This window comes from Trichosurus vulpecula, chromosome 1 (assembly GCF_011100635.1).
Source record: "Trichosurus vulpecula isolate mTriVul1 chromosome 1, mTriVul1.pri, whole genome shotgun sequence".
NCBI lineage: Eukaryota > Metazoa > Chordata > Mammalia > Diprotodontia > Phalangeridae > Trichosurus > Trichosurus vulpecula.
In genome coordinates this window covers 473566163-473628640 of record NC_050573.1, presented here as the reverse complement: position 1 = coordinate 473628640, position 62478 = coordinate 473566163, and the positions used below count along the sequence as shown (strand labels likewise).

At 37.8% G+C, this 62478-nt stretch overlaps 1 protein-coding gene across 1 annotated transcript; it reads right to left on the bottom strand.

The window, feature by feature from the left end:
* Positions 1-16528: 16528 nt before the first annotated feature.
* Positions 16529-16897, bottom strand: LOC118842932 (trafficking protein particle complex subunit 6B-like). The gene is made up of 2 exons (XM_036750284.1): positions 16690-16897; positions 16529-16605 (listed from the first exon to the last, which is right to left on the bottom strand). The coding sequence occupies exons 1-2, from the start codon at positions 16895-16897 to the stop codon at positions 16529-16531; spliced, it is 285 nt and encodes a 94-aa protein (XP_036606179.1).
* Positions 16898-62478: the final 45581 nt, after the last annotated feature.

The following is a 62478-nucleotide window of genomic DNA, read 5'->3' as shown; positions in this document are numbered from 1 at the left end:
TTCATGGCATTTCTCTTGCCTGATTCTTCTCTTTTCTCTCTCCTTTCATCATCCTCAATCTCCTTTATTAGATTACAATCTATGTCCTGTTCCATATGCTTCAGAGTAAATCATGTCTTTCGTTCTCTTTTCTTTTTTTATACCCTATCTTGATGACCTCATGGAATCAGTTATCTGCTGGATACAAATGACTCCCAGATTTACATATCCTGTCCTCACCTCTTTCTTGAGCTAAAGATTTGTGCCTACAAACTGCCTGCTGAACATTGTTATGTGGATGTCCCATAGACACTTTCTACTCAATTTATGTAAAGAAACAGTATCTCCCTAAATCCACCTCCTTCCTAACTTCACTATATCTGAGAAGGCACCACAATACTTTGTTACCTTGTTTCATAATTAGTTACTCTGTTTCATCATAGACTCTTCACTCTATTGTTAACAGAAGCCAGTCTTAATTGAGCCAGTCTCTAACCTGAGAAGGATGAAACAGCAGGCCAGAGACAAAATGCCAGTAGTCAGGTAGCCATTGAATTAATTAGTTTCATTATGAGGAACAGATTTTCAAATCGGGAATTCCCCTGATCAGAATTCCATCTTGCTGAAGTGAAGTCAGAGATTATATACAGAAATCACAATGGTAAGAGATGGGGGGAAGGTGGATTACAAAAAAATTGGTTTCCAGTGGATGGGCAATTCTGAAGTCCAGGCTTTCAGATTTGACTTGGTGGGTCACAAGATCAGAGTTCTGTGACAGGAACAGGTTCTACAATCTTTGATGCACTTCACTTCAGGTACACAGGCACAAAAGAATGCCAGTGATCGTGAGCCTTGTCAAAATTTGATTAATCATTTTAACCTGCATTGTGAGCTCTGACTCACCAGCTGGAAAAGGCAATTCTTGAGAATTCTGAATTATTAGTATATTCATTACACATATCATGTAGATTAATATGAAAATCTTACTTCCACACTATCCATAAATCATCAGTTACCAAATTTCATCATTTCTACCACACTGTCTTGTATTCATTCCCTCCTCTTCACTCAGTCACTACCCTTGTTCTCCTTTATCACCACATACCTCAACTATTCGAAATAGCTTCTAATTGGTGTTGCTACCTGCAAATGTCTATCCTCTCCAGTCCATCCTCTACATAGCTACCAAATTGTTATTCCTAAAGCACACACCTATGTGACTCCTCTGTTCAAAAAGCTTCATTTGTTTCTTCATTGCTTCTAAGATAAAATAGAAACTCCTCAACCTATCATTTCAATCCCTCCACAATTTGGCTTCAACCCATCCTTCCAGATTTTTTTTTTTCACATTATTCTGCTTTACTCGTTCTACTTTTCTGACAAACTGGTCCAAATGCTGTGTCTTGTATGTGACCTCCCTTCCTTTTTCCACTCCTGGAATTGTCACCCTATTCCTCTTTCCCTCTTTGGATCCCTAGCTTACTTACTTCAGTTTAAGTGGGATCAGTTTAAGTGGCAACTCTTATATTAGGCCCTCACATTGTTAACCTCACTCCACAAAGTTATTTTGTATTTACTTGGCATATATTTTGCATTCGACTCTCTGAGAGAGTTGAAACTGAGAGAGACTCAAATCCCTTGTTTGTCCAAAGTCACAAATGTCCTAATCAACAGAGGCATGATTTGAACCTAGATCCTCTTTAAATTAAGTGCTCTTTTCACTAGACCAGAGTAGGGATAAAATTTTCACTATCAAAATTGTTAATATTAGTTATTAATATCAAGATAGCATCAAGAATTACAGTGGCAAAAGATTTATGTTATTTTTTAATCTAATTGGCATTTTACAACACATCTTTTAATCTTGATTAATTTGGTCTCCAAGGTAATCTATGTAGTTGAGTAAAATTTTCTATTAGTTTTGTAAGGGTCTTGACCTGGGAATGCCCAGATCTTCTAACATCCTGCATCCTGTATTTTTCTGTCACATGAGTGGAAGGAGTCTCTTTTGAAAGTTTGCTTAGCAGGAACAAGCTGGGTCTTTAAAACTACTCAGACTGGGACATAATAGCAATCCTGACAGATGACTTCTTTTGAGACTGGTGGTTACCTCTGGAATTCAGGAGTTCCTAGGTTACCTAGTTGGTACTGGCCTTCTTGCCAGAAGTACTTCCTAAAGTTACTACAATGCTTTCTGGAGTAGAAAATGACCACCACCAGGAGTTGAGTTGAAGTTATAATCATTTGCCAGAAGCTCACCTTAAGTAAATGTTTTGAGGGGACGTTCAGAACTGAGGTGAAGGTGAAATACACATTTTAAGTAACAACCTTCTAGGAGAGTACAACAGGACTTAGGTTTCTGTCTTATGTTTTAATTATTTATCAGACTGCTTATGGGTCTTTTGTGTTTTAATTTTTCTTTCTGTGGAAAAAATAGCTGTCCTAAATCTGATCTACTTTGTATACTGAGTACCTTTCTATAAGGGACTCTGCTGTCCAGAATGTTTAGACTAGTTCGCAGCTCCACCGACTACACCGTATTAGTGTGTCTATTTTCCCACACCCAGACAGTATTTTTCATTTTCCTTTTCTGACATCTTAGCCAATCTGATGAACGTTAGGTGGGTGGTAACCCTGAGTTGTTTTAATTTGCATTTCTTTAATTATTAGTGATTTGGAGCTTTTTTTTTCATATTACTATTGATAGCTTGGACTTCTTCCTTTGAAAAGTGCTTATTGAAATCTTTTGAACATTTATTAATTGCAGAATGAGTTTATTATAAATTTGAATAAAATTTTTACATGTCTTTGAAATGGACACATATCAAAGAATCTTCCTAGAAAGATTTTCCCCCAGTTGCCTTCTAAATTTATTAGCCTCTACTTCTTCGTGTGTATGTGCAAAACCTTTAAAATGTTAATCAAGATTTCTCATTTTATTGTCTACAATTCTCTCTATCCCTTCCTTGCTTGGTCATAATCTATTCCCTTACACATAGATCTGAAAGGTAATTTCTGTCTTGATCCTCAAATTTGATTATGACATTATCCTTTAGGTCCAAGTCTTTTACTTGGGATGTCTTTCAAGGGCTATCAGCTCCAGCTTCCATTCTGGTATAATCTTCCCAACATTAATCATCAGATATGCTCTTATATCAGGGCTGTCTAACCTTAGGTTATCTTAGGGTCACATTAAAATAAAATAATTATTTGAAGGCCGCACCCAGAACAAAAAATATAGTAGACTAATAGAAAGTGGGAGAACGCACATCATCAACATGATGGGCGAAGGTGTGAAGGGCGAAAGCAAACACAAAACAACAAAACGACAACACAACAGTATAAGGGTAGGTGCATGCTGACTAGTCTGCATCCTACAGTCGGAATGCATCCCACAGATAGATTGAAAATTCCATTTGATATGTTCTGTCTGTAATACTGCTTAAAAACACCAAAAAAATTAACATCAAAGTGATTATTTATTAGTGATGGAATTAAAAAATCTAATACACGTTCCATGCAAATTACTATTTTATTTTTTCACTTGTGAAAATTAAAACTCACAGGTGGGCCACATAAAATCACACTGCAGGCCACATGCGGCCCATGGGCCCATATTTTGGACAGCCCTGCTCTTATATTATTGATTGACCTGGTGATTTGCACCCCAACAACATTTAACCAATTAACATCAGCTTTTTTTTTAAATAAAAGAATAATTATTTGAAAGACATAACAGGAAGTACAAAAGCATTTCTCAAATACTTAGGTATACACCCTCCCCTATACCACCTTATTCTCTGAGAAGTATGAGCTCAGACTTAACATAGTGGCTGAAAAAGCAATCATTCCACTAAATTTACTTCTGAATGTAGAATCATCCTCAATCCACTAGAACAAACTGGAACAAACAGGTGACTCTTCACCCTGATCAACTGTCCAAAAACTCTGGCATGGGCTCTAGTTCCTGGACCTTGATCTCATAACCTTTTAAAACTCACAAGGTCACAGCAGAGTTTTTTCTGTCTCCAATATTCCTAGGCAGAGGGCAAGAAAATTAGACATAACAGGGACAAACAACAGCAGGGCCATGTACTCATGGCTTTACGTCAATCTGGCCATTGGCACTGTCCCCACCTAAAGACCTATAGCAGTTATTGCCTCTTCACTCAAACACAACTAGTGAGAGAAAAGACCAAATTGCCACTCTGGGAATCCTTTGTATGCATTCTCAGTCCTGGCTTAGTAGACAACCTAAAGTCATGCAATATAAAGATTAGAAATAATACTAAAATACCTGTCATTCTCTGAAATCCATAAGGGGGATTTCATCTGGTGCAAAACAGTGTACATGCTTGCATGCATTGGCCAGTCCCTCATCACATAATATTTGTAAGATTTAAATTCATGGAAACCAGTATTAAGTACAACAAATCAGCATCCCAACTATGAATACCACCAGTTGGCTTAAACTATTACTATTGCTGTTGTCAATACAATAACATTATCTCAGAATTCCCCTTCTCTCAGAGGCTACCTATTCCAGCCTGTTTTCAAATGAAAAGGTACAAAATACCTGTCAACTAGTCATCTAGCCTTCACTTGAAAAATGTCTATAAGGAGGATTCTACTACATCTTGAGGAATCTCAATCCATTTTTTTCTCTCTAAATCATTATATAGATTTCCTTGCATCAATTCTTTTTTTTTTTTTTTGCAAGGCTATTGGGGTTAAGTGACTTGCCTGGGGTCACAGAGATAGTAAGTGTCAGATTTGAACTCAAGTGTTCCTGACTCCAGGGAAGGTACTCTATCTACTATGCCACCTAGCTGCCCCTTTTTGTATCAATTCTAAATCTATCTCAGGAACTTCTACCTACCAGTCCTAGTTTTACTTTCTGGAGCCAAGAAACACAGTACTGTTCACTTTCTATGAGAGTCTTTCAAATACTTGAAGAGAGAAATTCTTCCTAAACTTGTTTTCCCCCTCCAGGTTAAATACTCTCAATTCTTTCAGTTAATCACAGGGCATGTTCTCAAGGTCTTTCACTATCCTTATCTTCTTCCTCTGGATGTTTACAGAAAATCAATGCCCTACAATGTGATTTCTAGAACCAAACATTATATTCCAAATATAATCCAGCTATTAAGAGAATCCAATGGGCATGTAATTGGCAAGCTTAATGCATAAACAAGGGAGTAGCAAGAGAAAAAAAGATGAAATAAAATGGAAAAAGAAGAGTTTGGCCAAGGGGGGAAGCTGATATAAAAAGTTTTAACTTATTCTTACCAAGAATTGCTTCGGATAGCATAATCACAGCCATGATCTATATTTCCTCCCTCTCTTAGGGTTACTTCCATCTTATTGAATGCAGAAAAATAAAGTTATTAAGGTTGATGTAGGATCTACTGTTGTAACTCCACAAGGTATTTTTAATAATATCCTTTTTTATTAGCCTATAAAGTTTTCAAAGGTTACCCAGTCTCCTAAAAATGCTGTCATAAATATGGAATCACTAATCATTACTAAGAATTTATAATATAATATAGCACACAGCAAACACCTACTACCAAATTAATGAACCACTTCTTATGAAATTTGCTTAGTGATCAAGTGCTATAAAAATATTTATGGTTTTTTAAAAAAATTTAATTTCTCCCATGTGAAATACAAAGATTAATATAACACAGACCCTGCTCTGGAGGAGTTTATTGTCTTTTTAAAGAACACAAGTGCAGCTTTTTCCTAAACTGAAGCTATTCTGGTTTAATTAAAGATGAATAGTTTAATTAGAGGAAATGCAGATTTAGGACTTCACTTAGGATGGTGTATTTTTCTTTTATTTTCTGCTATTCATGGCAAAAGAGTCAATCATATAGTAGAATTTTAGGTGATTTAAAACGCTTTTAATTACAAAATTGATACCTTTTTTAATTTAAAAAATTGATGTCATTTTTCTTTTACCCTCCAAATGTATCCTCCCAGGAGATTATCCCTTATAACAAAGATTAAAAGAAAAAAGTTGGGGAAGGAAGCAATTAAAAAAGAAAACTCAACTGTTTAAAACATTTCTGATAGTACATGCCATATTTCCCCTTCTTAGGACCCTATCATTCCAACAGAAAGGGAGGTACATTTTCTCATCTTTATCAATATAATCGCAAAGCTTGGTTATTATAGTTACAAAGCGTTCATTTTTGGTTTTTGATATTATTTCCCTTTATACTTTCTGTATGTTATTTTACTGGTTCGGCATCAGTTTATATGTTATTCTCATGTTCATTGCTTCTTAAAGTGCAATAATATTCTACTGAATACAACTTAACTATTCTCCAGTCTATGGGTACTTTTTTTTCCTAATTGTTTACTCATACAAAAAAAATGTGCTTTCCTGAATATTTTGGTATATATGGGATCTTTCCTTTTATCCTTAACCTCTTTTGTTCATATGTTTGGTAATGGAATCCCTGGATAAAAAATTAATCAGTTTTCACTGTACTATCTAGTGCCTTCCCTCTGTTGATTTTTCTCCGATTTATCCCATATACCTTGATTATACATACTTATTTATATATTGTCTCCCCTGTTAGACTATGAACTCTTTGAGAGAAGAAACGGTCTTTTTCCTTTCTTTATATTCCCAGGGCTGAACATAGTTCCTGGGACAAAGTAAGTGCTTAATAAATGTTTGTTAATTGACTATTCTTACATAATTCCAAATGCATTTATAGAATGTTTGAATCTGTTAGAAATAATCGACTTACCAAGAATTCCACCTGGCCACAAGTGAATTTAGAAAAAAAAGATTTTTATTTCATGTAATTATCTGATGGGTGACTTGGACTCTAACCCTTCTGAAAAAGGGCCAGGCTCAAGTACATGTTAAGCCACTTACAGAAATGCTTTATAATTCATCCTTATTCAAAGTTCCCGCCTTGATTTCTATTGACTAGATGCAACCTCCTGAACCTCCCACTTTATGCTCTCCTCCCTGATAGCTTTCCCTTCAAATAGCTCATTAAGCATGCATACAAGCTTCTGACTTTTTACCTGGTCAGAAACCTGGTTCTTCTGGGTTACAAATCTGATTAGAACCAGTCACCTCTGACTTATATTCAGCTATCACTCAAAGCAGGGAAGAGTTTAAATCCTGTGGAAACAGAATTCCTATTGTTTCCCACAAATTGATTTTCATCCAACAATACATTAGAACACTTGTCTTCATGAAATTTGCTTTGACCTCATTAGAGGTCATTATGATGGGAGATTATGCATTGTTGACGGCAACATGGTGCTTTCCTGCAAGTGGCAATCACATTGTCATGAGCCTATCACTCATTCCTTTTGGAGGAAATGCAAGCTTGTTGACTAGATTAATTTTGATTCCAAAACATATATCAGCTTCATGGTACTCCCCTTCATTGCTGTGACTCCAGAAGAATGTGTATGCAGCTCTGACTTCAGTAAGCTGGCCTCCATTTGCTAGGCTTGTTTGACTGAGAGATGCTGTTTGGATGTGATACCTGCTGAGTTGTCTCACAACAAGAGCTGTTTGTTTTTCAGGTCTACTGGATTTCATGTTGTCCATAAGCATGTGGACATTTCATGTACAGATGGTGAATGGAATCATCTTAGCAAAAGTTTTTGTACATTTTTTTTTTCTGTATTTTGACCATAGTGTATATGTCTGCCTGCTGGGTAAGGAGACCAGGGTTGGTTAGGGCATCTTTTCTAGCTCCTTCTTTCTGCTGGGAAGTGAACAGTTCAGTCCTTCAAAAAGGCTTCTTAGACACCCAGGGGGCTGCTGAATCCCACTGCTTCTTCAGTCCAGTGGGAAGACAATCCTATGTCCTGGGCCACTTGTGTGCAGGGTAGTGCCTAGAGCTCCCAGTTTATCTGCACCTGGTGCTTAATCACTTCCCTGTTGCCACAGGACCTTGAGGATGGTAAAAAATGGTAAAATGTTATGGGTATAGGTGATGTCTTTTGATTTGTGTATAAACTGGATTTAAGTGAGGCAGAGTCATGTGGCTATTAGCCTCATTCTTTCTTCTAGAGTAATCAGAGTCGAGACAAAATCAAGATGACTAGTGATGGCTTAGGATGCAGTACATGACCTTAGCATCTTCAATGGCTAAGCAAGCTCTAAGTGCCCCACATCACCTGCTTTAGCTATCTTCATGACTGTTGAAAAAAATTGCTCTTATATGCCCACTTCTCTAGGGGAAGTCTTCACATGCTTGAGGTAGACACCTCCCTAACTCACAAAAGAGCTTGAGACTGCTTGGTTACCCTCAACCTGATTTTAGCCTGTGCTGAAATGGTTACTGGATTCTAGCCAATGTACATGCTATAGCTCCTTGGAGCCAACAGTAAGAGTCGGATGAATCATGTGGACACCAAAGGTGGAAAGCAGTCCCCAAAAGTGTTCAGCAGCCCTGATACCAGAAGTACTAGTCTTCCCTGAACACACCCTTTACCTGGAGACCCTCATCATCAATGTTCCAAAAATGGATATGCTTGTAATTCTAGATGATTTTAATGTAAGAGGAGAAACAGACTACCAGACATGGCAGAGAGTCCTTGAGAGGAAGGAGTCAGAAACAGCAACAGCAATGGTCACTTACTGTTAAAGATTTATTCATCTCATGACCTTCTCATCACCATCTTCCATTTACCTAAACACAATAAAATTGTGGATGCACTCTTGCAGCATAAATTGGTATTTAATAGACTATGTCATTGTAAGAAGAGACAGGATGTAAGAGGGATTAATGTGATGTGTGGTACAGAGTGGACTGGTCATAGATTTACTATTTCCAAGCTAAATGTTCACATTCAACAAAAGCTGCGGTCCCAAGGCGAGACAACTACCAGATGACTTAATGTCAACAGATTAGTGAACTTCTCTGAGTATGAACAATTTGTTGCTGACTTGGAGGGAAAGCTGAGCCAGCAGAGTTGGCAACAGTGGAGCAGAAAAGGAGTGGGCAGCTTTCAGAGATTTGGTGTAAGGCACTAAATTTGTTCATCTGGGTCAGAACACTCACAAACATCAAGATTGGTTTAATGAAAAGGATGGGGAAATTCAGAACCTGCTAAATGAAAAATGAGAACCCCTCAGGGTTTGCCAGCAGGATAGTTTGTCTGTCTCTAAGAAGGCACCATTTAATTCCATCAAAAGTAAAGTGCAAGTGAAGCTTAGAGAGACTCAGGATTCTTGGCTCAGTAAGAAGGCATATGAAATTCAGTTTTATGCTGATAGCAAAAACCCAAAGTACTTTTGTGATGCCCTGAAGGCTATTTATGAGCCAAAGACCTACGGTGCTTCTCAGCTTCTCAGCACTGATGGAGCCACATTGATTATTGTTAAGGACATATTCCTGGAGAGATGGAGTGAATACTCCCATAGTGTTCTCAACAGACTATCCATCAATGCTGAAGCCATTGACCTCGTACCTCAGGTTGAAGTCAATTCCTCTCTAGCCAAACTTCCAATTGAAGAGGTTTTGAATGCCATTAGGCTCCTCTTGTGTGTCAGAGAGCTTGGTGCTAATTTTATTCCAGCTGAGATTTACAAGGCAGGGTGTCCACTATTCAGACAAAAGTTGTCTGAAATTTTCTGGCTTATATGACAAGAGGAGGTTATCCCCCAGGAGTTCAAGGATGACTCCATTATCCGTCTTTACAAAGGTAAATGAAATAGATGTCCTGTGACAATCACGGAAGGTCTCTCTCTTGGTCATTGCTGCCAAGATTCTTACCAGAGTCCTCCCTAATAGGCTAACCCTTTACCTGGAAGATGATTGTCTACCTGAGAGCCACTGTGGCTTCAGAAAGGGCTGAGGAATGGTTAATATAGTGTTTGCTGCCCAGCAACTCCAGGAGAAAGGCCAGGAGTTGAACAGAGGTCTGTTCAAAATGTTCACTGATCTGACCAAGGCTTTGATACTGTCAGTCATGAAGGCTTTTGGGAAAATTATAGCAAAATGTGGTTGCCTAGAGAAGCTCATAAGTAGTGTGTGTCAATATTATTATGCCTTACTTGCCTAGGTTCTGAATAATGATTATTCCCTCCTTCTTTCCCAGTCATGAACTGCATGAAGCAGAGCTGTGTGCTTGCTCCCATGCTTTCTAGAATGGTATTTTCAGCAGTGTTGTCAGATGCCTTCAACAAAGATGAAAATTACATCAACATCAGCTACTGTGCTGATGGTAAATTATTTAAATTGAAAAGGCTACAAGCCAAAACTAAAATGGAGAGAGAGCTGTGCATATCTCTTTTGTTCACAGATGACTGTTAACTCAGTGCAACCTCTGAGGCTCAGATGTATTAACCTTAGTTGTATACTTTCCAGGAAGTCCACATAGATGATGAGATTGGTCCTTGTATTGCCGGAGCTAGCTCAGTGGTTTGGAGATTCCAAAGGAAACTGTGGAAAAGAAGAAATATTAGACTGCCTACTGAACTGAAGGTCTACAGAGCCATTTTGTTGACTTCATGCTTGATTCATACCCATAAAACCTGGACAATATGCCAGTGCCATGCCAGGAAACTTAATCACTTCCATTTGAATTGTCTTATGAAGATTCTGAAGATCACCTGGCAAGATAATATACTGGACACTGAGGTTATTTCTCATGCTAAACTTCCAAGCATTCAAATTTTATTGAGCAGAGAGAGGAACTCTGATGGGCTGGCCAAGTTGTCTAATACCAAATGTACGTTTGCCTAAAAAAATATATTTTGGAGAATTCACATAAGGCAAGCACTCACATGGAGGTCAGAAAAAGCAATTCAAGGATACTCTCAAGGTGTAGCTGAAGAACTTTGGAGTTGATTGCATGAAATGGGAGACAATGGGCAAAGGGCCATCCAGCATGGCATGCCTGTATTGAAGGAGATGTGCTCTATGAGTGAAGCAGCATTTAAAGATTGCTTCACTCCAAATTCCAAATGTTCATGTGGACTATTTGTGCTTGACCTGTGGTAGAGCTTTCTAAGCTGGTTTTGGTTTGATCAGTCACAGTCAGACACATCGTACACTGACTGCAACATAGTGATGTCATTTTGGTCCTCTTCCAGAATGAAGGATAACAACCACTATAGAACATCTGTCTTCTTACAGTCCCTCCAAAATCGACTCTTTCCATCTCTGTCATCTATGCCAATTTATTGGATATAATAGAAAATCTTAGAGTTGCTTTGATTTGCATTTCTTTTCTTATTAGTTATTTTGGAAATTTTTCATTTAAAGGTAGTTTATAATTTTTTTAATAACTACATGCTTGTAGTTTTTGAACATCTATACATTGAGGAATGGCTCTTGGTCTCATATATTTGTGTATATCACTCTCAGCTTCCTAATCTGTAATATAGGGTTCTTTTTTTTAATTAAGATTTACATACATGCTTGCATTGAACTTATTTACACAATAGTCAAGTTGTAAAGAAGAATTATGACCAATGGAATGAATCATAAGAAAGAAGGAACAAAACAAAAAAGAAAACAAAAACAGAAATAAAGGAAAAAAAAGGAGAGCAAACAATGTTTCTGCATTCAGTCTCCATAGTTCTCTCCTTCATGAGTCCTTTGGAGTTGTCTTTGAACCTTGTATTGCTGAGAAGAGCAAAGTCTATCAGGGTAAGTCATCACAGAATCCATATATCTGTAGTTGTGTATAATGTTCTCCTGGTTCTTCTACGTTTTCTCAGCATTATATTGTGTAGGTTTTTCCATGTTATTATGAAGTCTGTATCTTCCCCATTTCTTATAGAACAATAGTATTGCATGACCTTCATATACCACAACTTGTTCAACCATTCTGCAATTGATGGGCCTCCCCTTGATTTCCAATTCTTTGATACTACAAAAAGAGCAGCTATAAATATTTTTGTACATATGGGTCCTTTCCCCACTTCTGTGATCTCTTTGGGATACAACCCTAGAAGAGGTATTGCTGGGTCAAAGGATATGAACATTTTTATGGCCCTTTGTGTATAGTTCCAAATTGCTCTCCAGAATGGCTGGATCAGTTCACAACTCCACCAGCAATGTAACAATGTTCCAATTTTCCCATATCCTCTTCTGGATTTATCATTTTCCTGTTTTGTCATTTTAGCCAATCTGACAGGAGAGATGTGGTACCTAAGAGTTGTTTGGATTTGCATTTCTCTAGTCAGTAGTGATTTCGAGCACTTTTTTATATGCCTATAGTTATCTTTAATTTCTTCCTCTGAAAACTTCCTGTTCATATCCTTTGACCATTTTGCTATTGGGGAATGACTTGTATTCCTATAAATATGGCTCAGATCCCTGTATATTTTAGAGATGACGCCTTTGTCAGAGACACTAGTTGTAAAGATTTTCTCCCAATTTTCTGCTTCCCTCCTAATCTTTGTTGTATTGGCTTTGTTTATACAAAAACTTTTCAATTTAACGTAATCAAAGTTATACATTTTGTATTTTGTAATTCTCTCTATCTCTTGTTGGGTCATGAATTCTTTGCTTTCCCATAAATCTGATAGGTAAACTATTCCTTGCTCTCCCAAATTGCTTATAGTGCCAGCCTTTATTCCTAAATCATGAACCCATTTTGACTTTATTTTGGTATATGGTATAAGATATTGGTCTATGCTGCTTGCAGTGTTTTCTCCTTGACCTGGTATTTCTGGAATTTGGCTATAATACTTCTTGGAGTTTTCAATTTGGGATCTTTTTCAGGGGGTGATGGGTGGATTCCTTCAATGACAATTTCACCTTCTGGTTCTACTACCTCTGGGCAATTTTCCTTAAGGATTTCGTGGAAGATACTGTCCAGGATCTTTATATCATTATAGCTTTGAGATAGAACAACAATTCTTAGATTGTCTCTCCTGGATCTGTTTTCCAGGTCAGTTGTTTTTCCAATCAGATATTTCATGTTTTCTTCTACTTTTCACTCTTTAGATTTTGTTTGACTGATTCTTGATGTCTCATGGAGTCATTAGCTTCTACTTGCCCAATTCTAATTTTTAATGTTTTATTTTCTTCCTTTGTCTTCTCTATCTACTTTTCCATTTGGTTGATTTTACTTTTCAATGAGACATTTTCTCCATTTATATTCTGATTTTCCTTAACCAATTCCCCAATTTTACCTTTTAAAGATTTGTTTTCCTCATTTAATTTTTTTTTTTCCATTTTATCTTTTACCTCCCTATTTTGGTTTTTAAAGTCCTCCTTGAGTTCTTCCAGGAATGCTTTTTGGTCTGGAGACCAGTTCACTTTCCCTTTTGAGGTTTCAGATGTGGGTGTAGTGTCTATGCTAATCTCTTCTGAATTGGTATTTTGATCTTCCCTATCTCCATAATACAAATCAATTGTCTTTGAAAGCTTCTTACTATTTTTTATGGTGTTTTTTCCCCCTGGTTTCTGAAGTGGATCTCTGCTTCTGGGACTCAGGGGGCTCTGTCCTAAGTTTCTTGTGTTGGGGTCTAGCTTTATGTAATATGTCCTCTGGTTTTGTGAGGTGTGGGGGAGGGGTGGTCTGCCTGCTGGGAGTCTCCTCTTCCCCAGGACTGTTCTACAGCATGGGTGGTCTCAGTTCTTGTCCGTGTTGGTGTCTGCCACTTCCTGTGGCTGTGCAAAGCCAAGTCTGGTGTTCTCACTGGGGCTCAGTTACTCTCATTGTTCTGCCGAGCTGAGGGCTATTGGGATACCTCTCTTCCTGCACTAGTCTCCTTCTGCCACCACAGGAAGGGCCCTCTCCCCCACTTCTCTTGGTGCTAAAGCCATGCTTCTGGCTCCTCTGTTTTTCCTGAGGTATTATTCTCTGGGTTTATTCAAGGGAGGGATAAAAACCATTTTACCTGCACATCATGGCTCCTGGAAGTTCAAGAAGGTGAGTTTCAAAGTTTTAGACTTTGTGTTGGAGGCCTCTGGGCCAGTTGCTCCCATGGCTGCTGGCTCTGCGCTCTGACAGACTCCCATCCTGAGCTGAGAGGCCAGTGGCTGTATCACAGCCATAGCTTGTACTTCTGCCCTGGGCCTGTTCCTGCTCCAGTGTTTTGCTCACCCAGCACTCTCCCAGACCCACATGCTGGCTAGATTCCTCTCCTGTTCCTGGTTGGTTTGCTCTGGTGCTCTTCCGCATGCCTGGTGCTCCTACCCCTCTCAGTCTAGTAGTGGCTTCTAACTCTCTGGTAGTTCCTTCCTTTCACAGCACCATCTTTGCTCCCTAAAATGGGGTTCTTAATAGCACCTACCTCATAGGGTGAAGATCAAGTAATATAACACATGTAAAGTACTTTGAAAATCAAATTATTACATAAAAGTGTTCTTTCTCTCTTTTTCTGCACATGCACATACACACAGATACACACACGCAGAGATACACACACACACAGTCACATCTGAATAGTTTGGATATCAGACCCATATCAGACATATTAATGCAAATATTTCCCCAATCACTAGTTTCCCTTCTTGTCATAGTTGCATTTATTCCATTCCTGCAAAAAACTTTTCAATTTCATTTAATCAGGATCATATACTTCATCTTTTTGTGACATCTATTCTTGGTTTTATTAAAATTTCTCCTCCTTACTTCAGTTATTAAAATACTTGATCCATTCTCTTCAAATTTTTGAGCTTATTGCAATTTATGTTACATATGTTTGTGCTTTTTATGTGTGCATCTTACTATCATCATATGCTAAAAGCACATCCATTCTTCCCTCTGATTCAGTACACACACTGCAGATTTTCTTTTTGTCTGAGGAGGGAAGGGTGAGAGAATATTTCATTGCTACTGTCTTTACTATGCCACCTCAGAAAATTGCTTTTCTAAGAGCTATTTGTGTCTGTTGGGTGATGATTATTGAGAAGTACACCTTCAGGGGCTAATGATACAATTACACATTTAAGAAAAGGCATAAACCAGATCCTACCCTCAAAAAGTTCACTCAAATAAGGGAAGACACCACATAAAAAGGTAAAGAGCAGGTGTTGTGGAGGGCAAGGGACATGATGAAGTTCTGCAAGTGGGAAATAATGGGATCACTGCCATCAGTGCCCTCTTAAACGATAGAGGACTTGGGAGAAGGAACCCATACCAATCAGAGGGAGGAAGGGGCCGCAGACAGGGAACATTGAGGAAAAGGGAATTTCAGAGTTGATTTCATCTTGCAGGATGGTGAATTTCTGGAGAATATAAAGTCCATGAAAGCAGCTGGATGGGAAACTTTACTCAGAGCCGGGAGATGAGGTGTCATGAGTGAGGAATAAGAGCAAGGATATCAGTGTCCCAGGACTGAGGAACATTGGGGGATAGGGAGTAAAGTATAAGAAGACTAGAAAAGCAAAAGTGGCCAGATTATGAAGGGCATTAAAAGGCAAACAAAGGATTGTATATTTGATCCTAGAGGTAGTAGAGAACAACTGTAGTTTACTGAATATGGTAGATGAAGTGTGATTTTATTATTAGACCTCCATTTTGAGAAGATCAATTTGATGACTGAATAGAAGATGGATTGGAGTGGCGAGAGACTTGAGGTAGAGTGACCAGCCTATAGGCTTCTGCAACAGTCCAAGTATGAGACAACGAGGGACTGCCCCAGAGTGTTTGCAGAGTCACTGGAGAGAAGGGAACATATACAATAGATGTTTAGAAGGCAGAAGATACAAGGTAGGACTTGACAACTGATTTTCCAATCATGGAGTTTTTGAGTGAATGAGGAGTTGAGGTTACTGAGGTTGCTAGTTTTTGGGAACGGGAGGATGGTGGTATTCTCAACAGTGATGAAGAAGTTAGGAAGAGAGGAGAGAGATTTTGGGGGAAAAATGAGCTCAGTTTTAAACATGTTGAGTTTAAGATTTCTAAAGAACATCCAGTTCAAAATGTATAAAAGACAATTAGAGATTTAAGTCTTGAGTTCACAAAAGGTTTTAGGGCTATCTAAGTAGATCTCAGAGGCACATACAAAGAAATGATTATTTTTTTAACAAGAATCTGCTGTTTGTTTAATTATAGGAAAGCATTCAATTAAGTCGCACAAAATGAAGCCTTAACAAGGTGTCTTCAAGGCATATATTAAGATCATAAAATATTCCTTGTAGATGCAACCACAGAGATTACTTACTGTTAGAAGCCTCTGATTATTAATATTAAGCAAGGCATAAAATAGGTATACACTCACCAAAAGCATTCACTACTATTATGGAGAACAGAAGTGGCTTTTCTCTAGATGCTGTTGTTCTCTAGAGACCATGGCAGGTGGGGAGAATAGGACCGGGGGCGGGGGGCGGGTGGGGAGGTGGGGTGCAGGCAAGGAGGGGCAGGAAGACACTATCCACTTAACTATAGAACTCCACCCTGGAATGGAACTGTTTGGATCTGGTGGATTGAATACAAATTTACCCAACTCACTGTATCTAACCAGTCTCAGAACATGTTTCTTTATTTTTTTCTTTATTCATGAATAAATCTCTTTATATTGTAGAAACATTTGAGTACATGCTACATATGCTGGATCATCACTTGAAATTTACATGCTGACATTACTGATACTTCAGCTATCACAATACTTTTTTATGCCCATATTTGGTAAGCCACCTCTGATGAAGCCACATGTAAATGCTAAATACTTAGGTGCATGATCTAAATACTGTTTTCTTGCAGACATCTGAGTCAGGAGTCAAAATTTGTTGTCCTGCAGTATATAGATGCCCTGATGATTTGTCCTTAGATTATACATTTGTTTCTTGAAAACAGTGGTCCGAAAATCTTTGCAAATGAACTTCATGATATCTAATTCATCCTTGAACCTTGCAGTGTTCTTTGCAAGCCTTTCTATCAATCCATGTCCCACTCTCAAATCCATGTTCCCCAGCTTAGTAATGCATCTTCCATTTTCCACCTCCCACTGATCCGAGGACATGTAGACTGGTCACCATCTCGTAGTGAAAAAGCAAGAAGAGTGGCTCCTGTGCTATTTCCTGCTTCTTTTCTCCTGCTCTGGGTACCCTGAGAGTGCTGAGGTCAAGACCAGAGTACCGCGGCCACCACTGCCACCGAGGTGGATGCAGCCACTTCCAGGCTGCCCTCCAACCTCAATGGTCAGAGTTCTGTTCTGTGGGCAGGGCATAAGTGTGTGTGTGTGTGTGTGTGTGTGTGTGTGTGTGTGTGTGTGTGTCGTTGCGGGGGCCGGAACTTCACCTCATCTGAGCCGCCAGCTGGTGGCCGGGGAGCGCAGACCTCAGCTGCTGGATCAGCCACTCCGCTGCAACTCAAACCGTGATTCTTTAAAGGAAGTATTAAAGAGTTTTTTTCTGTCAGCCACAATGATATGTGAAAACCTTGATCAGCTTGTGAGAATTATGATACCTTGGTCACTGGATAAGGCAACTGATACTCGAGATGATTATGGAAATTATGGGAGCTGATGAGATCACCAAAAGAAACAGTATAGTAGAGGAAGAGGTGAAATTTCATGACAGAACCTGTTATCACTTTCTGACCCCCCTCCCTTCTGATGATGGCTTCTCTGGAGGCTGGATCTCAATGTGTCTCAGCCTCCTTCCACAATGGACAATTCACAATTTAGCAGCCTAAGTCTCTACCCCAAGTAACTTTTGTACAGAACTGACCAAAGCTGTATGCTGAGCTCTTTCACTCAGACTTAGTGGAGTGCTTCACACACTCCACCTGCCCCCTCCACTCCATGTTTTGTCCCATTCCCTCTGTTCTTTGTTAGCTGCCACTCTGGTGCTATAAAGTTTATTTGGGTAGTTTGGGTCTCTGAGGCTCTGAGAAGCAGTGGGAGGGGGTGAGGCTGAATGTGTGTTTGAGCTCTTATTTCCAGCCCAGGCACCTATCCTGCTCTCTTCTCTCTATTTCATTGCTCTCCTGCTGCAATCATGGTTCTGGAATTTTGGGGGAGCTCCAGCAAGCTTTTGCATTCTGGAACACTGCATTGGTTGGTTCTCCATTGTAAACCAAGTAAATTTCCATAGGCCGGAATCTGGATCTCCATGGCACTGGAAATAGAAAGGAGATGAGGTGTGAGAGTGGTTTTCAGGCAACTATAGCAGCTTTGTTGCTGGGCTGCGGGGAAGGGGTGCTGAGTGAGTTCAGGGTAGGCATCAATGCACTTTTTTTTTAAACCTGTTTTGGATTTCAGATGTCCTAAATCAGGGGATGGCTCAAGTTGCTTTATTTTTGGCACACAACTTCTGTTTTGGAGAGGCTTGAAAAATCCTGGAGATCAGAGAAAAGGTCTAATTCTCTATCTTCTTAGTCATGTGACCTGGAAGACTATTAATGCTTTCTCTCCTGATCCTCCCCATATGCTAGGGTTTTCCCTCCCAAACTATTTTGCATATATTTTTTCTCTTTACATCATTTGTTCTTCATACATTTATTTGCATGTATTTATCATCTTCCCTGTTAAAATATAATCTCTTGCCAAGTAGAGGTTGATTCTTTTTTTGTCTTTGAATCTCCAATGCATTGCCTAGTGCCTGGCACATAATGGGTACTTAATACTTCCTTGTCAACTGTAGGTGACTGGCATTGCTGTTGTGGATGGGATGACCGCTACTAGGTCACAACCTTTACCTCAATCCCCAGCTTCTGCCTTAGTCAAATGGTAGTCTACTGTGGGTACTGACCTTGGCCTGATTATCTCCCTCTTCTCACTTAAAATACAACTACAAGTTGAACACATCATCTATCCAGACAGGCCAAAGTATGATGTTAAGAATGGTGCTTATTGTAGTCCTCTAGCATAGCTGCCCAGTGTGAGCACCCAGCTGCTGATGAGTTGTTTCCTTCTGTGGCTTCCAGGTTTCAGAATAAATAAACAGATCCTTTCTCCTTGCCCAGTGACTCAAGTGGGTGTGCTCTGTTCCCTATCTATTTTCTGATAGTCCAGAGATAGGATTTGACTTCTGGTCTTGATTACCAGAAATCCAGTCAGCTTGCCCCCTCTTCTGGACTGTTCCTGTTCAAAGCCTCTCATGACTTTACTCCTCTTTACCAGATCTCCTGTTGTTTTGTGTAGTATGACCCCCTTTCAGTTCTGACAGTGTTTAAACCTGTTTACCTGAGCTTGGACTGACTTCCACAGTGTATTGGTAATTAAAGCGGGACTTTTTTTTTTACTGTTTTCTCTTTTGGAGCATTGTTGTAATCTTTGATGAGTTTGGCCTTTGTTTCTTTGATTAAATCGGGAATCTTTGATGACCTGCTTATGTCAAAGGAAAGCCTAGTTCACGTAGGTTTGAGTCACGTGGTTTGACGCCCTTTGACCCTGAACAGGGTATATAAACTCAGAAGTTAGCATTTTGTTTGGGGCTCTCACTCACTGGAAGAGTGTTATGTGATTTGACCAGACAAGACTCTGGTTAGCCACTGGGGCCCCCTAGCTTTGAACACCTAGATGTTGGTGCCTTTCCCTCTGGTAAGATGTGATTCTTTGGTCAGGTAGCTAGAGGCCTGTCTGTTGATAACTGTGTATGTTTGCTCTGTTTATATTGTCTCTGTTCATAATTTCTGTTTGTATTTGCTCTGAAGTTCAGGGTACCGGCTTTTCCCCTGAACAAAGTGAATGTCATATGTATGTTTAATTAAACTGATATTGTTAACCCCTTGAAGTTGCTTTCTTTAGAAAAACAGATCAAAGAACCTTTGTTAGCAGCCCCTCTGTATGGTGTTGTTATTGGTCTTACACAGTCACAGTAGCAGCTAACAACATTGTTACAATAGTATAAATCTTATCCTAGCCTGCACTGAATCTTGATGATCTTTTTCTGTAGTTCTCAACTAGGCAGAGAAGTTTACTTTCTCTCTCTCTCTCTCTCTCTCTCTCTCTCTCTCTCTCTCTCTCTCTCTCTTTCTCTCTCTCTCTCTCTCTCTCTCTCTCTCTCTCTCTCTCTCTCTCTTCTCTCTCTCCTCTGTGTGGTGCCTTTTTCGGGTATTTGTAGGGATTGTAGGGATTTGTAGTATGGGGACTTGCACTTTTCTGTGACCTTTCATGTCACCATTTTACCAGAAATTGCTACCCTCTTTTATTTTATATATCTTGGAGTTTGATCTCTCGGTTCCAAGACAGAGGTGCTCTGTACCATGCCTGTTGTAGTCCAGCTGCATTTCTCATCTTTGTTTTCTTCAATTTCTTTTCTATTTTCTCCAACACATGAAGGACTCTGACGTTAGAATCCAAATATGATTCTTCCCATATACTTAATGATGAAAAATATCTGTTATAAAAATGTACAAATCTTTTTTTCTTTCAGTTTTCGAACTATTTTTTTTCTTTCTAGTTTCAATGTGGAGACAAATATGCGACACAGTGGCTATGAGTGATAGGCCTGGAATCAGTAAGACTTGAGTTCAAATCTGGTCTCAGACACTTATTAGCTGTGTGACCAACCATGAGAAAGTCACTTAACAGATTTGCCTCATTTCCTCATCTGTAAGGTGGAGATAATAGTAACACCTATCTTGCAGTGTTGTTGTGGTGATAAAATGAAATAATATTTATAAAGTGTTTAACAGTGGCTAGCACATATTAGGAATTTAATACATTCCTCCTTTTCTTCCTTCCTTCCTTCCTCCCTCTTTTCCTTCCTCCCTTCCTTCCCTCTTCAATTTTCTAAGGCATTATTTGCTTAATTATGTCTCTCACTAAGCTTCTTTAAATCAGTTTTCCCTTCACTGTAATGCTCAGTTTTATGAGTTAGTAATGATAATAATCTTCTACCATTCTTCTCTGTAAGATTTTTACAAATCAATTTATATTCTATGGCTGCCATATTTCTCTTCTTGGCAAATTATCAAATATTTTCTGGCTGAGGTTGTTTCTGAGTTCTTTTGGCCTTCTTGTTATAGCAATTAATTTACATTGATTAAATATCTCTAAGAAAATATTATAAGTGTCAATGTCCTTTCCTCCATCTTTTCCCATTTTTCATCAATAAATTGACTGAAGTAGGTCAAATTTTAGTTAATTGTATATCATATATTTTTTTCCTTATTTTTGTTCTTCTAGTTTTGCATTAATTTTGATTTTCTTCCCTTAACAAGTAAGTGATCTGACTACATAGATTTCTGATTTAGGTATTCCTAAATCTCACATCATAAGTTCATAGACTTAGAAATGGGAAGGAACTTAGAAATCATTGAATCCAACCTGCTCACTTTACAGATGAGGAATCTGAGGCCAGAGAGACAAGTGCCATACCTAGAATCACACAGCTAATAAATATCTAATGTGAGATTTAAATCCATACCTTCTAACTCCAAGTTCAGTGCTCTGTCCACTATACCATGTTGCCCCTGAGTAATGATTCATTTCCGATCTGATAAAATATAATCAATTTCATTTTATGTGATATTGCCTGGTATTGGCCATGACCAAAACCTCTTAATTGTTCTGTTAAAGCAAGTGTCCATACTGTATAGGTGTGAGCCTTCTCTATATTCTATAAGCCTTCGGCCTCTATTGTTCGTTATTCTGAGGCATATTTTTCTTCATGCTTCTTAATGTCCACAAAAGCTCAACTTAAGCTTGATCCTCTATATGAAGTTTTTCCTGCTGCCCCAATCTGCTAGTGCTCTGGAATCCCAGGCCAACTCTCTGTCCACTGCCAATATTCCTTTCCTATATATTTTGTATTTTCTAATCTGTGTATATGTTGTTACATCTGATACAATGAAATGATCCTGAGGTCAGGAAATGTTTCATTTTTGTCTTTGTTCTACCAAGTACCCTTTGATGTGAATTAATAGGCACTTACTTGTTGGCTGATATTACCAAGTATCAAAACAGGTTGATTTAGTACGGCAGCTTTTATTGTTAGTCATAACATTTCTCTATTTCCACATGCTTTAAAAAAATCTTGATGTATAAGCTACAATAATTTATGGGGTGATCTTTCTTTCTTTCTTTTTTTTTTTTGCAAATCCTTACAATAAACACTGTAATACTGGTGGACAGAATGTTTCTTAAAATCATTTTTCTTATTCCTTTCTGATGCATGACAACATCAACTCAGAAAATCACATCCTTTTAAGGCTGGAAGGGAGAGACCTCAGAAGCTATCTAGTGCAACCCAGAACTGAAAAGGAATTCTCACTATTGCGCTTCCAAGGATCTTTCAAATGCCATTGACAGAGACTCAGTCAACACATGTCAATTCTTTCATTACCTAATAAAACAGTTTATCAGGGTTATGTGACTTGAATTTGTCAAGGGTGGCTACATGCTCTTACTTTCTTTCCAGTTTAAAGATCCTTCTTTGTAGGGAAAACAGGAGGAATATAAGAAATCAGCAGCTGTGCTTTTGCTCTATTGTTAATTATCATTGAGACATCCATCTGGAGTAATGGTCCTATCCCAGTATGGAAGGGCAGTAGATAATGTGCTGGGCCTGAAGTAAGAAAGATCTGAGTTCAAATATGGCCTCAGACTCTTGCCAGCTGTATGATCCTAGGAAAATCACTTAACCTCTGCCTCAGTTTCCTCATCTATAAAATGGGGATAATAATAGCACCTCCTTTGCAGGGTTATTGTGAAGATCAAATGAGATAGTGTGACAACAACCTGGGTAGCAGCTTCTGTGGGGGTATAAGATTCATCCACAACCAGCACCCAGAAAGCTGCCAACAGCACAGGTTCTTTCGATCTGCTTAATTAAGGAAAGCAAGGTGAAGGGGTTGACAAGCTTACTTTTAATTCAAATATCATTCAGTTAGTTCAGGGGAAAAAACCAGCACCCTGAACTTCAAAACAAAATGCAAATTACAGAAATCAATAGACTTTGTCTGATTCAAGTCCCAACAGATTGTTACCACAGTTCAACAAAGTTTCAACATCCGGGTTTACAAGCTGGAGGGCTCCTTAGCTACAGCTGCCCAGAGTCTCCTCATCAACACCATCTCCAGAGCCCCGCACCAATAGCTCTGTCCTCCCTTCTTATAGGGCTTTAGATATCATCAGACATCATCTGAATCACCAGAGCTCAGGCTCTGGTGATTGGTTCTTGAGTTGGCCCCTCCCCTTAGGACCCTGGGATGTTCACATCCACATGGATTACATTAACACCTAATGGGGTTTGGGCCTGGGGCTTAGCACCTAGTAAACCTCACTGAGATAAATTGAGTCACTCAAAGAAAACAAAGACAATTCTCGTTACAGATAGTAATTGTGAAGTATTCAGCAAGTGCCTGGAACATAGTAAGTGCTACATAAAGGTTAGCTGCTATCATCATCATCGTCATCATCATCACCATCATCATCATTGTCATCATGATCATTTCCCCCAATGTATCTTAAAATACAAAAAGAGGCTAAACAAACCTTTTTTATTTTCTTAACTTCCTTTAACAACCTGACTGCATTCTGAGTCTGAAAATTCTTGCCACAATTCATCTCTTATGATATTTTATTTTTTGTCCAAATAATGTTAAAACAATTTTTTAACATTTTTTAAAGTTTCAAATTCCAGATTCTATCCCTTTTTTCCTCCTTCCCCTCCCCTCCCCAGATGGTAAGCAATCTGATATAGATTATACTTGTTCTTGCCACAATTCTTTTTTTTTTGGAGGAGGGAAGGCTGGGCAATTGGGGTTGAGTGACTTGCACAAGGTCACACAGCAAGTAAGGTGTGTCAGATGTCTGATGTTGGATTTGAACTCAGGTCCTCCTGACTCCAGGGCCAGTGCTCTATTCACTGTAGCACCTAGCTACCCCTCTTGCCACAATTCTTACAGATCACACTAAGCATTTGTTACCCTCCCTTTGCTTCCATCTTTTAGCTATCTTCACTATATCTACTGAGAGCATCATCATCATCATCTTTTCATTTACCTAAATTCACCATTTGAGTGTGATCCTTGACTCCTCAGTCATTTTGTACATCTAATCAGCTGCCAAATCTTGTCATTTCTTTCTCTTCAATATAAGATAAATAGAGATAAGCTATTTATCTCTCCATTATTTGCATTCACACAGCCACTCAAGTTTTTACATGAACTATGACAGTAGCCTTTTCATTGGTCTCCTTACCAAGTCTTTCCTCATTTTACCCCGTTTTCCACACAAAGCCAATGTGATTTTCCCAAAATACTGGTCTGATCGTGTCACCTGTTTTCTTCTCCTCAGTAAACTCAGAAATAAACCCCTCTGTTTGACTTTTAAAACTCTTCCCAATCTTTTATGTCCTTTCTTTCCAGACTGCTTACATATTATTGTCCTCCATGCACTCTGAGGTCCAACCATGCTGTTCTACTTGCTTCCTTACATAGACTGAACCATCTCTCTTCTTAGTACCTTTTCATTGGCTATGCCCATCCCTGAATATTCTCCATTGACTCCTTCTTGTACAGTCTCTAACTTCCTTCAGAAGGAAGTTTAAGCGCCACATTTTGCAAGAGGCCTTTCTTAATCCCCACAGCCTTTAATGTATGTGTGTATGTATGTATGTATACATGCATGTGTATGTGTATGTTGTGGTTGTTTGTCCTTCGAAGAGGACCATAACACCAGGGAGGTGATACCTGTTTGTTTGAGTAGGGCTCTGCTTCCAGGGTGGAAAGTACACTTTCCCAAGCATCAGGGGTTGTGTGCAGCTGTTTCCAGAGATACTTCTAGGGACCTATAAGTTTTCAGTTCTTCCAAGTGGATTGATCTAAGCGGAGGTGTTTAACACTTTCCTGGCCTGTGCTTTGGTCTGTGAGCAACCATAAACACTCTTTTCTGTCATGGAACTGTGAGGATGGTCCCCCCCCCCAATGTCACCCCAAGCTCTGCTATACTAGTGCTCCTTCTTGCCCTGGGACTGCAGTCAAGCTCTGCATATGGGCAAAGCAACAGAGTCTTGCCTCAGTGCTAGCAAAAAGACCCCTGTAATTTCCTTCTGACCAGTTGTTTGAACCCCTTAGTCTATAGCTTGAAAGCTCTGGAAGTGATTGCTGCCACTACTGATTCAGTCACTCCCAAGGCCTGCTTCTGGTTTGCTGGGGCTCGGTCTGTGCTGGCATGACCTGGGCTAGACTGTGTACCTCTATCACCCTGGTACAACAGACCTTTCCTGCTGACCTTCCAAGTTGTCTTGGGCTGAAAATTTGGTTTATTCTGTCTTTTTGTGGGTTCTGCTGCACTAGAATTTGTTTGGAGTCATTTATTATACTGTCTTTTTTTTAATAAAATCACTATTTATTTAATATTTTTAGTTTTCAGCATTAATTTTCACAAGAGTTTGAATTACAAATTTTCTCCCCATTTCTACCTCCCCCCCCTCCAAGATGGCATGTATTCTGATTGCCCCGTTCCCCAGTCAACCCTCCCTTCTGTCACCCCACTCCCCCACATCCCCTTTTCCCTTACTTTCTTGTAGGGCAAGAAAGTAGGGCAAAGAAAGTGTTGCCTGTACCTTCCCTGTTGTCTTTGGTGTTTGTGGGTTGAGAAGACTGGTAACTGCCACAGCTCACTGATTCAGGGCATTAGGGTCTGTTCCGCCTGGCTCCCGGTCTGGTGGTCTGGGCGCAGCCCATGCTGGGCTCTGCTCCTTTCTGCTCCTAGCTCCGTGGGATAGACCTTATCCAGCGACCATCCCGGCTGTCCTGGGCTGGAGCCCTGCTTCCCTCTGCTATTTTGTGGGTTTGCAGTTCTAGAAACTATTCAGAGCCAATTTTATAGGTTTTTGGAGGGACCTGGAGGGGGGAGCTCACGCAAGTCCCTGCTTTCCAGCTGGCATCTTTGCTCCACTCCCCCCTGCCCCCAGTCATTTTTTCAAGGTATTTGGAGAGGTTTGGGGGAGAACTTGGGCAAGTACCCACCTTTACTCTGCCATCTTGGCTCCACCTCCCATTCATTCTTTTTACATCTATAATTCTCTTTTCTTAACCTTTACTATTTTTGAATATCTTGCCTATTGACAGACTAAAACACTCAGCTGAATTTAACAAGATAAAATTCAATGGGAAGAAAAAGAAAATTTTACATTAATTTCCAAATCATCAACTTCACAAGTCCAAGATAGGGGAAGCATGCTTAGAAAGCAATTCTTTTAAAAAAAATAGAGAGATTTAAGTGGACTGCAAGATTACTATGTCAGTGCTGTGAGTTAAAAAAAAATGGATTTGTGATTTCCTTTATGATACAATTTAGGACCCCTTCCTCAAGATACAATTCAGCACTTCCTCTGTAAATTGAGACATTGAGAAGTAAAATCACTTGCAACGTTGATTATATAGGAAGTATGTGTAGGAAGCAAGACTAGAGTCCAGGTTTTCCTGAAGTCAGAACCAACACTTTTTTTTTAAACTATGAGACTTTTTCCAGCAGTTTGCTGTGTCAGCCATAAAAGCTATTTTGACTTTACTCTGAATTGAGAGGCATAGTTTCCAGGACAGGGAGGAGATGGTCCCATTATATTTTGCCTTGATAATACTATAATTAGATACTTGTATTCACCTCTGGGCTCCACATTCTAGAAAGGACATTGATAATCTGGAGACTATCCACATGTAGGTAAATGAGATGATGAAAGGCTTCAGGATGATCCTATATGAGGTTCATTTAAAAGAAAAGAGAAATCTGATGGTTATGGAAAAGAAACAAAAACAAAGCTGTTAAACAAATATACATGATCAAGCCAAAAAAAGTCTCTGCATTGTTCTTTTTTTTCAGTTGGGGGAGGGAGAAAAAGGGAGCTAGAGGAAGCAGAAAATAAAGGCTTCTTCATTAAAAAAATGTTATTAACAACCCCACTCCTGCCATAAAAGAAAATGGAACAGAGGAAGTTAGCCTGTAGAAGGGAAGGCTTAGGAAGCTGTGATGGCTTCAAGTGGTTGAAGTTCTGTCAAATGTAAGAGAGCTGCAGCTTTTTTTACTTTACTCTTAGGGCAGAACTAGAAACAATGCCTAGAAATTACAAAGCTGCTAAATTAGGCTTGATGTGAGGACAAATTCCTCAACAATAAGAACTATCTAAAAGTGAAGTAGGCTGTTTGAGGAGGTAGTGGATTCTCCTTCTTTTGAGGGCTTCTAGTAAAAAGTGTTTAGACCACTTGTTGGGTATGTTGTGAAGGAATTCCTGTTCTGGTCTGGACAGATTGTACTAGAGAAACAGTTCTCAAAAGTTTTTCATCTTAGTACCTCTCTATACTCTTTTTTTTTTAAAAATTACTATTTATTTAATATTTTTAGTTTTCAGCATTGATTGCCACAAGATTTTTGAATTACAAATTTTCTCCCCATTTCTACCTTCCCCTCCACTCCAAGATGGCATATATTCTGATTGCCCTGTTCCCCAGTCACCATCATCTGTCATGGAACTTCTGTCACCCCAGTCGCCCCATCCTCTTTTCCCTTACTTTCTTGTAGGGCAAAATAGATTTCTATGCCCCATTGCCTGTATATCTTATTTCCCAAATGCATGCAAAAACAATATTTTTTGAACATCTGCTTTGAAAACTTTGAGTTCCAAATTCTCTCCCCTCTTCCCTCCCCACCCACCCTCCCTAAGAAGGCAGCAATGCCACATAGGTCACATGTGTATCATTATGTAAAACCCTTCCACAATACTCATCTTGTGAAAGACTAACTATATTTTGCTCCCTCCTATCTAGTCCCCCTTTATTCAGTTTTCTCCCTTGACCTTGTTGCTTTTCAAAAGTATTTGCTTTTGATTACCTCCTCCCCCTATCTGCCCTCCCTTCTATCATCCCACTTTTTTATCCCCTTCCTCCTTTGTTCTTGTGGGGTAAGAAACCCAATTGAGTGTGTATGGTATTCCCTCTTCAAGTCAAATCTGATGAGAGAAAGATTCACTCATTTCCCCTCACCTGACTTCTCTTCCCTTCCAACAGAACTGATTTTTCTTGCCACTTTTATGTGAGATAATTTACCCCATTCTATCTCTCTCTTTCTCCCTCTCTCAATATATGCCTCTCTCATCCCTTAATTTGCTTTTATTTTTTTAGATATCATCCCTTCATATTCAACTCACCCTGTGCCCTCTGTCCATATGTATACACACACACACACACACACACACACATATATATATATATATATATATATATATATATATATATGTATATACATATTCCCTTCAGCTACCCTAATACTGAGGTCCCATGAATTATATACATCATCTTTCTAAATAGGAATGTAAACAAAACAGTTCAACTTTAGTAAGTCCCTTATGATTTCTCTTTCTTGTTTACCTTTTCATGCTTCTCTTGATTCTTATGTTTGAAAGTCAAATTTTCTATTCAGCTCTGGTCTTTTCACTGAGAAAGCTTGAAAGTCCTCTATTTTATTGAAAATCCATATTTTGCCTTGGCTTATGATACTCAGTTTTGCTGGGTAGGTGATTCTTGGTTTTAATCCTAGCTCCACTGACCTCCAGAATATCATATTCCAAGCCCTTTGATCCCTTAATGTAGAAGCTGCTAGATCTTGTATTATTCTGATTGTGTTTCCACAATCCTCAAATTGTTTCTTTCTGGCTACTTGCAGTATTTTCTCCTTGATCTGGGAGCTCTGGAATTTGGCAACAATATTCCTAGGAGTTTTCTTTTGGGGATATTTGTCAGGAGGCGATAGGTGGATTCTTTCAATTTCTGTTTTACCCTCTGGCTCTGGAATATCAGGGTAGTTCTCCTTGATAATTTCTTGAAAGATGATATCTAGGCTCTTTTTTTGATCATGGCTTTCAGGTAGTCCAATAATTTTAAATTATGTCTCCTGGATCTATTTTCCAATGAGATATTTCACATTGTCTTCCATTTTTCATTCCTTTGGTTCTGCTTTATAATATCTTGATTTCTCCTAAAGTCACTAGCTTCCACTTGCTCCAATCTAATTTTTAAGGTAAGATTTTCTTCAGTGGTCTTTTGGATCTCCTTTTCCATTTGGCTAATTCTACCTTTCAAGGCATTCTTCTCCTCAGTGGCCTTTTGGAGCTCTTTTGCCATTTGTGTTAGTCTATTTTTTAAGGTGTTATTTTCTTCAGTATTTTTGAGGGATCTCCTTTAGCCAGTCATTGACTTGTTTTTCATGATTTTCTTGCATCACTCTCATTTCTCTTCCCAATTTTTCCTCTACTTCTCTTCCTTACTTCTCCAAATCCTTTTTGAGCTCTTCCATGGCCTGAGACCAAGTCATATTTTTCTTGGAGACTTTTGATATAGGCTCTTCGACTTTGTTGACTTCTTCTGGCTGTATGTTTTGTCACCAAAAAAAGATTCCAAAGTCTCAGTCTGAATCTGAAACCATTTTTGCTACCTGTTCTTGTTCCCAGACAACTACTTGATCCTTGAAGTTTTTGTTAGGGTATGACTGCTTGTAGAGTAGAGAGTACTTTTTCCCAAGCTTGAAGGGCTGCACTGCTATTTTCAGAGCTACTTCTACATGGTAAACTCTGCCACACCAGTGCTCCTTCTCCCTCAAGAACCTCCAACCAGGATTGCAGCCCAGATCCAGGCAGGGCAAAGCTGCTCTAATCCACAGCTTAATTCCTCCCACCAGGTGGGCCTGAGGCCAGAAGCAACTGCAGCTGTATGTCTGGAAGCAGCCTCAGAGCTGCACCACCTCCACAGCCCCTGGTGTGGTGCCCAACCATGAACTCCTTTCACTCTGTCCTAGCAGCTTTTCCCACTAACCTTCTCTGTTGTCTTTGGTGGTTATGGGTTGAGAAGTCTGGTAACTGCCACAGCTCACTGATTCAGGGTGCTAGGACCTGTTCCACCTGTCTCCCGGTCTGGGTGGTCTGGCTGTGGCCCATGCTGGGCTCTGCTCTGCTCCACTCCCAGCTTCTTGCGATAGACCCTTCCCAGTGACCATCCAGGCTGTCCTGGGCAAAGCCCTGCTTCCCTCTGCTATTTTGTGGGTTCTGCAGCTCTAGAATTTGTTCAGAGCCATTTTTATAGGTGTTTGGAAGGACCTGGGGGGTGGAGCTTGAGCAAGCCTCTGCTTTCCAGCCACCATCTTGGCTCTGCCCCCAATACCCCTCTTCCAGTACCTCTCTATACTCTTAATAAGTATTGAAGACCTCAAAAAGCTTTTGTTTATGTGGGTTACATCCAATGATATTTTTCATATTATAAATTAAACATGATAAATTTAAAAAAAATTTATTCATTAATTATTTAAAATAACAGCAATTGATTCATTACATGTTAATACAAATAATATATTTTATGTAAAATAAGTGTACTTTCCCAAATAGAAAAAAAATATTTTTTCATTTTGTTTTGGAAATCTTTTTAATATCTTCCTTAATAGGAGATAATTAGATTCTCATACCTGCTTCTACATTCAATCCATTGCAGTATGTTATTTGGATTGAAGATTATGGGAAAAAATCCAGCCTTATAAACACAGTTGGAAAAAAGGGACAGTTATTGTAATAGACAAAAATTTTAATATCATTGTGAAAATAATTACAATTTCCTGATGTAAGTCTTGGGGAGTCTAGAGGCCCTCAGATGAACCTTTGAGAACTGCTATGCCTAATAAACTAGATGATGTTTAAGGTCCTTCTAAGTTATATTATTTGAAGCTGTGAGAAATTATCTACTTGAAATTTATTATCAAAGTCATTGCAGTATAGTTCCTTCTTAATGAGAATACCAAACTGTAATACTGGGCCGTGATATATGATCATCATGACATGCAAGCCAACACAATGTCTATGTAATCAGTGAACTTTTGCCAAACTGGGACAACTTACTTGAGTGACATTAAAATGTCTTGACATATTTAGGATCATAGGATCATAGATTTAGAGTTAAAGGGGACCTTAGAAGTCATCTTGTCCAACCTTCTCATTTTATAAAAGAGAAAATTGAAACCAATAAGGTAAAGTGACATTTGTCAGGTTTTAGAATTGCAAATTCTTTCCTTTGTAAAATAACACAAAATTACCAGTAGCCTTAAAGTAGTTGTAGGCTGAGAAATCAAATAAAATGTCTTGGAACTTTAGAGAAATCCTAAATGGCTTCTGAGGACAAAGTATGAATAAACAGAGAAAATCAAATCATAGCGGTAAGAGCAATAATTCCTGGGAAGATTTTATTTCTGAGGGGTTATGGGGTGGAAGTAAGTATTTTTGCTTGTGGCAAGCTTAATAATTTTTGGGTAAAATAGTCCAGAAGATTCATATTTGACTGCTTACTGAAACTGATGGAAATTAGTAGAATTTAATCTAGTAGAAATGAAGTGTTCTTTTTTCTTTAAGAAAAAATGTAGAAATCTATGAGGTAATGGTGGGAATTTGAGTTTGCAGAGCCCTTTGAGGTTAAGTCAAATTGTAACTGTAACCACTCATTAGAAAGGCGAATGGCTCAAAACAAGGCATATAGGAATGCTAAAAAATAAGTGTTTTTTTTAACTGAATTTGGACTTACGCTTGCTAAACTTTATTTAATCAATATTTTGACTAATGAATTGATTTTTGAAACTAGGTCTTCTTATTTCATCTATGTTGGAAATATACCAGCCACTCAAGAGCCAATCCCATTGCTTATTGATTTGAGACCTCTGCCTTTCTTTCTTCCTTCTTTTCCAACTGGTGTTGATTTGCTCCTCCTCAAGGCAGCCTGGTGTCCTTCACTCTGGGGGTAGGTTGGGATGAGGTTCGTGCATAATGGTGTTGGACTTGGTGAAGACACCTGATAGTATTAGTACACTGAAGCTCAGATCTCCCTAGCTCAAGCAGTTTTCCAATTCTAGACTTCCCAAGGGCAGGAAGGTCACCTAATCGAAAAATTAATCGTCACCTCTCCTTCCTCCTCTCTCCCAGTCAGCAAACTGCAGAGGCTCCCTGTTGCCTTTTGGAGCAAATACCAAATGCTCTGTTTGGTGTTCAAAGCCCTTCATAGCCTAGATCTTTTCTACCTTTCCAATCTTCTTACACCTTACTAATCAACATGTACTCTTCAATCCAGTGGCACTGGCCTCTTGATTATTTCATATGGAAGACACTACAACTCTTAGCTTCAGGCATTTTCTTTGACTGTCCTCCCATGCCTAGAGTGCTCTCCCTCTTTTGCTCTGCCTATTGACCTCCAGGCTTCCTTTTAGTTCCAGGTAAAATCCTTTCTTTCACTGGAAGCTTTCCCTAACCCATCTTAATTGTAGAGCCTTCCCTCTGATAACTCCTTCCTAGTTATCCTGAGCTTTGGATATATATCGTTGCATGTTATCTCTCCATCAGATTATAAGCTCCTTGAAGGAAGGAATTATTTTCTGCTTTTTGTATCCACAGTTCTTAGTACAGTGTCTTAGTAAATGTGTATTGATTGATTGAGTTATAATTGGATGAAAGAGTATAATGATAATGGAAAGATGAGAATGGAAGTCAGTGAGGAAAAAACAGATTTCATTAATATGTCACTTTGGCACCAGAGCCTTTGGTATCAGAATCTTGTTGAAAGCTCAGAGCTTTGAGGGGAGCCTGTGTATTATCTTCTTCCTCTTTCTTTGTCTCATGCTTGGGTTTTAATGAGAAGTGATGAAGCAAGATCAAGCACGAGGAACTAATACCCTGTTTGGTTTTGTTGGTATTGTGGAATTGTGGTGGTGGGGGCCGGGGATAACTTCAAAAGCCAGAGGTTTGATCTCAAGATCAAACACATCTCATTCAATATTTATTGTGACTTATTGAGTCTTCCCCACCCCAATCCAGCTTCCCCAGATGATATTCCCCTTATTCTCTGCAGAAACACTGGAGTGTAGTGGGCCTATAGTCAGAATTTCTTTATCTTCATGAGATTTTTTTCATGTTAATTTTAATTATCTTTAACTACTATATAAAGTTAAAGAAAATGCCTTTTAGGCTGAAGAAATTTCCGATACATTAACATACATTTACCAAATGGGGCGAAGTAGTGCTATCAGTAGGGAAAACTGTGAAAAATAGACCAAATTAGTCTTCAGTATTTTCTAGTCTTCCAGTTTTGTACCATCCTTTCTGTTCATTCGTTCATCCAATAAATCTCTTTATTATGTTTTTACTATTAATAGGGTAAGATGCTAGGCATTGGAAAAATAAAGAAGAAATAAAATTATCCCTCCCCTTGAGAACTTTAAAAGCCCCCAGACTATGTGGGGATCAATGTTTTATACCTGAGTAATGAAGCCACACCAATGGAATTTCTGGCTTCTGAGAGAGGAGTGATGGTAGAAGATAGATAAATGGGGGAAGAAAGAGGAGTGAATCCTGAAATCTTTTGATTTAAGTCTCCTTCAATGGCTTAATATCTTGCATGCTACAAAGAAAATGATTAATGCCGTCACTTATGAACATAGAGATTCACCTAAATATAATCTCAGTTTGTATTACTGTCTCCTGAGGAATATAGGGATTGAAACTGGAACACGTATCTTTAATGGATGCAGGAGTATATTGCGATCTGCTACTTTTTAAAAATGTAAAATTAATTGCTTTTTGAGAATTATCAAGGAATCATATGGATTTGGAGTTGAAGGGGAAATTAGATATCATCTAGCCAGTCCAAGTGCATCATTTTATAGATGAAGAAACAGAGATCCAGAGAAATGAAATGATTTGTCCAATGCCAAAGAAGTAGCAGAGACAATATTTACACCCCCTGACTACAAATGCAGTATTCTACCTCCCTCTACTCTTATCCTTAATGTTTTATACTCTTGACTTCCTGAATATCATACTCCATTTACTCTGAACTAACACCTTCTTCCCAAGGGTCACTTCCTGAGTAGACAAGTTGCCTCATGTTAGCCATATTCACATAAATTAGAAACTTAGGTTTTATTACTTGTCCTCACCTCCTTTATCCAATGAGTTTCCAAAACTTGGTGATTCCAATTTATTAAAATTTCTTACATTTTAAAAAAAATTCTTATGTTTGTCTCTTCCCTATTCTCACCTGGACTAGGATCAGAAGATCAGTCAATCAATGAGCATATATTGGCTCAAAGGGCTAATTGTATGGGTCTCTCTCTTCATTGGTAGAGATTAATTACTTAATGTTCTATACTTTGAAGAGGGTAGACAGAGTTGTTGAGAGCAGGACAGAAGTGTAACAGCAACCACACTGGCACACCTGGGATGGCTACTAGCACAGGTTCTTTGATCTGCTTTTCTAAAGGAATGCAACTTTAAAAAGGTCAACAGTCTTACTTTAATTAAACATTTACATCATGCACTTAGTTTAGGGGAAAAGTCAGCACCCTGAACTTCAGAGAAGATACAAACAGAGATTACAAGCAGAGAAAATAGCGCAGATCAACAGACAGAGCTTCTAATTGTCTGAGAAATTAGCACAGATCAACAGACAGATCCGACTGTGTATACATAGTTACCAGAGAGAAAAGCACCAACATCCAGCTTTTCAAAACTGGGTGGCTCCTTAATGGCTACCCAGAGTCTTGTCTGGCCAATCACAGGAACACTCTTCCAATGAGTGAGCCCCAAAGCAGAATGCTAAACTCTGAGTCTATATACACTTCTCAGAGCCAGAGAGCATCACAACCCTTGTGACCCAGTGCCTAATTAGAAAGTAGCAAAAGGCGTGAGCCTTCTTACAAACAAGTCTCCCCTAATCAAGCTTTCCTTAATGGACTCCATGTGAGGCCTATTAATGGGCAGGGTGGGGAGGTGGGGGTGGGCAGGGAGTGAAGATCTTCCCAGCCTATTAACCTTATAAGAAGAGAGATCTAGGCTCTTCTGGGTTCCAGCTTTGAGGAAAAAAAATAGAAGATGTACCATTCTAACTTCTCTTAGAGTTTCTAAACAGAGAGAAAGACACTGGAAACAAGATAAAACTTAGACATGCCTTTATCTTTGCTTTGTTACACTAGAGGCTCCAGGGAATTTCCTCTTGGGTGAGGTCTTAGATTCTCTCTCTTGATTGAGCTGATTTATCTTGCTCCCAAAGAGAGAGCTCATTCACTCTGTGTCTTATCTGGCATATAATCTCATATATGTATTTTCTCTGATTTCTATTTCTATCTTTTTGGATAAGTGGGCTTATAGTCATTTGCTTTATGTGTTCATTGTGGAACTAGCATCCTGTGGGAAGGGTTCAAGCCTGTAGTCCATTGCTTGGTAGCCTCCTTTTCCTCAAGGAGTAGCTATCAAGAGAGTGTAGCTCAAATCTAAAAATTGCTTCCTCTAGACCAGTGGTATCAAACTCAAATAGAAACAGACTCCTATGGGCTGCATATTGATTTAGAAAACCGCAAATTAACATTATCCATGTCATATTGTATTTTAAATTGATTTTGTTAAAAATAATTTTCTGATTACATTTTAATCTGGTTCAGGCCACACTTTGTGGTTAGACCACAAAGGCCTAGAGGCCTTGAGTTTGACAACTTATTCTAGATAAATAATATTTAAGGGAGTAGATAGACATAATTCTAGCCCAGTACTCCCTCTCTCTTTCTCTGACCCCAACCTATTTTTTTCTCCATGAGGAAATCAAAGTCTCCTTTGGGAAAAAAAAGTATGAGGAAAAAACTAGAGATACCTATATTTTCCTCCCTGTGAGCCACATCTAGACAGACTCATGTTAGTATACAGAACCTGAATCAACAACACAAAACAGCACCCACACCAAACCATCATTAAGTAATTACTAGGTTCTAGACACTGTACTAAATGCTGGGAGTACAAAAAAAGCCCGAACAGACAAAAATCCACACATAATCTTTGCTCTCAAGGAGCTCACACTCTAGAGAGGAGAATAGCATGCAAATACACACATATATACATACACAATATATACAAGCCTATATACAAGATATATACAGTATAAAAGAAAGGTAATTTCTAAGGAAGGGGACTTGGGTGGGGATAAGGGTCATTCCTGGAAATGCAGGAGGATATATTTTATTGAAACTAGGAGGAAGCCAGAGAACCTAAAAATCAGAGATAAAGAGGGAGAGCATTCAATTCACGGGAGATCACTGGTACAATGCAAAGTTGGGTGATATTGCTTTATTCGAATAACAGCAAATAAGCCAGTTGTATTTAGATTGTAGAGTTTGTGTACAGGAGCAAAGTGTGAGCAAATAGGGGGAAAGGTTGTGAAGGGCTTTAAATGCCAAAGAGAGAACTTTATACAGGGTGGTTCAAAGGGCTTAAAGCAATTTTAAGCTTAAAATTGAACTAAGACTTTTGGGATATTTGGGATATTGGTATTTATCCTGAACATGACAAAGAGCCATGGGACTTTATTGAGTAGGAGAGTGATGAGGTCAGACCTGAATATTAGGAAATTCACTCTAGCAACTTAGTGGAGAATGAGAGAGTTCTGAGAGAGGGAGACCAGCTAGAAGGGTATTGAAACAGTCTGGTCCAGAGGTGATGATGGATTGATCAACAGTTGTGGCTGCATAAGTGAAGAGCGACATACATGAAAGATACTAAAATGTAAAATTAAAATGAAAAACTACAGGCTTTCACAAAAGATCATAGATATTATAGATCGAGAGCTAAAGGGGACCTCAGAAACCAGTCTAATGCCCTCATTTTACAAGTGAGGAAACCAAATCCCAGGGAGTTTCTGGTACTAAATCCTCTTAAGTATTCTCCCTGAATCTAATTTCTCCCCCCTCTAGTCCATTCTCTACACAGGTACCAGATTGATCTATTAGAAGACCATATATGACCAGGTTACTCCCCTCCTTAAAGAGTTTTCATGACTCCCTACTGACTTTAGGATAAAATACAAATCCCTCTATCATGCATTTAAAGCCCTTTACAACATGATAGTTTTATCATTTCAGACTAATTATGCATTGCTCCCCCTAACATATGCAATGCTTTAGCCAAAATTTTCTACTTGCTATTCCAACTACATGACATTCTATCTCCTGCTTCCATACTTCTGCATAGGCTATTCCCTAAGCCTGGAATGTTCTTTGCCTCTTGCAACCTTTATTTCTCAAACAGAATTAAATTACTTTTAATTTATTTATTTAATATATTTAGTTTTCAGCATTGATTTTCATAAGAGTTTGAATTACGTATTTTCTCCCCATTTCTACCCTCCCCTCCACTCCAAGATGGCATATATTCTGGTTGCCCTGTTCCCTAGTCAGCCCTCCCTTCTGTCACCCCACTCCCCTCCCATCCCCTTTTCCCTTACTTTCTTGTAGGGCAAGATAAATTTCTACGCCCCATTGCCTGTGTATCTTATTTTCTAGTTGCATGCAAAAACTTGTTTTTGTTTTTGTACATCTGTTTTTAAAACTTTGAGTTCCAAATTCTCTCTCCTCTTCCCTTCCCACCCACCCTCCCTAAGAAGTCAAGCAATTCAACATAGGCCATATGTGTATCATTATGTATAACCCTTCCACAATACTCATGTCGTGAGAGACTAACTATATTTTGCCCCTTCCCAACCCATCCCCCTTTATTGAATTTTCTCCCTTGACCCTGTCCCCTTTCCAAAGTGTTTGTTTTTGATTACCTCCACCCCCATCTGTCCTCCCCTCCATCATCCCCCCTTTTTCTTATCTTCTTCCCTCTTCTTTCCTGTGGGGTAAGATACCCAATTGGGTATGTATGGTATTCCCTCCTCAGGCCAAATCTGATGAGAGCAAGATTCACTCATTCCCCCCTCACCTGCCCTCTTCCCTCCTCCCACAGAACTGCTTCCTCTTGCCACCTTTATGCGAGATAATCCACCCCATTCTATCTCTCCCTATCTGACTCTCTCAATATATTCCTCTCTCATCCTTTAATTTGATTTTATTTCTTTTAGATATCTTCCCTTCATCTTCAACTCACCCTGTCTGCCCTCTTTCTCTCTCTCTCTTTCTCTCTCTCTCTCTCTCTCTCTCTCTCTCTCTCTCTCTCCACATACATATATACATACATATTCACTTATATACATACACGTATATATATAAACATATATATATATATGTATTTATGCATAGTCCCTTCAGCTACCCTAATACTGAGGTCTCATGAATCATACACATCATCTTTCCATGTAGGAATGTAAACAAAACAATTCAACTTTAGTAAGTCCCTTGCAATTTCTTTTTTTGTTCTTTTTCTTGATTACCTTTTCATGCTTCTCTTGATTCCTGTGTTTGAAAGTCAAATTTTCTATTCAGCTCTGGTCTTTTCACTGAGAAAGCTTGAAAGTCCTCTATTTTATTGAAAATCCATATTTTGCCTTGGAGCAAGATACTCAGTTTTGCTGGGTAGGTAATTCTTGATTTTAATCCTAGCTCCATTGACCTCTGGAATATCGTATTCCAAGTCCTTTGATCTCTTAATGTAGAAGCTGCCAGATCTTGGGTTATTCTGATTGGGTTTCCACAATACTCAAATTGTTTCTTTCTGGCTGCTTGCAGTATTTTCTCCTTGATCTGGGAGCTCTGGAATTTGGCGAAAATATTCCTGGGAGATTTCTTTTTGGGATCTATTTGAGGAAGCGATTGATGGATTCTTTCAATTTCTATTTTGCCCTGTGGCTCTAGAATATCAGGGCAGTTCTCCTTGATAATTTCTTGAAAGATGATATCTAGGGTCTTTTTTTGATCATGGCTTTCAGGTAGTCCAATAATTTTTAAATTATCTCTCCTGGATCTATTTTCTAGGTCAGTGGTTTTTCCAATGAGATATTTTACATTGTCTTTTACTTTTTCATTCCTTTGGTTCTGTTTTATAATATCTTGATTTCTCATAAAGTCACTAGCTTCTACTTGCTCCAATCTAATTTTTAAGGTAGTATTTTCTTCAGTGGTCTTTTGGACCTCCTTTTCCATTTGACTAATTCTGCCTTTCAAGGCATTCTTCTCCTCATTGGCTTTTTGGAGCTCTTTTGCCATTTGAGTTAGTTTATTTTTTAAGCTGTTGTTTTCTTCAATATATTTTTCAGTATTTTTTGGGTCTCCTTTAGCAAGTCATTGACTTGTTTTTCATGGTTTTCTTACATCCTTCTCATTTCTCTTCCCAATTTTTCCTCTACCTCTCTAACTTGCTTTTCCAAATGCTTTTTGAGCTCTTCCATGGCCTGGGACCAGTTCATGTTTTTCTTGGAGGCTTTTGTTGTAGGCTTTTTGACTTCGTTAACTTCTGTCTGTATGCTTTGGTCTTCTTTGTCACCAAAGAAAGAATCCAAAGTCTGAGACTGAATCTGGGTGCACTTTCGCTGCCTGGCCATATTCCCAGCCAACTAACTTGACCCATGAGTTTTTCAGTGGGGTATTACTGCTTGTGGAGTTAAGAGACCTATGTTCCATGCCTGGGAGGATGCGCCAGCTCTGCCACACCAGCACTCCTCCTTCCCCAAGAACCCCCAACCCGGACTGGACTTAGATCTTCAGCAGGTTCTTCACTCCTGCTCTGATCTGCCACTTAATTCCTCTCACCAGGTGGGCCTGGGGCTGGAAGCAACTGCAGCTGTAGTTCTGCAGCTACCCTACCTCCGCTGCCCCCAGTGCGGTAGCCCAACTGCGAACTCCTTCCGCTGCCGCAGCTTTTCCCACTAACCTTCTCTGTTGTCTTTGGTGTTTGTGGGTTGAGAAGTCTGGTAATTGCTGCAGCTCACTGATTCAGGGCTCTGGGGCACACTCCGCCTGGCTCCTGGTCTGGTTGGTCCATGCTGCTCACGCTGGGCTCTGCTCTGCTCCACTCTGCTCTGCTCCCAGCTCCATGCGGGATAGACCTTACCCAGAGACCATCCAGGCGGTCCTGGGCTGGAGCCCTGCTTTCCTCTGCTGTTTTGTGGATTCTGTAGTTCTAGAATTGGTTCAGAGCCATTTTTTATAGGTTTTTGGAGGGACTTGGCAGGGAGCTCACGCTAGTCCCTGCTTTCCAGCCGCCATCTTTGTTCCTCCCCTGGAATCCCCCAAACAGAATTAAATTAAATGCTACCTCCTTGAAGAGGCTTTTACCGATTCCCTCAGTTATTAGTTACCTCCCCCAATGCAAATAACATATATATGTATATATTCATTTTTTCTATATTCTTCATTCATTTATTTGTGAATATGTTGCTCCCTGAGGGCAAAGACTGTCTCACATTTATCTTCGAGTCCCTAGTGCCTAGCAGAGTGTCTGGCACATAGTAGATATTTAATAAATGGTGTTTCTGAGACCTTCACTGAAATCAAATTTGAGCATCTCTTTGCAAATGGAATCCTGTCATCTGAGGTTATCTGAGAAGATAACCTCTCTTACTCTACTCCACTTCAACATAGTGACTTCCTGCTAGACTTTGACCTTCACTCCAGTGAAACATATCTATGTGTAATAACTTGAGACTGGTTTACCCTCTCCATTAACTGTTTCTTTACTGAGAATGGGGCACCTATAACTCAAAGAATGACTGTTCAGGATTCCAAATCCTCCTTCTAATCTTATAGTCCCAGCACAAAACCTTGTTTATCTAGGAAAATCTCTGGAAATAGATAAGCTATAAGGACTCTAGGCTTTGTGTGTGTGAATATGTTAATATAAACAAATGCTAGAGAAATAGGTAGTATTGGTTTCTATCCCACTAAGCACGGGGCAAAATCACTTGGGCAAATCATTTCATCACTTTAGACCTCAAATTTCTCAATCATTCTAGATCAGGGGTTCTTAACCTGGTTTCCATGAAGTTATTTTTTTAAAAAAATGTTTTGATTACTGTGTTTTAATTTTTTTTTTCCTTTTGGTAATCTGATGTATTTTATTTTATGCGTTTAAAAACATTTTTCTGAGAAAGATCCACAGGCTCCATCAGACTATTAAAGGGGCTCATGACACAGAGAAGGCTGAAAACCTCTGTTCTGGATGATCTCTAAGATTCTCTCTAAAGTTCTTCAGCACCAAATTCTTCTTCTTCTTCTTCTTCTTCTTCTTCTTCTCTCTTCTTCTTTTCTTCTTCTTCTCTCTTCTCTTCCTCTTCCTCTTCCTCTCTCCTCTCTCTCTCGTCTCTCTTTCCTCCTCTTCTTATTCTTTTCCTCCTCCTCCTCTTTCTCCTGTTTCTCTCCTCATCCTCCACCTCCTTCTCCTCCTCCCTCTTCCTCTTTTTCCTCCTCTTACTTCTCAACCACCTCCTCCTCCTTTTCCTCCTTCGTCTTTGTCTTCTTTGCCATCTTTGCCTTTGCCTTCTTTTTTCAGCATTCACTTTCATCTTCACTTTCTTCATCTTTGCCATCTTCAGCTTCTTCTATTTGAAATTTGCCATTTTCCTCCCCGAAATCGTTTCAGTTGGAAATGTAAAGTAAGTGTAATTGACTGACATACATACCAATAGGCCTACAGGAAAAAACACTTTTTTAAAGTGGGATAGTGAAGTACAAAAAAGGGATTGCTCTATTTATATAAATAGCCTTGTTTTTATTTTGAGATTAGAGAATCAATTGAATCTGTTTCAACCCCAGTGGAAAAAAAATTTCCTAAGCCCAATAGTGATAATTGCAAAGCACTTTTCAGTGGGGATATTCCCAAAGTGTTTCTTAAACCTTATAAAAGGGTCACTTCGCATATTTAAATGCAATTGTCTTTGGGATGGAATTTAGCCAGTGTTTTGAAGAGAATATAATATTTGATTGAAATCGAAGCAGATATTTTAAAAGGGGTAATATAATTAACTAAATTCACAACAAAATTAGGTCAGGACACTGAGGTTAACATAATTGCTTTTCCAAAAATCACCATGGATTTTTAGTGCTCCATATTTTGTTTATTTCTTTCCATGAAAGATACCACATCTAATAGCACAATTCCCTTTAGCTTAGTGCCAGAACTTTGCCAATTATAATTTCAAAAAACTGTTCGTGAAGCATGCCTCCCTCCTCTTGGAAGGCAGGTGATAGACTGCATATGTGAGGAATTAGGCATACATCAGCAGATGTGGCCAGCGTGGTTGGTTTTGCTTAACTCTACCATTAGAATATGTTTGTTATTCTATTGATGTAGGGTTGGAGAGGGGAGGAACAGTCTTTGAGAAGAATCTAGTGTGAAAAAAGATTATCAATTAATTATTTATTCTTTATTTTTAAAATTGTTCAATGCTAATTTATATGCAGAACAAATTCTTTTGTCCTTTTCTTCCCTTCACATCCTGGTTCCAACCTATCTTTCCGTATTTATTGTACTTAGTCTCCTTCACACACTTTATGGTTGAGCTCAATTGACTTTCTTGCCATTGCTCACACCATGGACAGATACTCCATCAGCCCTCTCAAGGCCTTTGTACTGTCTGTCCCTGATGTCTGGAATTAGTTCCTTACTCATCTCTGCCTCTTAGAATCCCAAGTTTTCATCAAAACTCAGCTCAGATGCCATTGTTTACATGGTCTCCTGATCTCCCAGTCTTCTTGGCATAATATGAGGCTCAGGAGGTAGGAAGAATTGAACTTAAACCCCACTTTTGACACACACTGGCTATCTAATCCTGAACAAGACTCTTAACTTCTTGCTTCCCCAGGCTATTTCCTAAAATTACGAATTACAGAATAGATGCTCATGTATGTTGGTTTCCTAATCAGAGTTGCCTATATCAATGAGTTAATAATATAAAGATGATATGTATCTCTCTGTATACACACATATATATGTACATATATAAACATATGTAACACATGAATTCATATAAAATATACAAACTTCTTGAGGGCAGGGGCTATTTCTTTAATGTTTTTATATTCCCACTGACTGGCATAGTTTCTGAAACATAATAGTCACTTAATAAAATTAATGTTTACTGACTGGTTGATTAATTGCTCATCGGCTTAGAGACTAAGACTTTAGGTTATGCTATAGAAGTTCTAATCCTACTTCCATTAGCCAGACAGTATCTATTCCAGGCAACCAATGCCTTAATCAGGATTTGTAGTATCATAAGATCATAGATTTAGAGCTAGAAGGAACTTCAAAGATCAATCCCCTTGTTTTGCAGATGAGAAAGCTGGTATCTGAAGAAATTGGTAAGAGAAAATAAAATCAGATTATGAGACTGACATGGCCAGAATTCTGGAAAAATATGCCCTGAGAATATAATGCATTTCAACTGATGACACTATATAAACTGAAGGCCGGTCCTAAGGGAGAAAGACCAAAGAAACAAAACTCATTTAAAAATATATATTGTGGTTCCCAATTTTTCTTGTTACTATAATTTGCAACTATACACAATATATCTCAAATTGAACTTGCCTTTTCCTTCCATGTTGTAGATGTGATATAAGTTTCTTGGGAAGATAAATAACTATATCAGAGGAGCCACTTACGTTTTCATTGAAGTAATTGACAAAATGACCTATATATCATAAAGACTTAGTGTCTTAGGTAAAGCATTTTTTGTAAATAGATGAATAAACTGAGTTCCAGAGGAGTTACTCAACCAATTAGTGCAGCTAATTCACGGCAGGGTCTGGACTAGAACTCTGATCTTTTGGGAAAAAAAATCATAATTTTGCCTCGGTCTAACCCAGGCCCACAAATAGATGGTGAAATCCATATAACAATCCATAATCCTTCAATTCCAGGGTATGTTCTGTAGCTTTAGTACAAAGTATGATATTTGCACATAATTTCAAATGTCTATAAGAAGTCTTGAACTATATATCTTTTGTAATGAATACTAAAATTCCTACAAATAAAATGCTTTGTAATACAAAGTGGAGTTGCAACACTTTTACTACAGAGCATATAGCCCTCCACTGTTGTGAGACTGGCTGCACACAGATGCTATATTCAATGTGCATTATAGTTACTTAGTGAAATGCAGCTAATTGGATAATAGCTTAAGCCCGCAATTAAAAGATTTGAGTCTTTTGTGGTGAATCCTTGGGTTACATTAAACTCCCCCATGATGTAGTTTTCTAACCATATAATAGGTACTATCCTGGAGCCTTACTATACCACTGCCCACTTTAGCACAAAATAGCACCCCAGAGGTTTTATTAAAAGCTTTAAAAGGTCTTCGTTATAACACTCTATGCTATTATTTTAGATTTAGAAAAATAGTTCTCAAGAAGGTAACTCCCAAATCTATAAATATTACCCCAGTTTTTGTCTTTAACTCAGTTCTGCATCACAAGCTGCCTATAGGGCATTTCAAACTAAATGTTCTATAGTCATCTCAAATTCAATGTGTCTAAAACAGAATTATCTTTTTCCCCTAACCCACTCTTCTTACAAATTTTCCCGTATTCATCATTCTAGTCAGATGGTTTCAAAACCTTTGTTTCATCCTTGACTTTCTATCTTTATAAACCTCTCAGTCAGTCATTTGCCAAACTTTTTGCATTTCATTTATGGTTTGTTCAATTTCTTTGTCTAAAATAGGTCTGTTTAGATATTTTATTTCCTCTTCTGCTAATCTGGACAGTTTGTCAAATTGTTAAAATTACTGGCATGTAATTGGGCAAAATGACGCCTTATAAGTTCTTTGATTTCATCTTCCTTGGTGGTATATTCACCCTTTTCATTTTTGATCCTAGTAATTTAGTCTTCTGCCTTTCTTGAGAAATCATGTTAACCAATTGTTTATCTATTTATTGATTTTTTTGTAATGCCAAATTATAGTTTTATTTATTAATTCAGTAGTTTTCTTTCACTCAGTTTTATTAATTTCACCCTTAATTTTTGAATTTCCAATTCAGTGTTTAATAGAGAATTTTTAATTTGTTCTTTTTCTAGTTTTTTTTAGTTACATACCCAGTTCATTGGTCTGCTCTTTCTCTTTTTTTATTGATATAAGTACTTAGAGATAGAAATTTTCCTATGATTATTGCTTTTGCTGTATTTCACAGGTTTGATATATTATTTCATTATTGTCATTTTCTTTAATGAAATTGCTGACTTTTTCTATTATTTGCTCTTATCCATACATTCTTTAAGATTAGTTGTTTAGTTTTTTTCCTTATGTTTCCATGATCTCTTATTAAATATAATTTTAATTGTGTTGTGGCCTATAAAGGAAGCATTTAATATTTCTGTTTTTTACTTTTAGCTATTAAATTTTTGTGCCCTAATATATAGTCAATCTTTGTAAAGGTACCATGTAATGCTGAGAAAAAAAGTGTATTCCTTTCTATCTGCATTCAATTCTCTCCAGATATCTATCATATCTAAAATTCTATTCACTTCCTTAACTTCTTATTTTTTTTGTTAGATCTGAGAGGGGAAGATTAAAGTCCTCCATTATTATAATATTACTATCTATTTCCTGCTGTAATTCACTTAACTTTTAAAAATTTAGATGCTACGGTATTTGGTGTATGTAAGTTTAGCATTGATATTGTTTTAGCCTTTTATTTTAACTCTGTGTATCTCTCATGTTTAAATGTGTTTCTTGTAAGCAGCAAATTGTCAGATTCTGATTTTTAATCCATTCTTTTATCCATTTCTGTTTTGTGGGTAAATTTGTCCCATTCACATTCAAAGTTATAATAGTTATTTGTGTATTTCCCTCCATCCTATTTTTTCCTCACTATTGTCCTTCTCAGCCTCCAGTTTGCTTCTAACCACTCCCTTCCTATTCCATACTCTTTTAAGGAATCTCTCCCTTGTCCTTTCCTCTCACCCTCTTTTCCCTTGTTCTACCCATTCCTCTAACGGTCACTCCCTTTTCTTCTCCCCCACCCTCCTAGATTTTAATTTACACACAGTTCTATACCCCCCACCCTTATCCTGTTCCCTCACTCTCTTATTTCTTTATAAATTTAGAAGGCTTTCATACCCTTCTAGATGTTTATGTTGTTCCCTCTTTAACCCAGTTCTGACGAGAGTAGGGTTCCAGTACTACCAGCCTCTACCTCCATGTGATTCCTCTGTATCAGTTCTTTCTCCCATGCTTGATTTGTATGAGATAATTGCTACTTTTACTTTTTCCTATGCATTTTTGCTATTTAGAATCACCACATCATACTCAGCTCTTCCTTAATCATTCTTTTGAACTACCCAATTATTAATAACGATCTTTTGCATATGGTTTACATTTCTATGTACAAAAAGTAAACAGTTTGTCTTTATTGAATCCCTTGTGTTGCTTGATGTTTACCTTGTATTTCTCCTGGATCTTCTAACTCTTTTGTTAAGTTCTGGTCTTTTTCCGACAAAATCCTGAAAGTCCATCAATTCACTGTCTGTGAGGTGAGAATTACTGTGGCTGAGGTTGAGGCTATTTCTCAACCCAGTTGTCCCCAGGGCTTGCTGTTTGTTGTTTCATTGGAGATAGCCTGGAGATGCTTGCACTTGACTCAAGCTGAACCTCCATCCTAGGGTCTTTCCTCCAGTCTTCTCCAGTTGTCCTAAGAGAACCACTTTTCTGCTCCAACTCTTTTTTTTATTTTTACCATTCTATGTTCTCCCTGAGGTGCTATTTTGTCTTGTTTGTGGAGGAAATCTGAAGAGCTTGGAATTTTCTGACCCACTCAAACATCTTCCCCAAATCCCCTTCTTCTTAATGCCTTCATTCAAGAAGAATAAATAATGTTGGGAGAGTATAAGGAGGGTGGTGAAGGGCCTTGAGTTCATGCCAAGTGAGGATTGGGTGAAGGAACTGGTAAATTTAAATTGGAGAAGGAAACAAACAAACTCCAGCAAGATATAACAGCTGGATTTGGGTATTTAAAACACAGCCATTTAGAAGAGGAATTAAATTGTTCTGTTTGTCCCCAGAGGGTTAGACTAGGGAAATGCCTAAAAAGGGGAGGCAAACTTAGGCTTGAAGTATGTGTGTTGGGAAGCTCCTAATAATTAAAGAGAGAAAGAAAATAAGAAAACAAACATTTATTAAGTACCTTCTATGTGCCAGGCACTGTGCTAAGTATTTTACAGATGTTATCTCATTTAACATCTATCTCTCTCACTGAAAGTGTTCAAGTAGAAACTGTATGACCACATTATTATGTAATGATGGACATTCCTTTGGGGTTTGGATTGGATTAAATCCTTAGGTCTCTTCAACTTTAAAGTCTGTGATTTCCTTGGATTTGATTTCTTTGTCTGAAGGCTCCAACTCTAATACATTCTCATTCTCCTTCCATTAGGGTCTAGTACTTTTTCCATTGTTGTTCTTTTGGAAAGATGGATTGTAACTTTGTGCTGAATATGTATGTATATATATATATGTATATATATATATATATGTATATATATTATACACACACACATACATATATATATATGTAATTACTGTTGCTAGGGTTTTGCTAAATGATAAAAACACTTTTAAATAATTTTACTGTTTGATAGCTTTTTATTTAATCTATTTTGCAACTATCATTTTCTACATCTCATCCTTTCTCCATCTCATTCTTTTAAAAAGTTCTCATTTCAGACAGTTATCTGTTTCTACTGTGCTATAAGCAATTTCTTGTAAAATCAATATTTTACTAAGTGCAACATTTGGGAAAAATGAATCTTCAGTAAGTACTCTGTCACTTATGAATTCACTAGAAAACTCTTCTTATAACACACAATTATAAATTGCCTTTGGCCACTCCAAACTGAAGTTGGCTCAATAGTAACTGTGCCCTGAGTAATAAGGACTTGTTAAAAGCAACATCCGGCAAAAACAATTGAAAAAAGTCATTTTTGTTGATGGTGGAGGTTAGTCATTTATTTAGTGGCTAGCCTTTTACTCTATACACACATTAGATATACATAGAATATACACACATATACATATATGCATATATATATATACACATATATATTCCATTTTTCGGTAGAATAAACAACAACATAAGGATGAAGAATTTTCTCGAAATAAGTGAAGCAGGTAGAATCTTCACCAACACATGATTTTGGGGTGTCAGAGCACTTAGCTCCATATGTGGTAACAAAAGCTCTATTAGGATGACACTATTTGATATTTACTCATACTAATGTTTCATGAACTCTAAATTACAAATTGTAATTAGGAAGTCAGTTCTGATGTTATTAAATGCCATTTGATGGTATTGAGGCACAAAAAGGATAAAAATAAAATTAATATGCTTTGTTCCATCTGTGTGCAACCAGGAGCAGGATCAGCAATGAGTCCTTAGAGCAGAGCAACCTGGCACACATGATCTAGGAAGATCTGGGTTTAAATACTGCCTCACTTAGTAGGTGTGTGTCTCTCTGCATGTAAAGTAAGGGTGTTGGACTCATTGTCTTCTAAAGTCCTTCCAGCACTAATTTTATGATCCTACAATATTTCCTATATAAGAAAAGATCAATACTAGGTTTTCCACATAGAGACTGAGAAGGGCCAGAAGTAAGTAGATATATGAGCATGCTAAGTAATACAGCAGGATACAAAGAGCTGAGGTAGAAATGACAATCTAGAGCAGAAAGAAAGGTCAATGGGATTTGTAAAAACTAAGTCAGAAAAGGTTTGAGAGTGCTATTAAGGACCTGCAATTTGTCATGATTACAGAGCTGAGAGTATGGGTCAGCTTTTAAGTCACGGAGCTAATCATCTTGGCAGCTAGGTGGAGCAGTGAATGGAGTGCCAGGCCTGGAATCAGGAAGACTCATCTTCCTGAGTTCAAATATGACTTCAGATATTTACTAGCTATGTGACCATGGGCAAATCAGTTACCCCTTTTGCCTCAGCTTCCTCATTTGTGAAATGAGCTAGAGAAGGAAATGGCAAACTACTCTAATATCTTTGCCAAGAAAACCCAAAATGGGGCCATGAAGAGCTAGACATGACTAAAAACAAACAGGCTGCCCATTTTATGTCTCTAATGGGTCATAAATGGGTAGCACCTGGTTTTGGAGGTATCTCTGTTAATGAGGCTGTGGACATGTAGCCAGTAAACAAGAATTGTGATTATAATTTTGTTGCTGCTCAGTTGTTTCAGTTGTATATGGTTCTGTGTGACCCCATTCTTTGCAAAGATATCAATTTGCCATTTCCTTCTCCAGTTCAATTTACAGATGAGGAAACTGAGCCCAACAGCACTACATAGCTTGCCCAGGGTCATACAACTAGTGTTTGAGGCTGGATTTAAACTCAGGTCTTCCTGACTCCAGGCCCAGTGTTCTAAACCACTGCACTACCCAGATACCCTTATTTTAAATTAGTGCCATTTGAAACACTGATGTCAAACTCAAACAAAAACAGATCCTTGTTGGCTACATAGTGACTTAAAAAACCACGAATTAACATTATATATGTTGTTTTGAATCTTTATTTGTTTTGTGAAACATTTCCCAATTACATTTTTAATCTGGGTTTTGCTCTCTTGGGAGCTGAGTTTGACACTTCTGATCTAAAACATTGTCAATGAGAAGTACCAAATAGCTTAAGAAGAGAATTGAAAGGAATTCAGAAGAAAAAAAATAAAGATTACGAGAATGTGCCTTGCTTGAAAGTGAATGAAATAAAATAGATTGACTTTCTAATAGTATTATTTGCTTGTTACTACATATCCTAAATAATTATATTGAATGCTTGCCTAATTGTGCCAGTACTAAGTAAAATTAGATAGTAAATATGGATAGCTAGTTGAAAGGTAGTGTTGAATTAATATAGTTGTCAAGTTTGCCATTTTTGAGCATTTCAGACAATTAGGAACAAAAATCAGACTTCTAACAATGTGTGTATGTGTGTGTGTGTGTGTGTGTGTGTGTGTGTGTGTGTGAATAATGAAGATCTGTATCAATCTAGGACACTCAAAATACATTTCATTCCAAATACAAATTTGGAGTAAGACCAAGTTCATGAAATGCTGAAAAGACCTGGTTGCCACCAAGCAGACCTGAGTATACTATGTGTATTTTGTTTATATTGTCATATGTCATGGTTCTGGACTTGAGGGTATATGTATATTAATAAAATAGGGTAGTTTGAGGGATGTATAAATATAGATCATTAAGACTCATGTGGTTAATACCAAAAAAATCAAGAATATATTTATCACATAAAGGTTATGTTTCTTAAATAGCTTTATGAAAATCATTGTAACATCTAAAATGTAATATTGAATTTTTAAGAAATTTCACATTGTAGATGCAAAATGAATGAATGAATGAATAAAGAAACCTCAGTGACAAGGGGAAGTAATAAGGATAGGGGATAGGTGGTGGGCTCAGGAGGGGCACTTTAATTTGGAAAGTTGCACTGATGGTGAGCAGTAGGTTGACATTTCTCATCCATTTTTTTTGGAGGAGGAAGTCAGGGCAATTGGGGTTAAGTGACTTGCCCAAGGTCACACAGCTAGTAAGTGTGTCAAGTGTCTGAGGCCAGATTTGAACTTAGCTGCCCCTGAAATGGAGATAATACTTAACCTTGCAAGAGATAATTTTAAAATACAAAATAGAGAATATTGAATACATAAAATTATTATTAACAACATAAAAATATATTCCAAATCACTCATAACAAGAAAAATACCATTTATCCCACAAATAGGAAAGATGACAAAAAAACCACAATGTTTGAAAGTTAATGAGGGGCAGCTAGATGGCATGGTGGATAAAGCACTAGGTCTAGAGTCAGGAGGGCTGAGTTCAAATGCAGCATCAGTCACTTATTAGCTGTGTGACCCTGGGCAAGTCACTTAAACTCAATTGCTTCAAAAAAAGAGAAAGTTAGTGAGAAAAAAGACATACTGATACCCTCAAGCAAAGTAGCAAATTTGTCTAACACATTTTAAAAATAATTTTGAACTATGCTAGCAAAAGAAATTATTAAACTTCATATCACTTGATCCAGTGATCCCACCACTGCCATATATATGCTTAGGAGGTCAATGACAGAAAGAAAGGTTGGATATATAAGAAAATATCCATCGCAGCATTATTTATTTATTTTGTTAGCAAAAATCTGTAAATGGAATAGGTGCTCATAAACTGGGAAATGGCTGAATAATTTAGAGTATATAAATATATAAATGATTATTGTACTATAAGAAAAATGAATATTAGTAATTCAGTGAAACAAGCTATAATTTGTCTGAAGTAATAGGAAGGAAGAAAGTACAATGAAGAGAACAATATATACACAATGACTATAACAGTATATATAAAAAAACTAACTGGTAACTAGGTTCAAATTAAGTACTATGAACAATATTGGATCAATATAACAGAGAACGAAGTATATAGCATGAAGCAGGTGAAGAGAATTCACAATCATGAAGAGGGGGAGAAAGGCAATCACTTATATGTACCCTATAATTTGGGAAAGGGTGAAGATATCATGAATTAAAGTTCTATAGGGAAACTGAACATAGGAGGGAAAAGAAGCTCCAAAGAACACAATTTTGAAGACAGAAAACACAACAATTCTTAGGAGAAGTTAGTTATCAAAGCACTCAGTGTTGATGCATAGAGAACTCAACAACCAACTTCTGCTAGAGAAATGATTAACATAAAAGATGGAAACATCCAAATGTGTAAGATAAACACGAACACATGGCATAAAAGTGTCATAAAAGCCTCAAGAAAGCTAAAGCTCAGTAAAGAGCTAAAAGGTGATGAAGAAAGCCACATATAACCCAAAAAACTTTTGTATGGTTTGTTTGAGCTATATTAGAGAACAGAGGAGGATCAAAGAAAGATTGCTTAGGGTGCATGAGAGGATGATAATTGACAACTGAATGAAGGCAGAGCTGCTTAACTGTTATTTTGCTTCAATTTTCTCCACCATGGAAGATGATTCATGGAATATATAGGGCAAGACAAAAAGAATAATGGGGGGCTAATTCTCAAAGCATGCAAGGAAATTATAAAAGAGACTCTAGTTTTCCTTTATGACTTCAACTCACCTGATAGATGAACTCTAGAGAACTAGCAGGAGCACAGTCACAACTGTTGTTAGGCAAATAGGGCTTTTTCCAATTCATTGACCTCCAGAGAGTCGGGGTAAAATTCCTCAGTAGGGAGACATTCTTTCTTCTCATGGAAAATCTTTGTGGTCTTCCACTAGCCCATCCTGCCATTGAACACCACCAATACCAGGTCGCTTCCCCCATAAGACCTTTGCTGAGGAACCTTCCTTCTTGGTTTTTACCATCTCTCCCACCCTATTCCAACACTATAGGATTGAGATATGTACTCCAAAATATTGCCTCCTCTCTCAAGCATGGTTAAACCCAGATGTTCATTCCTGTGTGCCTCTCTCCCTTGCCCTCAACTATTTTTATTTCAAGGAAAAATTCTATAGTTATGACTTTGGGTTTATCTACTTTGGGTAGATGTGGGAGCTAAAGAACTATTCAGCAGTATTTGAAATGTCAGAGAATAGGGACATAATTAAGGATCAGAGAAAAGCAGATGTCCTCATTTTCAAAAAAGAAATGGAAGAGAACGAAGACTGAAAATTATAGGAACATGATTTTGATTCTTGGCAACATACTAGAATATATTATTATAGGGACAGTTAGTGAACATCTAGAAAAGGAATTAATAATCATAAAGGGCCTCTATGATTCCATCAAATACAAGGAATACGACCAAACCAAACTTAATTCTTTTTTGCGTCATTGTGTTTTATCCCTCCTCCCCACCATTCAGTTACCTCTAATGGCTCCTTTAGAGTCACATAAAAATCCTACTTTTTGCATTTTAAACCTTTTCACAACCTCACCCCTTCCTACCTTTCCAGTATGCTTTCCAGTATAGTTTCTACTTCACTTCCTTCTGGGTACTTTAAAGTGTAAAAATATTAGGCCTTCTTGTTCTCCCTGGCACATAATGCTTCATCTCACTAGCTTTTCACAGACTGTTCTCCATGGCTGGAATGTTCTCCTTCACTTCCAACTTCAAAATCCATCTTCCCTCCCTTCCTTCAAAGCTCCAGGATGAATCAAGGACTCAATAACAACAATAACAAATCTCACCACAAGGGGCCTTTTCCCTCAGCCCTTCCCTTTTTTTCTGAGATTCTGAGATTACCAACCATTTGCATTTTATATATTTTATATGTAAATAATTATTTACATATTGTCTCCGCTATTAGAATGTGAGTTTTTCTTTTTTTTCTTTCTTTATTTTGTATCCTAGTACTTAGAGCAGTGTCTGACAAATGACTTAATAACTTAATAAATACTTGTTGATTGACAAGGCATCCTACATATTGAACTCTGTAGTTCCTGACTGTAAAATACTTCCATCTCTCTCTGTACTTCATCCCTCCCAAATCTAGTCTTTATTTCTTTTAATTAAAAAGCATTTTCCTCTTTCTCCTACTCTTTACTATTGAAAAAATAAAGAAAAGCAAAACCCTACTAACAAATATGCAGAGTCAAGTAAAAATGTTCATACTACTGTGATAGACAAAACACTGAAGGGAGGACACTTTCACAGAAACCTGGGAAACCTGTATGAACTGATATACAATGAGGTGAACAACTTTGTTTTCTTCCCACCTTTCTCCCTCAGCTTTTTCAGTCTATCCCCTCTATTCTAGCTTTACTTTCCTCCCTTTGAAATTAATGAATTAATAGGTTCAACTTGCTAATGCTTACTGTCCTCTACTTTCTTACTTCCTTGACCTATCATAGCTTACACCTTGTCAAACCACAACCCCACTGTATTATCTCCACCACCCCCCATCTCAACTTGTATGCAGTTCAACATCAGTGAAGAAAGCTATGCTAAACTATTGATTAGGTCCAATACAAATCTATGTTAGCTATTGTCAGTAAGATCTTTATTGCTTCAGGGCAATTCTTTTACTCTTCTGTTTGACTCCCTATAATGCTTTCCAAAGCATTTGTGCCAAGCCTTCTCTCCTCAATCTATTTATACTACTTCCTTTCCTTTTCCCTCTAAGCAAATGACCTCATTTCATACTCAATGCTCTTTGTGTTCTTTAATCAATTTTTACTTACCAGCTTCTTCCCTGTTGACTCTAAACATGACTGGCATCTCCCCAAAACTCAAAAAAAATCTTCACTTAACTTTGCCATCTCAAGTTATCAACCATCCATCACTTTTCTACCTGCTAATAGGTAAACTCCTGATAGGCTTTGGAAAGGGGAGTATTTACTCATTACCTCCACTTTCTCATATCCCACTTATTTCTTAATACCTTGCACTTTGGTTTCTGAACCTACCACTTTATTGAAATTATTCTCTAAAGGGTCTCCAATAATTATTTTCCAGAACTCATCCTTTTTGACCTCTATAGATTTTGACATTTTCAAAAACCCATTATTTTCTGGATATTATCTCCTCCCTGAAACTTCATGGTGCTGTTCCTTGTGACCATTCTTTCTTATTTTCCTTTCTAGGCTTATAATCTATGTCCTGTCCCCAAATGCTTGGTTGTATTCCAAGACTGTACCTGGTCTTCTCTTCTCTTTTAGATACAGTCACTCTGTCTGTGATCTAATCAGCTACCATGGGTTCAGTTTATCTTCTCCATGAAAATGAATCTGAAATCTAAATTAATCTGATAAATTACCTTTATCCTGATAATCAGTCTGTATCTCCAAAAACTTGCTTGACATCTCCACCTGGATGGCCCACAGGTACCTAAAAGTTAAAATGTCCAAAAAAAATTTGTTTTCTTTCCCATTAATCATTATCCCTGCATAATAATCATCTCACTTCCCTGTTTCCATGAAGGGTATCACTGTTCTTCCACCCAGCTTCACAACCTAGAATCATCCAAGATTCTTTCTTTACTCTCACTTCATTTTACATATCCATTCAGCTGCAATCTTGCTGATTCTTGATGGTACAACATCTGTCCTCTTCTTTCTACTCAAAGTATAATCATCCAATTCAGTCTTTCATGATTTCTTGCCTGGATTATTCTTCTAATTGATCTTTCTACTTTGTGTCTTTTCTCTCTAATCTTTCTTTTACACAGCTGCTGAATTGATATTTTTAAAGTCTGGCCATGTTACTGTCCTCCCTAGGAAGCTTCAGTGGCTTCTTCTTGCCAATAGGATAAAATATACACCTCATTCTCCTCCCCCCTCTTTCTTCTATCTTTTCTTCACCTTCAATTTAGAACTAATTTGTCTTTCAACACTAAGTTCACATAGCTTCTCCTCACATTTCCTATCTTTTAGCCAAACTAGTCATTCTATCTTCTGGCTAGGCATGGGCCTTGCATGATATTTCTGCTCTCCCCAACATCATGCATCTATAGTACTCCTTATATCCTTTTCCTTATGACTCGGAATCCTTAGTTGCCTTCAAGGCTCAGCTCTAGTGCCATGCTCTACACAAGGCCTCTTCTAAAGCCCCAGTTGGGAGTGCTCCCTTGACCCCCTTAGTATTGCTTTGTATGGATTTTATATTTATTTACCTGGGTACATCTCCCTCCCACCCCACCCCCATTAGAAGGGACAAAGACTATTACATTTATATCTTTGTAGCTTCAGTGCTTAGCACAATATCTCACACAGAATGGCATTTAAGAAATACCTTTGTAATTAAAGTGAAATGAACTGAACCAAATGAACTATGAAATTCAGTTTGTTTTCTTATGTAGTAAGCCTTATATGGATAAAGTTAAGTACTCTGTTATTTGGAGAATGGAGGATGAATTGGTCATTCACAGCCATTTTGTCTACAGATGAACATGGAGAGCAGCTTTGTCATTTATAAGTGGGAACACAACACATGGGCAGTTATAATGATTGCTGAATAAGCATATAGATCATTTGTTTCATTAGCTTTATTTTTCATACACAATATTTAGGTCTAATGTTTCTTAAACAATGGATACTTTAATAAAAATAACCTTATTCAAACCAGTTACTATTACTCCTTTCCAATACAATACTTGGTATTTAATAGGTAAGCAGTCTTTGTACTGCTTAATAGGGATTTGTAGCCAATTTGTAGCCAAAGTGCTTGAATTTAAATGTTGAATCTACCACTTAAGTAACTATGGGACTCTGGGCAAGTTACTCAACCTCTTGGCCACAATCTTATCTGTAAAATATCGGCATTGTATTAGATGACTTTCTTTATAGCTGAATTCTTAGAAAGTCCCTTCCCTCTTTAAGTTTATGATTTTCAATGTCTATTTAATGGAATTTATTGCTGTTTATTGTTAAAATTTGAAAGTGGTACTGAACTACTGAAGGAGAAGAGTAGACCAAATGAAAAACCTAACAAAACCAAATAAAGCAAAACTTCCAGATCCCATATAAAATTACCCTGGGGACTGAATACGGAAAGATTTTTGGGAAGATTTTTATCCTGAGTTTTAAAATGTACTTAAAATAATACTGATTATCTTAGAGGTACTATTCTGAAGTGTTATTTCAAGCATACTTATATGGCCAATGCAATATGCACAGTGGCTGCTATGAATACGCAGGTGAATTCTCAGGCTTGAATCTCAAGATATAACAGACTCTCTTCATTGAAGATGAAACCAAAACATTTATTCAAACACCAGAAAGCCAAATCTATCATAGGAATAAAGAAATCTATACACATTATGAATGCAGGGGGCACCACCATCTCCAAGCCTGCCCTCCCTCAGGCTTCTCCACAAACAAACTTTCTCAAGTGAAATCACTCCCTCTCTCACTCTCACTAGCTGCTCTGTTCTTTTGCCTCCTCTCTCTCTCCAAGCTCTGACTGCTCTGTCTTACCCACTCACTTCCTGCTCCACCCATTCAGCAAGCTCCTCCCACCACAGGCTCATGTGACCCTGGTTTCAATGTGACTCTGGTCACATAGGCATATTAATGGATGGGAAAGATTACATTGACAATACATTAACAATACAGTACTTTAACACAAAATGTATCTAAAAGTCATCTACTTGTGACCACAATTGTGAATTTCAATATTGGGATGTATTTCAATGCCAAATCGCGTCATCTTTGTGACTTTTTCATAAATTTTTTTTCTTTTAGTAAAATTTCAAGATTTATAAAAATTGTGTTTTGATTTTGTTTCTGTTACTGTTTTAAACTACTATTCATAGACAATAATAAATATTTGGAACAACCTCTGGCAAAGGATAGCCTGGCCACAAAAGCCCCTTGGATTTACAATCCTTCCTGCTTTGGAAAGACAGCAAACTAATTCAAGATTTTGGTCCAAAGAGAAGGGCAGAGATTTACAAGTATGGGCCATGGTGAGACTATTGAAATTCTCAAGATAAAAGGGAGGGAAGAAGTAATCTTTGAATAGCATCATGACCATGACAGCAGGCAATCTCTGCTACATCTTGGGTTTCCTTCTATAAAATCATGAGAGATAACTTTTAAGTAGACAAACCAGGAAGTATGTGACTGTGCATTTTTATTATGGATACTGGCTCTAACAGCAGGAGGGCCAAAAGAAACAAGTCAGCTGAAAAGAATGAGTGCTAGCTCACCTGAGTCTTTTTTTCAATGTTTCAAAATCTATTTTTAGTTTCCAACACTCGTTTCCACAAGATTTTGAGTTACAAATTTTCTCCCCATCTCTACCCTTCCCTCCAACCCAAGATGGCATAGATTCTGGTTGCCCATTTCCCCATTCTGCCCTCCCTTCAATCACACCCCGCCCCATCCACTTTCCCCTTACTTTCTTGTAGGGGAAGATAGAATTCTATACCCCATTGCTGGTATATCTTATTTCCCAGTTGCATGTAAAAACAATTTTTTTTAACATTTGTTTTTAAAACTTTGAGTTCCAAATGCTCCCCCTTTTTCAATATAGGTTATACATATATCATTATGCAACACACTTCCATAATAGTCATGTTGTGAAAGAATAACTATATTTCCCTCCATCCTGTCCTGTCCGCCTTTATTCAATTTTCTCCTTTCACCCTGTCCCTTTTAAAAAGTGTTTTATTTTGACTACCTTCACCCCCAATCTGCCCTCCCTTCTATCATCCCTCCACTCTTATCCCCTTCCCCCTGAAAATATGCAATTGAATGTGTATATTACTCCCTCATTAAACCAAATCCTATGAGAGCAAGGTTCACTTATTCCCTTTCACCTGCTCACTCTTCCCTTCAATTATAACAACTTTTTCTTGCCATTTTTATGTGAGATAACTTGCCCCATTCTATCTTTCCCTTTCTCCTTCTCCCAATATATTCCTCTCTCACTCCTTAATTTTGTTTTTTTAAATATTATCCCTTCATATGCAACTAACTCAGTGCCCTCTGTATATATGTATATAATGTGTATATATATATATATATACATATATGTATATATACATATATATGTACATATATATGTATATATTCCCTTCAACTACCCTAATACTGAGGAAGGTGTCATGAGTTTCAAATATTATCTTTCCATGTAGGAATGTAAACATTTCAACTTTAGTAAGTCCCTTATGATTTTTCTTTCCTGTTTAGCTTTGCATGCTTTTCTTGATTTTTGTATTTGAAAGTCAAATTTTCTATTCAGCTCTGATCTTTTCATCCAGAATGCTTGAAAGTCCTTTATTTCATTGAAAATCCATACTTGGCCCTGAAGTATTATACTCAGTTTTGCTGGGTAGGTAATTCTTGGTTTTAATTCTAGCTCTTTGACCTCCAGAATATCATACTCCAAGTGCTTTGATCCCTTAATGTAGAAGCTGCTAGATCTTGTGTTATCCTGATTGTGTTTCCACAACACTCAAATTGTTTCTTTCTGGCTGATTGCAATATTTTCTCCTTGACATGGGAACTCAGGAATTAGGCTAAAATATTCCTAGGAGTTTTCCTTTTGGGATCTTTTTCAAGAGGCAATTGGTGGATTCTTTGAATTTCTATTTTACCCTCTGGTTCTAGAATATCAGAGCAGTTTTCCTGGATAATTTCTTGAAAGATGATGTATAGGCTTTCAGGTTGTCCAATAATTTTAAATTGTTGAATTAATTCTCCTGGAGCTATTCTACAGGTCAGTGGTTTTTCCAATTAGATATTTCATATTGTCTCCCATTTTTTCATTGTTTTTGTTCTGTTTTATAATTTCTTGATTTCTCATAAAGTCATTAGCTTCCACTTGCTCCATTTCTAATTTATAAGGCATTATTTTCTTCAGTGATCTTTTGGACCTCCTTTTCCATTTGGCTAATTCTGCCTTTTAAGGCATTTTTTTTTCTCATTTGGCTTTTTGGAGCTCTTTTGCCATTTGGGTTACTCCATTTTTAAGGTGTTATTTTTGTCAATATTTTGGGTGGTCTCATTTAGCAAGCTGTTGACTCATTCTTCATGATTTTCTTGCATCACTCTCATTTCTCTTCCCAATTTTTCCTCTATTTCTCTTACTTGATTTTCCAAATCCTTTCTGAGCTCTTTCATGTCCTGAGACCAATTCATATTTTTCTTGGAGGCTTTTAATCTTTGACTTTGTTGACTTCTTCTGGCTGTATGTTTTGATCTTCTTTGTCACCAAAGAAAGATTCTGTAGTGTGAGTCCTTTTATGCTGCCTGCTCATTTTCCCAGTTAATTAAATGACTTTTGAACTCTTTCTCTGGGTATGACTTCTTTCAGAGTGGAGAGTGCTCTGTCTTAATGTCTTAAGCTTCAGGGGTTTTGTGCTCCTGTTTTCAGAGCTACTTCTATTCTGATGTGGTGTGATACTCCTCTCCTGGACCGTGCTCTGTTCTGTGAGTGCAAGCACTCCTTTCTGCTGTGTAACTACCAGAAGGACTCCCTCTCCACAGCCACCACAAGCTCTGAAACACCAGCACTCCTCCTCACCCAGTACCCCTAACCAGGATTACGACCCAGATCCAAGCAGGTCAAAGTAAAAGAACCCTGCTTCAGCACGAGAAAAAAGATCCCTTCACTCCCTCTCTGATCAGTTGCTTCATTCCCCCAAACTCTCTGTGGGCCTGGAGCTCTGGAATCAGCCACTGCTGCTGCTGTGGCCACTGCAGCCACCTCCTCAGCCTTGGGGCTTGGGCCCAACCTTGCCTCTCTCTCATCCGGATCTGACAGAGTTTTCCCACTGACCTGTTAAGTTTTCTTTGGAGTTTGTGGGTTGAGAAGTCCGGAAACCACCATAGGTCAGTAATTCAGTGCCCTGAGGCCTGCTCTGACAGGTCTGCTCAGGCCTGATGTGTCCTAGCACAAGCCATGCTGGGCTGTGCTCTGCTCCCAGCACAGTGCAATAGACCCTTCCTAGCAACCATCCAGGCTGTGTTGGGGTGGAGACTTGTTTCTCTCTGTTATTTTGTGGGTTCTGTAGCTCTAGAATTTGTTTAGAGTCATTTTACAGGTGTTTGGAGAAATTTGGGGGAGAGCTCAAGTGAGTCCCTGTTTTCACGCCACCATCTTGGCTCCACCCCCCCTCACCACTGTCTTACTTGTTCTTAATTTCATTAATTTTTTTTTCTGTTAAAAATACATTCACTACATATAATTTAAATATAATTTACTATTATATCTTTGCTAGGTATAACATTATTTCTCATAAATATCTTTTACCTACCCTGTTCTTTTGTTAACTAGTGTCTATTTGTGTCACGTGAGCAATAGGAGTCACACAGAAGTAAAGGAAAAACCTTTCCTATAACATGGCTAGGAGTTCAACTCCAAGCACATTGTTAGAGAGTTTTGTTTTCTAACTGGGGCATAAGCATGAGTCATTTCACAATTATCCTTTTAACTGTAGTATTATTATGAATGTGGGCCATAAATCTGGCTTCTAGATTGAGTTTATGTTTGTAATGGCATGCAAAGTGGAACTTTTCCCTATTTTTTCTTTGGAGTGTTTCTCAGCCCCAAGGAAATCAAGTTCCTTTGAATCTTGCCTTTGTTTGAATCAAGAGTCTTTGATTGAATCAAGAGTCTTTGATGACCTCCTTAAGTCACAAGAAAGCCTAAGTCACATGAGTTTGAGTCACATGATTTTGACACCCTCTAACCCTAAAGAAGTGTATATATACTCTGAAGTTAGCATTTTGCTTTGAGGGCTCACTCATTAGAAGAGTGTTTGTGTGATTTGGTCAGATGAGACTCCAGGTAGATGTTAAGGGGCTCCCCAGCTTTGAAAACCTAGACATTGGTGCTTCTGTCTCTGGTAATTATGTATGTATTGCTATGGACAGATGGTTAGAAGCCCTGTCTGCTGATTGGTGTTATTTGCTCTGTGTATGTAATTTCTTGTAATTTCTGTTCGTGTTTCCTCTGAAGTTCAGAGTGCTGACTTCTTCCCCTGAACTAAGTGAATGATATATATATGTTTAATTAAAGTGAGGTTGTAAACCCTTTAAAGTTGCTTTCCTTACAAAAGGAGATCAAAGAACCTGTGCTAGCAGCCCTCTGGTGTTATTGGCCTTACACCCCCACAGCAGCTGTTGATAGCATTATTTCTATAATGTTATTTATTATTTCTTGGATGTCGGTGTGTGAAAGGGTGATGGTTATCATCTCTTGAAGAGTGTAGGCTTTTAAAAATATTTTCTGTCCTGACTTCTCTCTTTTCCTTCTTCCTTCCCTATCCATTGAGAAAGCTATATATATATATATATATATATATATATATATATATATATATATATATATATATACATATATATATATATATATATATATATATGTATATGTATATATATATATGCATATATATATGCACAATACTTATTAGTCATTTAGTAGTCATTAAATTAGAGAAAGCAATATATATAATACTTATTGTATATTTAATAGTCATTAAATATACATAAAGTCATGTGAAACATATTTATATATTAATCATGCTCTTAATTTTTTTTTCACAAAGCAAGAAAAGTAAAGAAAGAGGAAAAATATCTGCTTCAATCTGCACTCAAAGTACACCAGTTCTTTAGATGAAGATTGCATGTTTCGTCATGAGAACTTTGGAATTGTCAGGGATGTTGATAAGTGTTTTACAATTGATTCTCTTAACAATATTGCTATTACTGTGTACATTGTTCTGGTTCTGCTTACTTCATTTTGCATTAGTTCATGGAAGTCTTCCCAGGTTTTTCTGAAAAGTGTTTTGTAGTTCTGCTCATATAATTCCTGGGTTTGTCTTCATAAGTAAACTCCCAAGTATTTTATGCTGTCTGTAGTTATTTTTAATGGAATTTCTCTTTCTATCTATTCCTGCTGGGTTTTGTTGGTAATTTATAGGAATGCAGAACATTGATGTGGCTTTATTTTATATCCTGCAACTTTGCTAACTTTTGTTGATGGCTTCAGCTAGTTTTTTTTAGTTGATTCTCTAGGGTTCTCTAAGCATATCATCCTATCATCTACAAAAAGTGAAGGTTTTTTTCCCTATTGCATATTTGTATTTATTCAATTTCTTTTTCTTGTCTTATTGCTACAGCTAGCATTTCAGGTATAATATTGACATATTGATGATAATACTCATCTTTGCTTTACCCCTGATCTTATTGGAAAGGCTTTCAGTTTATCTCCATTACAAATAATGCTTTCTCTTGGCTATAGTTAGATAATATTTATTTTAAGGACAGCTCCATTTATTCCTATGTTCTATAGTGTTTTTAATAGGAATAGGTGTTGCATTTTGTCAAAAGCTTTTTCTGCATCTATTGATATAATCACATAATTTTTGTTGTTTTTGTTATTGATATGAACATCATGTTTTTTGTTTTCCTAATATTGAACCAGCTTTGTAATACTGGTATAAATCCAACGTGGT

What these genes read in the sequence shown, in the direction of transcription:
- LOC118842932 (XM_036750284.1), bottom strand. Translation starts at nt 16,897, where the DNA reads ATGTCCTCGGATCAGTGGGAGGTGGAAAATGGAAGATGCATTACTAAG. An exon ending in TAATCTAAGGACAAATCATC is followed by an intron (nt 16,606 to 16,689) that starts AGGGCATCTATA and finishes ATCATGCACCTA; the next exon opens with AGTATTTAGCATTTACATGT.